The sequence below is a fragment of the Ipomoea triloba genome, chromosome 1, assembly GCF_003576645.1.
Source record: "Ipomoea triloba cultivar NCNSP0323 chromosome 1, ASM357664v1".
NCBI classification, from domain to species: domain Eukaryota; kingdom Viridiplantae; phylum Streptophyta; class Magnoliopsida; order Solanales; family Convolvulaceae; genus Ipomoea; species Ipomoea triloba.
Window position 1 is genome coordinate 7,250,492 of NC_044916.1, and position 70,814 is coordinate 7,321,305.

A 70,814-nucleotide genomic window follows, 5' to 3' on the forward strand; every position below is an offset into this window, starting at 1 on the left:
ACAATAAATGACGACGATGTCCGATTTTCCCACCAAGAAAGGAGAATGAATAACTCCAGAGATAGCAGGCGAGCAATCCTGAACAATGAGTCTCCTATCAAATGATGATCTACCCATCAAAGATGCCTTCGTACGCTAGCAATGAATTGGATATTCCATCAAAGTTGAGAGAGGTAAAAGTTATTAAATGAGTTATTTATTCATACTTTTACGAGTCAATGAATCTTTTGTGAAAATATTATACTCGAATTATATAATTGAAAAGTAGACCCTATGGAATACCCTGGACCCTACGGAGTCTTTCATTCAAATTGTAGAATGGAAATTGAACCCTACGGAGTCCTCCATTCGAATCATAGAATGGAAAGCGAACCCTACGGAGTCCTCCATTCAAGTTATAGAATGAAAAATGGACCCTACGGAGTCCTCCACTCGTATTGTAGTACGGGACGCAAATCCTAAGGAATTCCCCATTTTTATTCCGAGGATATGCGACTCAGAACAAGTGGATACCCCTCTCGAAAATATATACTTTTATGCCGCTTTACAGCGATGAATCTATACCGCTTCTCAGCGATGCCGCTTTTCAGCGATGAATCTATTCCGCTTTTCAGCGATGAATCTATACCGCTTTTCAGCGATGAACATATCCCGCTTCCCAGCGATGCCGCTTTTCAGCGATGAATCTATTCCTCTTCTCAGCGCTGCCGCTTTTCAGCGATGAATTTATCCCGCTTGTTAGCAATGCCGCTTTTCAGCGATGAATCTATTTTGCTTCTCAGTGATATTGCTTTTTAGCGATGAGTCTATCCTGCTTTTTAGCAGTCAACATGTGTATCTTGTATTCTTGTTCCTTAACAAGTATAAATTTTGGTGGTATACTAGCCGCTTAAATGATATGATAAATTAGAATGATCTATCGTAAAAGGGTCGGGATACAACAAAATTATCCCTTAGAGCGAAGGTGGTTGATTATACAAAATTTTGATCGTATGGTCGAAGTGAATGGTAACCGGAACCATTCAAACTTATCGGTGGGCAAATTAGTAGTTCGGTTTCGGACCGAGGATGGCAAAGAAGGAGGATGGTAAATTGTAATCAGTTGCGTGCTAAGGATGGTTAGGAGTGCTCACAGAAATGGAGACCTAAGCGGTTGATCTGAGCAGCACTTAACCCTTTTGCTCATCTTTTATTTTGCAAATGTCAATGACAGTAGTTCATAAGAAAGGTTGCAACCTATTAGGAAAACAAGGTTAATAGAAAACTAAGTATTCAGGAAAGGCATGCATTGCATCGTTTGCATTATTGTGGTTTTAAGTTTTGCAGGATGATATATGTTTGGCATATATACCACCCCCGGTGGTTAATGCTACCTTCTCTCACCTCTCGGTGATCGACACATACATACCACCCCTAGCGGTTACTATCTTTTCTCACCTCTCGGTGATCAACATGTATACCACCCTCGGTGGTCGATATTATTTCAACCGCTCGAAGGCGATATTATTCCGCTACTCGGCAAATGGTATTTTCTTAGCAAAAGGAAACTTATGATCGGAGAAGTTTTCCCCGATCCAGGACCATGAGCTAATATATATATCCATGGGTTATCTACCACCAAATTGCTCAAATTGAACCTTTAACTCGGTGGAGTTCCATCTGCATTCTGAATTTTGGATGAACAAAAATTTCAACTATTTCAAATTCATGCGATGATTGTTGGTCATAGGAAAGTTTTCACTTGGTCCTGAATCCTTGGATGTTCAATCTTCATATCGATAAGTTCTTGCATTCTTTGCACTCCTTGAAAATTGGTTGATATATAGTGCAAGATCCTCGCTCGTTACCTGACAGGAGACTCATTTGAAGATCCAACCAAAAGAAGCAACATGATTGCAGAAACAATTCAAGAAGATCCCTCAAAATCCTAAAGATTGCGCTCATGGTTGTACTCTTTTTCCCTTAGCTAAGTTTTTTCCCACTGGGTTTTTCTTGGTCTAAGGTTTTTAACGAGGCAACCAGCGTAAATCACACCCCTTATACTAAACTCGGACTCAAGGAGCTCAACATGGACTATTAAGATGTTCGTAGCAGACGCAGACTTGGTATTTATTTTCTACTTTCTTATGCCATCACTTCATGAGCCACAAGAAAGTGAGGGACTAGATGTTGGATATGGTTATCCAAATCATACATGAAGCCCAATCAGAATTACAGCTCAGTCCAAGATCAACCCCGAATTAAATATTATTTGTATTGAATTATTGTATTGAATTATTATTGAATTATTGATGTAATATTATATTCCTGTGGGGTCAGATCCTACACCTATATAAAGGACCCTAACCCTTCAAACTTATTCATTCGATGGAGATCCCATTCAGAATCAATTCAAAGGCTAATCAAAGCCAATTCCTTCTTTCTCCCGTTTTGATTTTTAATTCATTCTTATTTCCAAACATATTAGGCTTCCTAGTTATCATTTTTGTCCTCCGTCTCTAGATTTATCATTCGTAGATCTTATTTTACAGCCATCCAATTTTCATTTTACGGTAGTGTTGGCCTGCCGTTGGCTACCCCGTAGTCATAAAACCAACACTAATAATTCAGTATATATATTTCTCTGCAATGCAATATATATCTATACTATTAATAAAAACAATATCCTCAGTTTTAACTTCCCGCCCAAAAAAGATCTATAATATTATGGTTTGCGTAATATTGTAAAATATGGTAATACAATTCCTATCACTAATACAATTGTAAATTAAAATAAAATTCCTAATAAAATATATTCTTCTCTACGTTCCTATTCGTAATACAATTCTAGACTAGAATTACTAATGGTAATAATTCAGTATATATATTTCTCTGCAATGCAATCTATATCTATATTATTAATAAAAACAATATCCTCAGTTTTAACTTCCCGCCCAAATCAGATCTATAATATTATGGTTTGCGTAATATTATAAAATATGGTAATACAATTCCTATCCCTAATACAATTGTAAATTAAAATAGAATTCCTAATAAAATATATTCTTCCCTACGTTCCTATTCGTAATACAATTCTAGACTAGAATTGCTAATGGTAATAATTCAGTATATATATTTCTCTGCAATGCAATCTATACTATTAATAAAACAATATCCTCAGTTTTAACTTCCCGCCCAAAACAGACCTATAATATTATAGTATGGTTTGCGTAATATTGTAATAAATATGAAAATTTGGCATAATTCAACCCGCAAGGCCAACCAGTGCATGCAGGTGTCGACGCACGAGTCAAGCCTTTTTAAGTTCATTTTGGGATTTCATTTGCACACCCCCCCTGCGCGCGAGAGAGAGCCTCTATGCTATACAATTCAATAAGCCTTAGAAAAACTCTTGTATAAGTAGTGGTGCAGACCACTTCTCAAACCAATGTGGGACAAAAGTTACTTTGAAAGGTTTTTCTCTATATTTTTCTAACTCAAATGGGTCAACTTTGAGAACCAATTTCTCATTCACCCATTATTAGTTTTGAGCGTACAATATATCAATCTTTTCGTCTAACTACGAAGAACACGAATCCACTTTGACCCGACCCAAATCGAAAGTGGACCCCACATATATTTGTACCACAATATTGCCAGTAAAATGACATTTTATGCTAATTTTTTTCCAACAGTTATTTGTCCAGAGAATATCAACGTGTTGAAGGAAGAAGATGGTATATAGTGAAGGGCAATATCATCTTCACTATATATCATCTTCTTCCTCCAACACAACGCTCTACGGTCAACCAACAATTACTCAACTGATTATCCCATTACTCCCATGTAAATTTTTTCTCTAATATAGTTATACTTGCTGAATATCAAAATATAAGTGCATCTCAAGATCTTGCAATAACTAAATGAAAAGTAATTAAATTAATGAATATGATGCAATAATGTAAATTATCTACCTATTGCATTTATACACTTATTTTAGAACACTGAATTTTTGTGATATTTGTTGCATGCAAGGAAGACTCATACTATAATTGCATTTATACACTTATTCATACTCATATTCGATGTTATAATTTATATAATTGTATATCGATTCAAATATTTCTTTAAATATTATAACAAATTCATTCCGTGCAACGCACGGGTCAAAATACTAGTACTATTAATAAAAATAAAATCCTCCATTTTAACTTTCCGCCCAAAACATTCTTATACTTGTAAAATATGGTAATGCAATTCTTTTTTTTTTTTTTGAAAACTGGTAATGCAATTCTTATTCGTACTACAATTGTACATTAAAATATAGTAAGACGATTCCAAATACAATATATTATTTCTTACTTTCCTATTCACAATACAATTCTAGATTAAAATTACTAATCGTAAATAATACAATACATATACTTCCCTACAACATAATATTGTAAAATATTTTGTAAAGTACGAATTCTTAATCGTAAAATATTGTAAAATAAAATTCTTAATCGTACTAAAATTCTACATTAAAATTTGAAAACAATATTATAAAGTATGAATATTTTATATTTTTGTGTATTTCATTAATTATTATAATCTTTATTCTTATTTATCAATTTATTGATGTTAGAATAAGAAATGTTACTATTGTTTGAAAATGTTTAATTAAATAAATAAAAGGCATATTAACAAAAAATTAAATGAGCATATAGCAGAGCATTTTAATTTTTTTCCAAATGCTTAGTTAAATAAAATTAAAGAAATATGAATTAAATGCGGTTATAGTAGATTTGTTATAGTTTTAAATTGTAACATAAATGTTATTTGGTCTACTCTTACTATTAACATTTTGATTTTTTAGTATTTATAAAAATAACATTAATGTTGTTGCAAAAGCATTGTCAAAATGGATAGTGACAAAATGATGAAAAGTTAATGAATAGTAATGAAGCAATGATGAGACTAAAACTATCCCTATTTGAAAAATAAGATTTAAAAGTTTTATTATTATAGAGAAAAATCTCCTAAAATTATTATATTAAATATTTTGGATGATGATTTGGATGCCAAGTAAGTCTACTTGCTAAAACAAATAAAAAATTGTCTAATTGTACTTTTTTTTTTTTTCTAAATTCAATGATCTCTTTAAAACTTTTTAAATTTAAGGATTCAATTCCATTTTACTAACAAGTTTGAAAGCTTATTTGACCCACATTTCATAATTAAAAATGATTGTGATTTTATAGACTCATTTATGGATAGATCATTATATCATTTGTAGGTTGGAATGATGATTGACAATGTGTTCAATTTATAAATTACTATATCACTTTGTGGCTGGAGGGCCTAATGTTGGAAGTAATGATTTATGAAATTAGTATATGATATGATGCCTATATATATATTTTTTCAAATTGAAGATATAGTGACACTTCAAATATAAAAGGTTCCTTTGTCTCACAGTAAAGGTGATTCACTTGAATTCTTTTATTGCTACTACTCATCAAATCATTAAGAAAACATATAATACTAATGTATAAAGCAAACAGAAGACTAACTACATTTTAAGCCATATCTGAAAGATATATATATATAGTTCACTAGAAAAAAATCACCCTTTTATATATACGCAATAATCTTCCTTAACCGTATTGCAAACTAAATTGCTCACATTAAAATAAACACATAATCTTTGTTCTATAATAAAATGTAAACAATGCATATCATAACAAGTAGTTGAATGTTCTACTATACCCAAACTTAAACATTGTGGATATTGAACAAATTAAGATTTTGTTGTAAATGCTATGTTTTCTTTAGGCCACCGACAAGTAGACAACATAAATTGAGCCATGACATTCATTCTTAGGCTCTTTAATCAAATTTGAACTACTCATTTAATTAACTATTACTTCACTATTAATTAACTATAAGCTTTCAATTTTGTAGTGAGCATCATTTTTTCACAATTCACACAAACAACATAACGAGGAAACTCACAGAATCAACAATTCTAAGGTGCAGGAAGAAGCAAAATATCATAAATCAAGGTTAGAGCCAAAATTAAATCACATTATATACTGTTTCACTCATTATTTTCGTTATTATCTATATACTTTAGAACGCTAGATTTGGTTTTATCATACTGAGAAATCCAGTCTTGAATTTTTCAGTTTAAGAAACTAGACTAAGGTTTCTCAAATTGAGAAACACAGACATGGAATTATCTGATAACTCATGCATGTGTTCTCAAATTGGGGAAAACGATAGAAAAAATTAAAGGGTATAGACGTATTCGTATTATGGGGATTGGACCAAATTCGGACTTGTGTTTTCTCACACTAAGAAATTCAATTATGAATTTTTCAATTTGAAAAACCAGACTAGGGTTTCTCAAATTTGAAAAACATGCATGGATTCAATTATATGATAACCCATGCATGTGTTCTCAAATTGGGGGGAAACGACATAGAAATTAAAGGGTATACACGCACCTGTATTCTAGGGACTGGACCAAATTCAGACTATGGTTTCTCAAATTCTAAGATTGGACCAAATTCCGGTAGTTAAGCATTGTACGGTGTATTTATGGTTTGCTCTCCAAAAACACCTATTAATGTGCATAGGAATGGTAATACAATTCAAATTCAAATTATTTGTAATAACCTTTACATTTTTTATATACAAATTTTGATTTATTTTTTTTAAATTAATGATTTACTCAAATTAATGTGTTAATTATTATGTACTTATTTGGTTTTATTATTTCTCAAAAATATTGCAGTGGTTAGCAAATCGAATAATATATATATGCAATTAATATATAAGATTTAATATTACAAATAAAAGATGCATTCATAGCTTTGTATTTAAAGTACGAAATATTCTCTGAGAATTGTCTAAATACTAATCTTTTTTTTTTTTTTTTGTTTTAGAAAATGAGTCGGCATTGTAAACAACTGTTTGTTCTTAAACATTTAAGCATGAATAAAGATAGTGTAATACGAGCATGAATAAAGATATTTTCGTCCTTTTGAAGGTATTTTCGTCATTTTCAACTCAATTACCTAATTTGAGCATGAATAAAGATATTTAAGCCCTAAGATCGATCACAATTCACAATTCTCCTCCTCAAATTAAGGTAAAATGAAGAGGAAAACTGCGAATTTTGATCAATTTTAGGACTTAAATCCATTTATTCATACTCAAATTAAGATATTAAGTTGAAAATTATGAAAATACGCTTAACAATTTTAGATTTTTGCACGTTTTAAACGGATGGTGACCGGCACGATAAATTTTGGCATTAAAACAATAGTCGTGGATGAAAATTGGTACTAAAACAATAATCATGGGACCAAAATTGGTAGAAATGGAACATGTGGACCAAATTTGTCATTTTGCTAATAGTCGTGGGACCAAAATTGATATTTGCTCTTTTTATTTTCTAAGCAATCTCTAAAAAAACATTTACTATACTATTTCAATTAAATTCTTGTGTTTTCTATAGTTTTCTTTAGACTACTCCAACCTTTTTGTGCAAGAATGATAGTTTAGTTGAGAATAAGCTTATTCTCTACAATAAAATTTGTGAATGTGTATATATACTAAAAGTATAAAGTAAAAGTGTAAGAAAAAGTAGACGAGATTCTTTCGATTTTATAGTAAGAGCGCAAGCTAAGAAATATACAAATTTTACAATGATAACATATACTATACATACAAGAATTGCTTGAAAACTAAGTTTGATAGTTGATTCAAATGGTGCCAAATCAAAACACCCCACATGAGGATAGAGAAAATTACAAGAATCTCTAAGTTTGTTTGCTTTACTAAGGAATTTAACAAGCACTTCCTTAGTTGATGAACATTATCGAGATTTTACTTTAATTATTATTTATTATTATTATTATTTTTTTGTGAAGCCGCTCCATGGAAGACAGGAAAAGCCTATTACCGCACTCTACAAGTGATGATCCCGTTAACATCGGCTATAAGATATGTTATCATTTTTGATATTTTAAGTATAGTAATTTTCTACTTTTAGCACTATTTTAATAATCTTTTTTTTTTCTCATATCTATTTGTGAATTATGGCATTGGTAACTTTGCAAGTTGAAACTCAAAGCGATAAATTTGAAACAGGTTAAGTTTCACACAATTAATTTAACAAAACTCACTATATATCTTGATGTAGTATGAGCTAATAATATGATTTCTATCATTCTATGCCTAAAGAAATATAACACTTTTAAAACAAATTGAACATCAATTGTTTAACATGGTTAAAATAGTCAAAATATTTTTTTTTTAAAGAGAAAATTTCATTTTTGATCCCTGACTATATACATGAATCTCATTTGGTCCTTGACTAATAAATTATTTTAATTAGATGCAGGACTATGTAATTTGTATTACATTTGGTCTTGCCATCCAATTTCTCAGCTAACCATTGTCGAAAGTGCTCCTTCCGAAAAGAGCACTTCTAGAAGAGCATTACATTTGCTTCTTCTTGAAGGAACACTTTTGGCAATAGTTGGTCGAAAAATTAGACGACAATATTAAATGTGATACAAATTACATAGTCATGCATCTAATTAGGAAATTTTAATAGTCAATGACCAACCGTGATTAATGTATAATAATAAGGGGACTAAAAGTGAAATTTATTCTATAAACTAGTTTTTCTACTCGCATTGTGCAAATAGGATAATGCCCAATATTTATTTTTAAATAAGAACTTCAAAATATAAAAATACAAGAGTATATATGAAATAATTTTTATTGTAAAAAATAAAGATATATAACTAATGGAATTATATCTCTTTTTGAATTTTTTTATAATGAATAATTTTTATTGGTGAAAATAAAGACAATATAAATAATGGAATTATATCTCTTTTTTAATTTTTTTTTTATAATGAAGAATTTTTATTGTAGAAAATAGAGGCAATACAACTAATGAAATTATCTCTCTTTTTAATTTTTTGATAATGAATAGTTTTTATTGTAGAAAATAAAGACATATAAATTTTTTGATAATAAATAATTTTTTTTGAATAAAGGCATTGTAAACATCGAATTTAGAAAGAAATGCATATGTATTTTTTGTTGTAGCTGACAATTTATTATTTTTTTGACAATTTATTATTTAATTTAATAATAATAGAGTAAGATACTTACTTTTCAATAATATACTCTAACATATTCGTAGTATATGTTTAACAATTATGACAACTCTGATTGTGATGTAGTTTGAACCTAAGATGTTTCTTATAGAAATTGGGTAAGTTAAAAGTTAACGGAATATTCCGTTACTAAAGTTTATACTAACGGAATGTTGAGTTATTTAAGTGAAGAAAATAATATAATAGAGGGTAAATAAGAAAAATCATAAAAAATTACTAAAATCAAAATAATATGAACCATTCATTTAATTTAATAATTACCAACAACATTTTTTTTCATGTTAGAGCCCTAATGTTATTGGCTCTTATTAAAATTGTATATATGTATTGTATGTTTAACAATTATACTAACTTTAATTGGGATGAGATTCGAACCTAAGACCTTTCTTATAGAATTTAATGGGTAAGTTAAAAGTTAACAGAATATTCCGTTACTAAGTTTATACTAACGAAATGCGTGTTATTTAAGGGAAGAAAATAATATAATAAATGATAAATAAGAAAAATCATAAAAATTATTAAAATCAAAATAATATAAACCATTTATTTAAATTAATAATTACCGCCAACATTTTTTTTTTCTGTTAGAGCCTTAACTTTATTCGCCCGTAGAAAATACTACTTTTTCTTTTCGACTGTTGGATATTGTGAAAAGCCAAGTAGAGAAGTAGCATTCTGGCTAATGCCTTGTAACTTTGATGACTTTTCTTGAATATAAAAATTTGTGATGATTAAATTATACTCCATACTACAATTTAAAAAATTGCCAAGAATACAAATGACATATACTTTGATTTACCACTATTCTAAATTATTAATAGTTGATTGATTCAAATCAAACACGATAATAAACATTTCTTGCGAAAAAGTAAACTTAGAATCTTGTGATTATCAAATTAATTGCTCGAATAATTTAGTTGGATTACCCCTACTATATTACTATAACATATACTTCAATTGATAATTCATTGGTTTTTAATTCGTTTTTCTTTTCAATTTTAAATATCGTAAAAAGTCGATTAGCAAAATATTATTCTTGTTAATGCTCTAAAATGTTCACGCATGTATTTGAATATCAATAATCATAACATAATTATAAAATTATTAATTTTTAATAATAAATATTCATGATTGTAATACCTTGACAAACTCAAATTCAATATTTGTCAAACATTTTAATCCTTCATTCATGTTTGCAATCAACTCAAAACTAGCTTCCATTCATCACAACTTACTAGTGTTTGAATTTTAAAGTTTTGAGTATAATAGTTAAGATTTCTGATTTAGACTTATAATAAGAGTTAAATTTTGTATGTTGGACTTAAGTCAAATTCAAATTAGTTTGACAAGAGCTAAGATAATTTTTTTTTTTTTGAGTAAATTTGTTACTTCAATTAAAATAATGAAGTTTAGCCTGCATGAGCAGCCCAGTTGATAATTTGGAAAGAAAGGTCTGGAATCGAGTTTTATTGACGACAGTGTAAGAACAACTTCTCAAAGTCAGAGATTCCTTGTGTGCAGTAAGTAAATGTTTAGCTTTTGTGGTCAATTGAGTTATCATGATTTATGTTATCCCAGATACTCTGGTCGATAAACACTATGTTTAAAAAAATATACGTCATAATGAGTGGCATAGAGCTGCGGGTTTTCCCTTTTCAATTTTGTGGTCTCAAAAAGAGAAAAATAAAATGAAAAAGGAAAAAAATGTCGAAGAAAAGCGGAAAAAAGGTGAGAGAAACAAAGATAGAACAGAGCCTGAGGTAGAAAAGATAGAGTAGGGATTTTATACGTAAAGGATTTATAAAAAAATAATTAAACTGAAAAAAAAAACAAAAATTAAACCCTCTCAGTTCACACCTCGAACATCAGGAAGAAGAGATAAGGCAGAGATTTACTCTTTTTTCCTTTTCTGTCTTAATTTCTATCTGTTTCTCTCTCTATTTCTGTTTCAGTGAGCACGGATGGATCCATTTGATGTGCTGTCAAAGCTTCGTGAAGGTAAAAACACAAAAAACGATCAGATCTTTGAGTTTAGCTTCGACTTGTGGTTGTTTCTTGTTTGAACTTTGAGTTGTTCAGTATTGTTACGTTTCCTTTCATTTCAGTTGAGATTCCTGGAGATCTGTGGAGATTGTGCTGTAATAAGATTGAAATTTTATTTCTGCTTCTACTGCTTGTTAGCTTTAACTTCGTTTAGTTCCTTTAGTGAGTGCAAGTTTGTGATTTGTTTTTAGGGTTTTAAAAAATGTCTGTATATTTAGGGTTTAATTTAATGGATTTTGTAATTTCTGTTGATTAGGAATTTTGAGCAGTTTTGCTTGAACCTGTAATTTTACCCCCAAAAAAAAAGCAAAAAAAAAAAAAAGAAAGTATCTTTTGCCTGTTGAGGGTTTTATAAATACTTGATATTCAAAAACTTGGATTTTGTTGCTGTACGTGCTTGTATTTTAATTAATTGTATTTCTGGATTGTCATTTAGCTGGATATAGATGTTTATCAGATTGTTATTCCTGTAATTAATAGATTTATATAGATTTTACTATTTTAGAGTACCTTCTGACTTACTGTTATTGTTGAAGTCTAAATGTGGTAGTAATATTAATGTCAATTCAATCAATTGGTGTCTGTTAAGTCTTTTGCAGATGCTCTTGAAAAATTAGATGATACCTTCACAAGAAATAGTATGACCTTGTGTTTTGAACTAAAACTTTTGCCACTATACTCTGTTTTGCAGGCTTTGGCTGATAATGTTCTTCTGAGATTGTGCCTTTTTAAGTTCTATGCATGTAAAGACCCTTTATTCTTGAATAAAGATTTTTTAGAAAAGCCAAAAAGAGGAAAAATAATGAACATTTCAGGAAAAGGGGTTTCAATCAGTGACAAAAAGCTAATTTCAGCCAAGGCGACAACATTGAATCCTAATGCTGCAGAATTCGTTCCTCTTGCACTCAAATCACCCTCTGGTAGTACTAGCACTGCAGGTGCATCAAAGTTTGCAAACACGAATACAAGTACACTAGGAAAAGCTGTGTTAGATAGATCAGAATCATCTGCTTCAAATAACTCAGATGATGAAGCACACCAGTACTGGCGGCGTCAACTCCCTGACGACATTACACCTGATTTCAAGGTCATGGGAGAAGATGATTCTCATGGGCTCAATAATCTTCCCTTTTCCAGTTTGTCGTTGACTGATATCACTGAAGCTTCAAGATTCTCCGGCTCAACAGGCAGTGGGTTTATGCTGAAAGAGCAGCAGGAATTATCACCACATCAAATCAGCGGTACTAGCTTTAGTGAAGCAACAAGCTATTCCATTTCACCCTTTGCTGAGGCTGCATCATCAACAGCATTTCATCTCTTGCCTGGTAAACCTTGGGATAAACAGCTTATGAACAATGGACAGTTTCTAACTAGTCCTAGAGATGGGCCTCTTTATAATGGGAACTCTAGACATGGGTACCTAACTGATGGGATCAACAAGCAGCCATTTGTAGAAAATACCGACGCCTCTTTTGAATTCCTGTCTTCGAAATTCCCTGGTTTTGCAGCTGAAAGTCTTGCTGAGGTGTACTATGCCAGTGGAGGTGACTTGGCCCTGACAATGGATATGCTTACTCAACTAGAGGTATTGCTCTCAAACTTTTAACATGTCAAGTATTGTACCTTTGCACTGTTGGTTAATCCTTTGCCCATCTATAATGATATTGATGTAGATCTAGCATACTTGCTACTTTCACTTTGTTGTCTTACGCAGCAAAGCTAAGTTGAGGAAGTCCTATGGTTAGGTGAGAGCAATTCCTCAGTAATTTTTCTTAGCTAAACTAAAGAGAACCAACTCATGCTCAGGACACATGATTATATCTTAGAAATCATGATTTGGAATTGAGAAAGTTACTGTGTGGATTTTCTGGTTAAAATAATGGGGCAGTTGTGTATTTTATTGTGAATTGGACTCACCATTCAAGTATTTTGCTACTGATAAGGAGGTAAAGCAGAAGGATATTAGACAACCTTTAAGAAGCTGAAAAAGTTGAAGTGTGATTTTAACTCTTAATTGAAATGGACAATTGCTGTATGCCTATCTTTATGTCAATAGTTAAAAGTGTTAAACAGTTAAACTCATGTTGAAGTGTGAAAATTGCTTTTTAATGCTTTGACGTTCAAATCATCAACATGAATACTTCCAATGATCCGTATTCCTTGCGACCATGTTGGGCATAATTGTTTTGAGCATCTTTTGTGGAAAATTTCTATTAATGATCTGAACTTGCAATATCATTGCTGATTGTTACAGACACATTTGTTTCCTAAAGTTCTTTGGAGTTTTGCTATAACTTTTAGCTCCTTGATCATTACTTTTTCATATAATTGACTCTCAGACTCTAAAAGGTGTTTTTATTTATTTATTTATATATTTATTTATAATGTTCTATGCAGTATACATGCTGAGTTTGATAGATATTGGAAGTCTAGTCTTTTCATACACATTTCTTTTTCTCAAAATCACTGTGTTGTCGTCGTCATCATCATCATTATTATTATTATTATTATTATTATTATTATTATTATTATTATTATTATTTGTTAAGTTAGAGGGGAAATTCTTTATTCTGGAATGTTTGTAACCATTATTAAGGCATAATTTAATCTATTTGAATATTATTGCAGCTTCAAGGTGATGGTGGGTTGAGTCAGAATCTGAATTCTAAGCCCTTGTCTACTTCATATCTGAGTGCATTGGATTTCCCTGCTCCTTATGTGACAGATAATCAAAACAACTTTTTGAAGTACACTGGAGATGATACTCAACAGAACTTGAGTCTCTATAGGCCATCTGATAAGGATAACACTCTAATGTTCAGATCTGGCTCTTCTGTCCCTTCTAGAGGTGCTGTTGATTTTGCATCTGCTGTCAAGAAGATGGCACATCAAGATTCTAGCATCTGGAAGTATGACAGAAATGGATTAGCTGATGCAAGTGTTGGATCAAGTAGAAATTCTAATGCCATGTTTAGTTCTTACAATGGTAGCCAAAGTAGAGGGTTCTATGGCGACAGGTTGCAAAGTCGAGGGTCAACTCATGCAGGTCCTGTTTGGCTTGAAACTGGAGATGCAGTTGGTAATATACTTTGACATTTAATTATGGACAAATACATTTTCTTGAGCATATATCTGCTCTAATTTTGTTGAGATCACAGCAAACATGTATTCCGAAATTCGGGAAGAAGCTCGTGACCATGCACATTTACGCAATGCATACTTGGAACAGGTATGTGTTACAAGGAGTAATGATGAATGAGGGTAACAATATCCAGATATACAACAAATCCATGTGTATTCTTATTCATATTTCTATTCATATTCATTTAAAAGCGATGAAACTGTATCAGAGTAGAGGAAGGGAATGGCTTGCTTAATTTTGCTAAAGGATAAGAATGATTTTGTCTCATGGTCAAAGAAATATTCTAAATTTATTTTATAATGCTTTCAATTTGAGCATAATAAGATATAAAATATAAATGTGTAGTCCAACTATAAGTTTAAGTTTTTAGTTGAGATGGAATGTGCATCCTTTCAATTTGGTATCAGAGTGTTGCTTGGCCTATTTAGAAGTACTTGGCCTGCATACGCGAGGGACGTGATGAGCATAATATGATATAAAATATAAATACTATAAATGTGTAGTCCAAATATAAGCTTAGGCTTTTAGTTGAAATGGAATACATCTTTCAATTATTATTATGACTAAATTACAATTGCTTACTGCATTTACACTTTTTAAATTTTAATACATCCATGGTATCCCCTCCTTCCCCTTTCTATCATAACATTTTGCTTGGAATATCCTTTTATGAAGTGTTTCTTGGATTTACATAACACACACAATTGTAGAAGTAATTATGGCAACATGAAGAAGAGGTGAAAGTTCTTTAGATAAAAATCTTGATTTTGTCTCACCCTTAAAATGTCTACCTTATCGGGCAATACATTTCCTTGGTATAGTTGTATGTTATGTCAAGTAATACTGTAGCACAATGAGTTGTAAGGAACGTTAAGATGGGAAATCAATAATAAGATGGAAAGCTGAGTGTAACTTCTATGATCCTTGTCTCATTTTATGCATGGTGAATGCCATTTGCTTAACCATAGGATAATATATGCAAATTACATCATGTTTATGCTTGTATTATACCAAATTCAGTTTAGTTCAACAGATTCTTTGTTACTCTATGAAATGTCATAATTAACCTTGTTATTCTGTTCTATTTGATCTTCTACCACTGCGATATTCTGGCAAGAGCAGGCTCGGCAGGCAAATCTTATTGGCAACAAGGCTTTAGCTAAGGAATGGAACACTAATGGGCAGCTACATAATATGCAGATAAATGCTGCTCATGGGAAGTCACAAGAATCTCTATTTCGCCTAAGGTAGGTTTATTGTTCATACTACACGTAAGCATTTTAGGTTCAGAACACTTTGGATGTTTGTTTGAGTATGGTCTATCTCTTGATAAAAGCGTGCTTGTATTCTCAACCATTCTATTTTATCAAGAGGCACCGCTTTCACCCTTTTATTGCCTGCTTTTGCAATAAATTTGTGTGCCCGTCGTCCTACAGTAAAGTACTTAGGAGGCTCATCAAATGTCAAATAGTTGTGGCTAGTTCATGTTGTTGCAGTGCTACCATGCAACAATATAATTTGATACTAAGTTGTATAAGGGGATATGTTGATGCTTTGTGCCTATGCTAATCGCTAAAGAGCCCAACTAATGTAATAGCGATTAGCATAGGCATAAAGCATCAACATATCCCCCCTTATACAACTTAGGAATGGCAACGGGGCAGGGCGGGGTGGGGCGGGGAATTGGAAAAATTCCCATCTCCGTCCCCGGTCAACTCCTTAGTCAAAGTGTCAAATTAGTGTTAGTTTTTAATAATCAAATAAGAAAATTGAAAACCAATTGAAACCTAAGTCCTAATTTCATAAATTTAAATACTTAAGTCTCTCTCTCTCTCTCTCTCTATATATATATATATATATATATATATATATATAAATTTTTAATTATAATAATTATTCGGGGGTGGGGCGGGGTATCCCTGTCCCCAACGAGGAATGACACACATTCCCCGTCCTTGTCCCCATTCCTCAAAAATTTTTCCCGTCCTCATTGGGGTGGGGATCGGGGGATCCCCGTTGGGGACAGGGCAAATTACCATCCCTTAATTTAGCCCAGAACTGCTGCCAGATTTTTATGGATCAAGTCATATACTCATATAATGTATTCATGAACCCTGTAGGGAATCAACCTTAGGTTGTGTTTGATTGGAGACTCTACTATAGGATTTGATACCCATTACCAGTTTGTTTGCATACTTTTGCAATAATTATAAAACCCATTACTGTTTTCTTCCCCTACTTTTGAACAATGGAATAAAGAATAGGGAAGAAAAAAAAAATAGTCATTCTCCATGCATTAAATATAGAACTTTAATATATACACACATATATGTATGTGTATATTATATGTATGGAGTAATATATATTTTTATATATTTATTTATTTTTATTTTAATTAATTAATTAATTATTTTGATTCCAGTTCCTATTTACTACCAAATAAAGAGACTCTTTCTACTTAAACCCATTACCATTATCAAGTATTTGATTCCTGTTATTATTCTGATTCCAATGTTTGAACCAAACCAACCACAGTTGAGTTCAACTATACTCATAATGTATATTTAGTTGAGAATGTTCAAGTTACTCCATGTAGTGGTGTTTAATATATTTTGCAGGAATCAAGAGATTCAAGGCAATGGCAGAGGACAAGATAGACTCATAGATCTGCATGGATATAATGTTAATGATGCTCTTCTTGTCCTGAAGCGTGAGCTGGCTGGATTGAGAAATGCAGCGAGATCAACAGATCAGCAATTGCAGGTCTTCATTTCTGTAGGAATAGGGCAGCCTACCAAGGGTTCAAGGACTCCCGGTAAACTTCCAATTGCCGTACAATACTACCTGCTAGAGGAGGGCCTTGACTACTCTGAACCCCAACCAGGGCTGCTCCGAGTTGTGATGTACTGAGTCAAGGTATAGGAGTTTTTTGATGACACACAGCATAACCCATGGAATCATCAAGAAAAAAGAAAAAAGAAAAAAGAAAAAAAAAAGAAGAATATTGTTGTACCTGTAAATTGGAGGGATCAGAGATTAGGGCAACTCAGAAAGCAGTAGGGAACAAAGAAAAAAAATGGAAATGGAGATGTGTTCTGAAATTTGTACCGGTAAGGTATACTTGGTCCTATAGGTGGATACCTTTTTGTAGCAGTTTGGGACTTGCATGAGCCAGCCCCAAGTATTTTTGTACCTTTACCTTTTTGTCTATATTTGCTGATGTATTTTGATAGAATTCTTTTTACATAATAGTTGAATTCACCAAAATATTCATCTTTGGTATATATCTCTCACAAATGAGGCTGTTCCAGTTTTACTTAATTGTGTTATAGACTGGAGCTGATGCAAGTTGAGCCTGGTTTTGAAACTGCACAAATTTTCGGCGTTCTTGCTCTTTTTTTCTGTGCACCTTTTGATTTATTCATTTTGTTGTTTTTTGCTACTGAAAACAACTGTTAAATTCTATCAGTAGTTCCCTTGGTTGTAGGAGTTTGTTAAGTGTTAGTCCTTATGAGATGTTGTGAACGATTGGAAGCAACTCAAGCAAGGGATTATGGCATGAATGAAGTCATATCTTCTTCATTCTCTCAGTTCTCTTCTTCTCTTCCTCTTTTTTGCAAATCTCTATAATTCGATCTGCTGTGAGTCCTTAGGGCCTCAGAGTATCTTCCATCAAAATATCTCTCAAAGTCGTTGGTGGCTCGTTCATCATGTACAATTGAATGTTTTTAACTATAGAAATTCACCTACACTCTTTGAAAGAATTGATGTTAAACCATAGTTGAAAAAATTGTTGGGTGCTTGGGGAGTGCCTAGGCTGCGATTAATCGGCACTTAGGTATCCGTGTATTTATTTTATATATAATTTTTAACATTTGTTTAAATTTTTTTTTATTTTTAAGACTTAATAATTATAAACTATTTAATGTTTTAATTAATATTAAATATTAACCTAAAAATATCTAGAATTTGAACAATTTATGGTTGTTTGTCTCAAAACAATATCGTTTTGAATGAAATAACACATTTTAAAAAAGAAAACAATAGCTAATCGTCTGACTATGTGGTCTATACTAGTCGGTGCCAAAGAGGTCTAGGAAGCCTAGATCATCGATTTTGGTGATACACTAGGCGGGCGACCAGTGCCTAGCGCCTAGGCGAGATTTAAGAAACATTTTTAAAGAGTTTTTGATAAATTTAAAATCTTAGAGCATCTCCAACAGTTGAAGGTTTTGGTTAGATTTTTTGTGCCACATAGGATACAGAGAATAGGAAAATTGCATATTAAAAAAAAGATGTTTAACACTTTTTTTTTTCTTATTGTGGGCTCCACAAAAAACTTTATCTCTAAAAAAAAAATTATTTTCCCTCATTTCTTATCTTCCCTTCACACCACCTTCTCTTTCATCCAAATAAGAAAAAAAAATGTCAAAATCTATGATGGAGATGCTCTTTCATCTATAATTTTTATTAAAAATATTTGAGATTCAACTATTTTCTAATTTATAGAATATAGGCTAAAGTGCCATTCCGCACCATGAATTATAAGCGATTCTTCATGCCGCACCATATCCTTTCATAAGTGATTCTTCGAGCGGCTCATAGAATGCTTGGGTATGTTAAGAGGTCACCAAGCCAAGGTATTTTTTATTCAGCTAACTCTATCTTCCATATTAAGGGGTTTTTCAGATTCTGACTGGGCTACTTGTCCGAAGACAAGGCGTTCTATTACTGGCTATTGCATTTTTTGGGGGGATTCTTTAGTCTCTTGGAGGTCGAAGAAGCAAGCAACTGTGTCACGGTCTTCTTCCGAGGCAGAATATAGAGCATTGGCTACTTGTGAGATACAATGGTTGTTATTTTTACTCAGTGGCCTCGATATAACACCGTTAGCCTCGGCCTTGCTATTTTCTAATAGTCAGTCTGCTATTGCTATCGCTATGAATCCCGTTTTTCACGAACGAACCAAGCACATTGAGGTTGATTGCCATTTCGTTCGATAACGAATTGAGAATGGTGTTTTGAAAGTATTACATGTTTCCAGTTCCAATCAATTGGCGGATTTCTTCACTAAGCCTCATGCACCGGCGTTGTTTAATTTTTTCAAGTCCAAGCTGGGTGTCCATTCCATCTATGATCCAGCTTGCGGGGGCATATTGAAGTAGTATTAGTTGACATTTTCTTTGGTTGTTGTTGGTTTTATCTCCCACGGAATGGTCGAACAGCGGGCCAACACCATTGGAAAATTGACTAGCACTATCGGAAAAGTAGAGTAACTTTTCGGCCCTCTTTTGATTGCTTGATCGCTTTGAGTACAATGAGTTGCTTGTGAGTATGCTGGATTGCTTCTTGTCTATCTCTCGAGACCTAAAACCCCTATTTATACAAGTTATGAGGGATCTCTCCCTTAGGAAACTACTAAACTATATGTTAGATATTTTTTCCTTATTACATTTTGGGTACTTTCCTAATCTATCTCGACCTTCCTTCCTTATCTCTTTCCTTCCACCACCGAATTCTTTTAGGAAACTCCGTAACTGCCTGCCTTACCTTATTCTTTTTACACCGCCTTCCTTGCACCGCCTATCTTGCACCACCTTTTTGGCCTCGGCCTTGTACTAGGTCAGTCCGGTCCGACTTATACTCATTTTGATTTTCTACTCCGACCTCTCTTCCATGATAATTAATCTTTTCAATAGCTATGTTCAATCACTCTAAGTCTAAGATCTTCAGCTACCTTGTCACCTTTCCTATGATCCCCCAGTCGATCAGTCGGTGGTCGATCGAGTTCCGCCCCGTCCTTCTATCTTCCTCCGAGTCCTCTCTTTCTCAACATTGGTCGTCTCTTTCGTTCATGCCGAGCTTCTAACCCCGAGCCTTATTCTATCCCCTATCAGTTGTTATGTTTTAATTTTATTTAATTTGTTTTGTTTGTTATTTGTTCCTGATTGGTTAGTTAGGAGTCTGGGCATGCACATGCATGGTTGTTTCATCCCTTGTATTTATATCCTTTTGGATAGTAGTGTATGGTGTGAGATAATCTAACTTTTTAAGTTTTCTTCTCTTCCGCTATTCAAACTTCATTAAACTTCTAGTTATTAAACTTGTATTGTTGGATATTGTATTATGAACTTATGGTTTTGTCATTTTATGATTATTGATTGATTGTAATTTTGTAATATGATACATGGATTTGTTGTAATATACTTGCCAGTTATGTATTAAGTATACTTTTTACAACATGTATGCTTTAAAAGGCTTTTAACATGTAGGTTTTAAATAGACTCAAAGCCTATTTATGACCTACTTTGAAGCCTTTTTAATGGCATACATACTAAATTGGCTTTTAAAAAAGCTTTCATACTAGACCAGGCGAACTGTAGGCATGCTTTAGATTTTCATAACAGGCCTAGGCCTAATTTTTTAAAGTCTGGCTTGACTCGACTTATTTTCATCCCTAGCGGTGTCTTGCAAAAGGGGTAAGGATCAAGAAGGTAGCTTATAACCTTTTTCTTTTTCAGTATTTCCACAAAAACGATGTGACTAGATTGTTAGGGGACCGTCTTTGGGCTTTGGATCAAAGTTTACTGATACTATATGAGTTCATTACTATAATATTGTAAGTTCATTATAATAATATTGTATGTTCATTAAGATGACATCAATTTATATATTATAATTTACATATAATATTCTTTTTTTTTTTTTTTTTTGTATAAATAAAATCAATGTTACAATCTTGAATGCAACTTAGTCGTAGTTTCATCATTTTAGGGCCTTTCGAGTATAGTGGGGCCTAACTTTAGGGCCATAATCCTTCAACTTTCAAATTTTTAACCAGCACTAGTCCTAACTTTGCCCTTACTTAAACTAACGGAAGGACCACAACTTGTTAAATTTGAAAGTTGAAGGACCACGAGTGGTTAAATTGAAAATTCAATACTAAACATTACTAGTCCGATTGACATCTTTGTTGATAACATTACATAGTTACTTGTCGTGTAGTGAATTTATAAGGTGGCTTGTATCATTTACATGTCATGAAGTAAATCCCAACTTGTCGACGTCGTGGGTGGATTATTTCAAAACTTATCCGGCTCCATCGAAAGTAGGTACCCACTCTTATTTTTCAATTTTAGTTCAGCAATTCAGCCAACCCAATAAGCCCGACAACTTGAGGTTTGGGGTTAGGGCCAACTTGACCCAAAAAAATAATGGATAGCACGAACTAATAAACTCCACAATATGACAAGACTAGGCCGAAACCGAGCGGACGGGCTCAATTGATATCCCTAAATCCATATTAAGTGAAAATTTCATTTTTGGTCCTATGACTATTGGGGTGTTATTAATTGGAGCTCACAATAACACTGAAGCATTGCCAAAATCTACGACCTGAATTTTCATTTGTCTATGAAGTTCGAATCTTCAATTGGTGATCACAAATACAATGGGTAATTGGGAAACAAGAAGAATAGGAATTAGCCATAATGGCACATCGTGCTTCTCTTCCATCTCTTCGTTCTTCTCTTTCTCGTTGCCTCTATGTTTAGAGCTTAGACGAAGTGGAATAAATAGGCTAAAATCAACTTTCCCCTTTTTGCATAAACATGAAAAGACGAGATTGCTCTTGTGGTTAAACATAATGTGATCAATTAAATTTTTATGGTGAGTTTTATCCGACAATTTGACATCAGTGACAAATTGAATAATTAAGGATTTAAATTCACAATTTTGAAACTTGTAGACACCAATTAACAACACATTCAAATTGAACACCGGAGACTTACGAAAGAGTACTTGAAATATAATCAAATGTAGACCATACTATCAAATAATATACCTTCAGTACACAAATAATGTGTTTTTAGTATATTAAAAATGTATATTATATTTAAGAAAAGTGCATTATTTGATTATTGAAAGTACATTATTTTGTATAACATACATTCAATACACAAATAATGTACTTTTAGTATGTAAAAAATGTATTTTTTGTTATAGCCTACACAACACTTAATTTGCCCTTGAGGCTGTTTGGGCCAAGTAGATAAGAGGTATGTTCTTATTAAGCAAAAAATAATAATAATACCCGAATTTAGCTTTAACAAAACACGTCTGACATTTGCCAAACACCTCTAGTATTGGTACGAGGCAGAGCTCTGTCAAATTAAATTCATCCAAAATGTAAAACTAGTGGAATAGCACAGTGAACTTCCCAGAACCATAAAATAACAGAAACAGCTCATATTGTTTTCTTTGACCATGTAGCAAAAAGATAAAGAAAAAACAAATATAACTTAGTTCGAAGTTCACAGCAGCATTTTCATGCTTTTCAATATTTCGTCACATGAACTCTCCACATGCAATCAAGTTTCCGGTGACGACTGCATGAAATTGAACAAGATGTTTGATCAGGTTTCTTGAATATATGAAACCGTATCACAAGGCACACAGGCAGTTAAAAGAGGAAGCTTGACAATGGTGGAGAGGAGTGCTATTTGCGTGTGGTAGAAAGCATCAGTACCAGTAGACTCAATTCAGCTTGTTTTTTGAAGATCTCTGCAGCGGCTTTGCAATCGGTCTTGCTGGTGTACCTCGCATAACCCTCTTTACGTCATACTTCACAGACAGGAATGCACAGACCAAAGCTATCAACATCGTTGGATAGACAAACACCGCTCTTGTAGGATCAGGGTTAGCTTGTTTGTTAAGTATCCCTTCCTTGACAAGACCCCAAATAATTAGTAGTGTTCCAAACATGCTCATCCTCCCAGCTTTAATGAGGCCAATGAGAGCTCCAGCCACAGAGAAATAGCTCCCAGCAAGAACCTATTTGATAACAAGGCATCAGCTCGTGTACAAGCAGTCAAAAACATAATATAGAAATTCATATTAATCAATAATCATTCCACCTAGAAAATAGAACAAGCTGCATATGGAACAATTTAGTACCAAATGAATGCAACACAGTAAAATAAGACAGCAATTTACATTTGCATTGTTTGTGTATGAACAGAAGGTAAGAAGTTTGGGAAGAGAAAATTAGAAAAGGAGATAAGAAGTTTAGAGGAAAACCTCCAAGCGCTGTAGGTCAGTTGCTGCAGAAGCTTCCTTTATATTAGTTAGGTTGTAAATGTTTAGCAGATTTTCCCAGCTAGGAACAGTCATATTCTTGATTAAGCTATTTGTGGTTGCCCCGGGGTACAGGAGGGCCTTGACAACTGGAACAGGAAATATATCACTGGCAATCAACTGGGAAGATGTGACTTGCATTGGAGTCGTGCACATACCAGATCTACATGGAACCCTAAAGAAATAGAATGTCAAAAGGGATTAGTGAAAAATAAATAGAAAACCCAATTGCTCCATCTTCTTTACTCCACACATTAGCACTATATCAGATGTGATAGTCATTAAAATAATATCAGAAGATTTACTAGCAATCATTCAATAATATTATAACCATTGCATAAAAGACATTATGGATCAGCAGCTTCATCATTATAGTGAGAGAAACTCAAATTCAAAGTCAAAAAGTTACCAATAGCAAATGCATTAGAGATAATCCTTAAAACTTTAACTAATAGTTCCAAGATAAGTACAGCCTATAACTATGTATTTCCACATCTCAGGCTTATGCTGAAAAGGAAAGTTTCTTACTATTTACTTAGTATTAAATAAATAAATGGATATGAGATTATTAAAGCAAATACAAATAGAAGGAGCATATCAATAGCATAACTGAATGATTATTCAAATTTAGCTCACAGATATTTAATTGGTTACTATTATAGCCCATTCTCTTCGATAGACCACCGCCAAACTCATTCTATACAGTTGAAACCAAAATTGCCACACAATTCTCTTGATTATTGTCTGAAGACAAATTCAGCTCATGTAAGATTAAGCTAAGTGTATAACACACTGATATAAACATTATGATTAAATTCCAATGTATGAAAATTCCAACAAGCCCTTTTCATTAAATTTATGGCTGCTAATTGGGGAACAGGTGCTGCATTTATTTTCGACAGGAAGATTTTTACATGGAGGCCAAGGAAAAACTGTTTCAAAGCAGTTTTAGAGTCAATTATTGGTTTTCTTTTTCTTTTCTTTTCTCTTTTTTAAATCTAGTGGATTTTATCAACACTTCCATAACTCAAATCAAGCTCCGAAGTGGCCAAGTAGACAAATCTGATCTATAATCATCCTTCTTAATTTCACTGGCAGTCTTATCTATATTATGTTCTTCAAATATGTAACTCTTTGGCACAATTTAATATACAAGACTGTAATAGAGTATGCCCGTTCAAATGCAATGTTCTTTTCTTTTGTATGCTATCTCATGAATATCCTAGGACAAACTAAAATCTTAAACCATCCATTCATTTCCAAAACAACATAATCTACACAAGCTCTGTCCATAACCAGAAACTAATAAAGCTCCTTAGCATCAATACTACCAACCGAGATTTATTAGATTTTAAATAAACTAAAAAGTCACTTTTACCAAAAAAAAAAAACAAAAAAAAAAAAACAAACAAAAAAAAAAACAAGCACAACAAATAGGAAATACTAATAGAAAGCTGGCAATTCACTCTAAATTTTTGGCACAGATCACAAAACTAACTCCTATAATACTAGAAAACAGCCTGTAAAACACTGCTAAAACGGTTCCTACTTAAATTCTGTGTGCAGTGCATTTTCATTTTCTAGTAAACATTGAGGCAAAGTCAAAACAATACTGAATCACTTGTCCGATAGCGAAATCGAAGCATATATAGGTGCGCGCGCGTACCTGAAAAGAGGAATCTGAAAGATGATGAGGACGAAAAAGATGCGAGATGCGTAGACAGAGAGTTGGTTCCATCGGCTTTTTGATGAAGACGGTGGCGCGGTTGAGCTCACAGTCGCCATCGGGAATTGCAGCAGGGAACGTCGACGGTGAGAGAAAGTCGTGGAGTGGGCGGCAGGGTGCCGGAAGGGAGCTGGTTTTCGCTGTCCGTTGTCGTATACTCGTATAATCAATTGCTCAAATAGCTACAGTATCTCCGTCGTGACTTGTAACTATAATAAATTTCTCTCTTTCTTTATTGAAAAAAAAAAAACTATTAGTGAAACAATAATTAAAAACAAGTTAATTCAAGCAGTTTGATTTTTAAAATTAGTCCAGACCTTAATTTGGACAATTTAAGTCTCTTTACTTTCAAATTATTTTCATTGCTCTTTTTGTTAAATTTTAGTTAAGTTAAGGTCAAATGAAGGGGTAAAATTACACGTTCACCTATTTAGTGTATTATTATTCGTAAATAAGACAAGATAAATACGAATAATAATACACTAATTAGGTGAACCAGCAATTTTACCCCTTCATTTGACCTTAATTTAATCAAAATTTAACGAAAAGACCAACATTAAAAATAATTTGAAAGTCAAGGACTTAAATTGTCCAAATTAAAAAGTGGAAAGTAATTTTGAAAAATCAACACGGAAGAACATGGCTGGAATTAACCTATTATTTCACCCAAAAAAAAAAAAAAAAACACATGAGAGTGAACACAATAATATCAGAAATTGCACAAATCCTCTTTAAAACCCCTTCAGCGATTTCTCTATCTGAAAGACAGTAGAAATAATGGCTATGGCAGCTTCAACATCTCTGCGCATTTCCATCACACTCCAGTGCACCCGTAATAACGCCTTCTTTGTGGACCGGCACTTTAGCCGAACCAACCTCCCTTTCACACGCAACCGTTCTTCTTCCTCCCTTCTCACCTTCGCTCGCCGGCGAAGCAAGCCCCACCGCCCTGCTACCACTTCCTCCAACAAAAAGAAACAAAAGGTATCGCCAAAAGAACTCTTCGAATGTCTATTTTCTTTTGCTTTCCATTTAATTGGATGAAAAAAGTTTAATCGTATGGATATCTAGAGAATGCATATTCTAATTCTTGAGTTCTCGTGAGATAAAATGCCATTTTAGTACCTGCTGTTTGATGCTTTATCTTTATTGAATAATAAAATATAAAGTATTATTTACTATGTAAAATTTAGGGATTGGGATAGTTTTCATAGCATGGCACTCCAGTTTATAAGCAAATTGGAATATCTTTAAAAATTATGTAAGTTTTGTGTGATGTAGTTTGATTAAGATTATGTGAAAGCAGTATTGAATTCGCATTGGTGAGTTTCATTGGCAGGAACTTGTTCATCTTAGAACATGATTTGTAGAAATTGATTATGGGAAGAAGAAACGAGTTCAGTAGTATTTTGTTAATAAGGTTAAATTGATGACTTTGTATTTGTATGTATGTTTTGTTTCTTTGCATTGAGTGAAAGACTATGGCCTCCCTAATCTTTAAGCCATGGGGACATCTTTGTATTTATATTATCATATCAGCACAGTTGCTGAATACTATAAATTGTGAACTTTGTTTTTGATCTTTGTTTTATGTGGTGAATTTTTTCTCAGAGGGACGATGAGGAAGATGAAGATTTAGATGAAGATGCTTTTGAGGCGCTGTTTCGTCAACTTGAAGAAGATCTGAAAAATGACAATATCTCTTTGGATGATGATGATGACCTTGAAATAACAGAGGAGGACCTTGCAAATCTTGAGCGTGAACTCGAAGAGGCTCTGAAGGATGATGAGCTATCAGGAGACCTTGAATCAATTGTAGATGGGGAAATTAAAAATGTAGCTGAAGAGGAGGAGGAGGAGGAAGAAGAAGAAGAAGAAGAAGAAGAAGAAGAGGGTGAGGTAGCTGCAGCTATAAAAGGAGATGAAGATGAAGATGAAGATGAAGATGAAAAGCCAGTAAGATTGAGAAATTGGCAACTTAAGAGACTGGCTTATGCACTAAAAGATGGTCGACGTAAGACAAGTGTAAGTTTCTATTCTATTTCTTCTTCAATTTAAAAATTTCAGTTGCATAGGGATTAGTCCATGGCAGACTTTTGCATTCAAAATTCTATAAAAATCAAGGCCATCTGTATCATGGTTGGTTCTTCTATGACATAGTTTTGTACAATAGTTATTTTCTGGAATGTGTCCTGAAAAATCTCACTCACCATGGATATGATGCGCAATAACTATGAATCAAGTTGATAGAGGAGAAAAATAAAATGATTAAGAACCATCTGTTTGGTCTAGGCTTGGGAGTGTAGCTGATTTGCTGATTCACAGCCAAAATAGGTAGTGGGAAAATCTTTTAAATTGTAATATTTATGTTCTTCATAAAAGTACTGTGAAAACCTACCACATTGTTGCCTTAAACTAAACCCTTTGCCTATATTGAAGAAAACAAGAAAGATTGTACTAATATCTGATTTTCTGTCTGGGTTTTCATAATGTAAAATAAAGCAAACCCTTTGAGAGTATGTACTAGAAAGTGAAGATAATTATAAATTGAGAGCATCAAATAGAAGTATAAAGTTAAGTATCCATCAAGACTGAGATACCTGAGGAGAGATCCTGCTGAGCTCAGCTAGAGGCTTATCACAGTTTCTTATATGACCATTTGCCCCCGTGTTCATCTTAATGTCTAAGAAACCATATAAATTGAAATATACTTCATGTTTGTGCCTGCAGTTCTGTGCCTCATTAGAATACTAGTTTGCTCAGACTATATGAGCATCCATCATTGCATTTTGTAACTATTGCTTTATGTTTACAATTGGTGAAGTTGTTTTGTGATTTGATAGTAAATCTCAATTTGTGAGATGGCATTGCTTCTTTTAAACTTATTTTTCTCAACCATTGAAATGTGTGATTCTCAAAATATTCATCTCAGTTAATAATTAATCCAGAAATGTGATTCTCTACGGTTTAACACTTTACATGCAGATAAAAAATCTTGCAGCTGATGTCTGTCTTGACAGAGCTGTTGTTCTTGAACTACTCCGTGATCCTCCTCCGCATCTTTTATTGCTGAGTGCTGCTTTACCTGATAAACCTATTTCAACAATCTCAGAGCCTCCGAGTATCCCATTGGAAACTGTTCCTCTGGAGAAAGCCACTGAAAATGCAGAAACAAAGACTACGGTGGAAATGCCAGTTCATGTTAGGCAACGCAACTGGGCTGCTAAAAAGAGAATTAAGAAAAAGCAACTTGAAACCCTTGAACTAGTTTACCGAAGATCTCAGAGACCAACTGTGAGTAATATTATATCTAAACCTGTGTTCTTATTCTTATGGATTAATTGAGTAGTATTTCTTTTAAATGGGTGCTCCAATATAAGCTGGACCATTAGCAATTTGCAAGGTGTGATACCCAGATTCATAGGAATCATTATTTGGTGGAGTGGCGTTGATCAATTTCTTTGGACTGAGGAAGAGATTGTGTCTTGCAGGCCTAAATGGCTAAATATTGCAATTATACAATTAAGATTGACTCAACCCTAATCACAACTTACAACATAAAAATCAGTTACCTTCATTTACATGTCATTGCCCCTCTAAGCTATTGTTTCAGTTCTTTCTGTTTGTTTATTTCGACTCGATTTGAAGTAAACGGCCCGACTATGAATTCTATTCATCAGTCTGTTAGTATTATAATTTTTACCATTTTATTGCCATTTAAACAAATGCAGAATGCCATGATTAGCAGCATTGTGCATGTCACCAATCTTCCCCACAAAAGAGTGGTGAAGTGGTTCGAAGACAGGCGTTCTGAAGACGGTGTTCCTGATAATCACATTCCAAAGCTTCCATACCGGCGATCTGCTGCTCCTGAGACTTCCCCTAGTTGATACAAGGTCATTCAAACTTCTTGTATGTACCTTTAACACAATTTTGTTTAATGTAAATGTGACTTTCCAAAGCAATTTATAACAATTGTCAGCATTAAACAATTTCTATTGATTGATGCTTTCAGCCTTTCAGTTCAGTAGCAAAGGATCCCATAAAGTACAGCATATCTTTTGGTTTAGGCTAATATTTGGCAAATCTAGCTGAAAATGTAGCTGAAAGTTGAAAAGTTATAAGCTCGAAGTTGAAAACTGTAAAGCTGTTAGGCTAGCTGATTATGCTTAAAAGTGTTTAGTAAAATTAAATTTTTGATAAATTGATAAATGTAAAAAAGACTAAAAAGGACATTTACATAAAATTAAACAGTTTTAAATTTAAATAAGTTTGTTTACATATTAAAATTCAACATTAGCTGGAGAGGAGACTGGCGGCGAACGGCAATGCGAGTGGAAACGGCGGCAGCGTTAGCTGGAGTGGAGACTTCGGCGACGTGCGGCGTTGGCTGGAGTGGTTTATTTGCAATGAATCGATCGATTGTAAGGCAATTTACAATGTGCGCCCGAAGTGAGTAGTTCGGACGCAGATTGTTCAGTAGTAAACTTTTAATCTTTTAATTATAAAAATGCCATTGTGTCACTTTACGTGTTTGGTGTTTCAGTATCGGACACAAATTGTCTTACATTTATGGTCATGGTCATTTTTATACTAGTGTCTAAAGTTTAAGTGTGTGGTTTTTCTTCTTAAGGTGCGTCTTTGTATCACTTAAGTGCGCAATGTTAAGACTCATGGTGTGCTATTTAACACTTAATGTGCGTGTTTCTATCACTTTTTTTTTTTTTTGAATACTACTAACTCTATTAGAATGAGTCCACTAAGGCTCGAACCCATCACCTCCCGTATAAAGGAAAGGGTTTGATGCCACTGGACTACAAGGCTATTTTTAGCTTGTGTTTCTTCCTTCTAGACACATGTTTTTTTTTTAATTTTTTTATTATAATTCTTTTTAATTTTCATTGATTTGAGTTGTTGATCAAGATTTGATCAACAACTCAGATCTAACCACATGACCGCACCTGAGACCTCTTCCACGCTTGAACCCGTCCCTATATATATATATATGTATGTATGTATGTATGTATGTATGTATGTATGTATGTATGTATGTATGCATGCATGCATGCATGCATGTATGTATTGGACCATATGAGAATAAATCTTTAGGAGAAAATTAAGAACTAATTTCAGTCTTATATATGCAAAAATTGAACGAACCATATTAAATTTTTTAAAAAACGTGGTGCCATTTTTTAAACAAATGGGGTGTCACTTATTTAAGTATGATTGTATTTTTTTTTTTGGGTTTTTTCCCAAGGTGTCCCTTCCGCCGACAGTTAGAAGACTAATCATCCGTCCCAACGGTCAGCACACTAACAGTGTGTTTGGTTCGTGGAATAGGTCAAAAATTCCCTAGAATAGACCTATTCAACTGTTTGATTCGTCATTCTATTCCTAGGAATAACATTCCCGGGAATGAGTTATTCCCTTTGTAAGGGGAATAACCATTCCTATGGGATCTCAGCTCCTAGTATTAGCTATTCCCAAGTATTTGGGAATAGCTTTTATACTATAATACCGAAAATACCCTTTTGTATTATATTATAATTCTTATATACATACATACATATATACATATACATTTATATATATATATATATATATATATATATATATATATATATATATATATATATATAATGTAAGTAATAATAATAATAATACATTTTTATTAATCTAAAAGTTATGAGTTGATTTTCAAAAAAATAATAATAATACATTTTTTAGATAGGGGTATTTATGTCTTTTAAACACATTCCATTTCTATTCCTTAAATTAGCCAAACGTTGAAATTACATTCTAAAGTCTATTCCTTCGGCAAACCAAATAATAAAATACAATTCCTATTCTATTACTTCCGTATTCCATTACCTATGAAATATTATTCCTATTCCATTAAAATTAATTCCGTGAACCAAACATGTTGTAGTGGTAGGGGATTGGGCAAATGGTTTGCTCCATTCACATGGGTGGGGATCAAACCACTTATTTAATTATGATTGTATATTTAGAAACACTTGATAGTGCATCCGCAAATAATGAAAGTGCATTTAGAAACTCCTTAATAATATTTTTTTTGACTAAATATAGAAAAAAACAAATTTTCCTTTAAAAGAAAAAGGAAAAAAAATATTTTTTTCCATCTGTGCCAAAAATTCAATACAATGTATTGAATAGAGCAAATTGCCATTTTGGTCCACTGACTATAAGGGTCCTTTTAATTGCAGTCCACGACTTTCAAAAAGTGTTAATTGCATCACCTGACTATTCAATTTTTATCAATTTTGGCCACCTGCCAAATTACCGGCCAAATCTTACCGGAAAATAGTGAAGCCTAAAATAATGAGGATATTTTCGTCATTTAACCTCTCTTTTCTTTCTTCCCCGACGAATCTTCATATTTTCCGGCGATTTAGCTTTTTTACTGAACATGGGCTGTTGAATTTGCTCATTTACGGCCGGCATTTGGATCAGAAGAAGTTGTTGGTGGTGGAGGACGTGCCTAGGTGATCTTCATCTTTAAAACTCTTCCTCTCCTGCCAGATCAGTATCAAGAACTCCAATAACCAGGTCCGACGAAATCTGATTCCTTCAGCAGCCCAGCACTGTCCGTCCTCGTCAACCCAAGAAACTCCGGCGACCTGGTTGTCTCCAAATGCCTAACTTGCTTCGAAGTCCGGAATAATCGCAAGAATCCCTGGCAAAGACTCCATCTTTTGAGCTTCCAACGCATATATCTTGGCAGAAAACCCATGAAAAACATGGTTGTATGTTTGTATCATTTGATTGGTCGCTTTCCCGTCGTCATCGGAAAGAGTCTTGAGTGAAGACTCGTACCAGTGCATGGGTTTAAAACAGTGCTAATTAAACATGATTTATGGAGTAAAAAAATGAATGGTATGGCAATTTATGATGATTTGCCAGTCAATTCATGGAGTATTTAATTAATGAGGGATACTCCATAAATTGCCATTGTGCATCGAAGGTTTAGCATCCCGCCGGAAAATATGAAGATTAGTCGGAGAAGAAAGGAAAGAGACGTTAAATGACGGAAATACCCTTATTATTTTAGCTTTTACTATTTTCCGGTAAGATTTGGCCTGTAATTTGGCCGGAGTAACCAAAATTGATAAAAATTGAATAGTCAAGGTATGCAATTAACACTTTTGAAAGTCGTGGACTGCAATCAAAAAGATCCCTATAGTCAATGGACCAAAATGACAATCTGCCCTATTGAATATTATATTCAACTTTTGTGCCTAAAGAAATCTTCGCAGTAACTGATGTAATCACACATTTGTATCACTACAAATCAGTATGGTATCAATTACTACCTTAAAAATCTCTAAATATAATATTTTAAAATTAAATTAATTATCCTGAGAAAACTGTTCTTTTGATCTATATATAGAATTTAAAGAGATGAGCAGTGGCTTCTCGAAAATGACAGCGGCTTACGATCCTCTACTGCGGCGGCGCCACCTCTTTGCGGCGTTGCTGCTGCTATCATGCTCGGAGACGGCACTGTCTGCTCGGCAGTGCGCCGACTGCGGCTCTTCTCCGGTGCCTTACCCGCTCAGCACGGGCCCGGATTGCGGCGACCCCTCGTACAAGGTTCGCTGCAACAACGGCGCGCTAATGTTCGATACGCTCAACAACACATATCCGATCACCTCTATTACCCCGGAGACGCAGCGCCTGACGATCTCGCCGTCGCCGCTAATTCCCGACACCTGCGTGACGGCGGACATCTCAACGGGCGGCATTTATCTCGACTCCTCGTCGCCGTTCAACATCACTAGTAGCAATACCATTCTGTACATTAACTGTACGGAAGATCTGCTGGAGTCGCCCCTCAACTGCACCGCCTCCAGCCTCTGCCATGCCTACATCGATGCTAGCGGTCTGGGCGCGTGCTCCCACGCTCCGATCTGCTGCAGTTTCAAAGCCGGCGGGTCGTCCACGGCCCACAAGCTGCGCGTGAGGAGCAAGGGTTGTAGCGCGTACCGGAGCTTTGTAAACCTGGATGAGTCTTTGCCGGTAAGGCGGTGGCCACAACCCGCACTGGAATTTCAGTGGGTGTCGCCGCCGAAGCCTCTGTGTGGGTCCCAATCAGATGATTGTAGTGCTAGCCCTGCTTAAGAGTTTTGTCATGGCCTATTATTAAGTTTCATTTCATGCACAATAGTTTTATTATAATACCAATAAAGTATTATTATTATTCAACTACAATTTTATTTAATAATATACATTTAATATATCAGACCTACTATTTAGTTTATTTTATACCAACTATAGTTTACCACTAAAGTATCATTCTAATTCAATTAGGGTTTCAACTAAGTCAGGTAAAAGTGGATTCAGATTTTTCTAAGTGCGATGTTTAATTTGATAAATTGTACACACAAAATAGATAATGGGTGAATGAGAAATTAATTCTCAATGTATCCATTTTATACTTCGTATGTATCCATATCACCTACTTCTTTAATTTCCTAATTGCTCTCTTGGTTGTTGAAGTAGTTGCAACTGCTTGATAGAGTTGGGTTGTTGTATTATATATTGAATTGTACTATTGTTCTAATGAATCTTCTTGTTGCGTCATACCAAAACATAGGATTGATCTGAAGACAATTATATTGTTGGCACATGCATAACATAGGATTGAAGACAATTCTACAATCTGTTGCAAAATCAAGAAACACATGATGAGTATAATAGCACCCACGTACACACAAACGTGTCCTAAGTAGTAGTTAGTAGCAAGACATGATCCAAACTGTTACTAAGCTCAAGTTATTAGAAGCATGCACTGCACGTTAATAAGATTGAAAATTTCATAAATTAAGGACTAAGATAATAAATCATGAAACATGCATCCTTAGTAGTGGAGTTATTTCGCGGTTTTTGTAAGTTTAATTAGAAAAGAGAAAATGGGATGGGAGGAAAAAAATATAAAACAAATATGATTTTTAAAAAAAAAAACAAAAAAAAAACAGAAGCCACGCGACAAGCTGGTATTGGAGACATTTCTGCGATAACCAATTCATTTGTAGGAGATTTATTTTCCCTCTCTCTCCTCCCAGGTGTCATTTTTTCCTTATTAGGACTCTCTGAGTTTGAGTCACGTTAGGACTAGCTATCCTACTCTACCTGAGACTCCCCTAGTATATATATCTCCTATTCCTCATCATTGTAATTGTTCAATTGAATCAATACAATATTCAGTTCTCATCTGGTATCAGCTAGCCTAGGTTTATTTTCCAATGGCTGACGGCTCTGTTAATTCTTCCGAACGGACCGTTTCTGATGCAGCTATTTCTTCTGCGGTTTCTTCCGCAGCCGCTTCTCTGTCTGCTGCGCATCACTATGTTAGCATTAAGCTAACGAACAAGAATTTCTTGTTTTGGAGGACGCAGGTTATTCCATTTCTTCGTGGGCACGACCTCATGGGTTTCGTTGATGGCACGAACTCTTGCCCTAATCGTTTTCTTCCCGTTTTTGAAGGCTCCTCCGCTGCTGCTGCTCTACCCAACCCGTTGCATGCTCCATGGGTGCACCAAGATCAGGCGGTCCTTAGCATGTTAATCTCTTCACTTTCGTCGGAAGTTATGTACCTCGCAATTGGTTGCACTACGTCGCGTGATCTCTGGTTGGTGCTTGAGCAGGCTCTCGCTTCTTCCAGTCAAGCTCGGATTATGCATATTCTTGGACAACTGCAAACAATACGCCAAGGTGATGCCTCCGCCGTTGACTACATTGCTCGTGCGCAAGTTATGGTGGAAGATCTAGCTCTTGTTGGCCGTGCGGTTCCTTTGGAGGATCAGAATATGTATATTTTCAGAGGTTTACGTCCAGAATATCACTCTATCGTAGCCTCTTTGAATGTTCGAGGTCAGCCGGTGCGTCTTCCCGAACTCGCCAATCTCCTTGGCTCGCATGAGTTCGCTACCGGTGATAGCTATGGCAGTGTTCCAGCCCCTGCAGCTGCGGCTTTTGTTGGCCAGCGTGGTAGTGGAGGTCGGTCGCGGTCTTGGCGTGGCGGATCGAATCGCCGCGGTGGGAATCAGTCACGTGGCGGTGCTGTTTTCGCCGACCAGCAGTAGCAGGGCGGTGGTGTGCAGCGTGGACGTGGCTCGCATGGCGGTGGCAGGTCACGTGGGCGACGTGGTGGTAATTGGCAGCCTCAATGCCAATTATGTGGCAATTATGGCCATCTTGCACCAGCCTGTTTTTCTTTAATTGGCCGTGGACTCCAAGCTCATTTAACATATGCTGAGGATGCGCCGAATCTTGTGTCTGACTCGCATCTTTGGATTCCAGACACTGGGGCGACAAATCACGCGACCCCTGATATTGTTGCGCTCTCTACATCTGAAGAGTACACTGGTGGTGATGCTCTTCGAGTTGGTGATGGTACAGGTTTGCTTATTAGTCATACTGGTCATGCTTCTTTTTCTACCCCGTCTAAAGTATTTAGGATGTCTGATATTTTACATGTTCCTGGTTTGTCTTCCTCTCTTTTATCTGTGCAACGCTTTGCAAAAGATAATAAAGTCTTTTTTTAGTTTCATCCATCCTTTTTTGTTGTGAAGGATATAGCAACCAAGGCAATTCTTCTTCGCGGCAATAGTTGCGGTGGTCTCTACACGTTGCCCATTCCGAAAAACAGTCCCCGTGCGTTTATCTCGTCCCGTGCTTCCTCTTCCGTATGGCATGATCGTTTGGGACATCCTCATCAACGAGTCTTAGATCGTATTCTTCCTTTTTGTTCTGTTAGTGGTTCTAGTCGCAATAATCGTTGTCCTTCTTCTTTGTGTTCTGCGTGTCAATTGGGCAAGTCTACTCGTTTCCCTTTGCCACGTGTAGACTCTGTTAGTTCGAATATTCTTGATTTGATTTATAATGATATTTGGGGACCAGCTCCTGTTTTGTCTTCTTCTGGTTATCGTTATTTTGTTCTTTTTGTTGATGACCATTCTCGTTACACGTGGTATTATCCTATGAAATTGAAGTCTGACTTGTATGCCATTTTTGACAAGTTTCGTGCCTTAGTTGAACGGTCATTTAATCGCAAAATTAAGGCTATTCAGTCGGACTTAGGAGCTAAATACAAAAAGTTACATACTGTTCTTCTTCAGTTAGGGATTAATCATAGACAATCCTGTGCCTACACTCATGAACAGAATGGTCGTGTTGAGAGGAAGCACAAGCATATTGTCGAAACTGGTCTTACTCTTATGGCTCGTGCGTCTGTTCCATCTCGTTTTTGGGACTTTGCTTTTGAAACTGCTGTTTACTTGATTAATAGAATGTCATCTAGTGTTTTGCAGAATTCCAGTCCTCATTTATTGTTACATAAATCTTCTCCCTCATACTCTTTTCTTCGTGTGTTTGGTTGTCTTTGTTATCCTCACTTGCGTCCTTATAATCGTCACAAAATGTCGTATCGGTCATCTCCTTGTGTCTTCTTAGGTTATCCTGAGTCTTTTAGGGGGTACAGATGCATGGACTTAACGACTAATAAGATTTATATTTGCAGACATGTACACTTTGACGAGAATGTGTTTCCCTTTGTTAGTAGGGTTGCTGTGCCATCTCCTCCCTCTGTGCAGAAGCCGTGGGCTGAATCGGTTTTACAGGTATTGCCATCTTCTCTTGATGATTCTGCTCAAGTTGATTCTCCTGTCACCACCACTACTGCTCCTACTCGTCAAAGAGGACGACCCCGTGGCAAGTCCACACGTCCGACTGTTCGCTCCCATGCAATGGCTACGAGGAGTCGGTCTGTGGCTCCACTTTTGGCTCTCTCTACTCAGGCCTGTCCTACCGAGCCCACTTGCTACACTCAGGCAGTTAAATTTTCTGAATGGCGAGAGGCAATGGATCTGGAGTTCAATGCACTTTTGCACAATCAGACTTGGGTTTTAGTTCCTCCTCGCCCAGGTATGAATGTGATTGGGTGTAAGTGGGTTTTTCGTACTAAACGTAAAGCTGATGGTTCAATAGAGAGGCATAAGGCGAGACTTGTGGCGAAAGGATTTAATCAAGTTCCTGGTCAGGACTTTTTTGACACCTTTAGTCCGGTTGTGAAACCCACTACAGTCAGATTGCTTTTGAGTTTGGCTATTTCCTCAGGTTGGGTGGTTAGGTAGCTTGACGTACACAATGCACTTTTGAATGGTGATTTGGCTGAGACTGTTTATATGCGTCAACCACCCGGGTATGCTGATGCTCAATTGCCTAATCACGTTTGTCTGTTGAGGCGTTCCTTATATGGCTTAAAGCAAGCTCCACGAGCTTGGTTTAATCGGTTGCATACTTTTTTACTCTCTGTTGGGTTTATAGCTTCAAAGACTGATGTGTCATTATTCTATTACTCTCGTGGTTCTGCATGTGTGTATCTTTTAGTATATGTTGATGACATTTTTTGGTAATGGGGACTGATGAGCTACTAGTGTCTGATTTACTCTCTAAACTGTCTAATGCTTTCAAAATTAGAGATCTTGGTGAACCTGGTTTCTTTCTTGGAATTGAGCTAGTCAAAACTAGCAATGGTGTTATTCTTTCTCAGCAGCGGTACATGTCAGACATCTTGAAACGGGCTGGAATGACTGATTGTAAACCTCTCGCCACTCCTATTTCTACATCGAAAACTCCATTGCTTAATTCAGATTCATATGAAGATCCAACGAAATACAGGAGTTTGGCTGGTGCTCTCCAGTATCTCACAATTACACGGCCAGACTTATCCTTTGCGGTCAATCAATTGTGTCAACATATGCATGCTCCAACATTGTCTCACTGGGAGCAGCTAAAACGAGTGCTCAGGTATGTCAAAGGCACCCTCTCATTCGGCTTGCGTGTAACTCAGTCAAATTCTAGAGAGCTTCATGCTTTCTCTGATTCTGACTGGGCTGGTTGTCCTGAGGACCGTAAATCTACTAGTGGGTATGCAGTGTTTCTTGGCACCAATCTTATCTCTTGGGTGTGCAAGAAACAGAAGACAGTTGCAAGATCATCCACGGAAGCTGAGTATAAAGCCTTGGCTGATGTTTGTGCTGAGGTCATATGGATCATGTCCTTGCTGCATGAGATCAAAATTGATGGCATCCTTACTCCCAAATTATGGTGTGACAATCTTGGTGCTACTTATATGTGTGCGAATCCAATTTTTCATGCAAGAACTAAGCACGTGGAGATTGACTACCACTTTGTTAAAGATAGGGTTGCCAATGGAGATATTCAGGTTAACTTTATTTCCACAAAAGATCAATTAGCTGATATCTTTACAAAAGCTTTGCCCAGTCCTAGATTTTCTTTTCTTAGGGACAAGCTTCAAGTTAGTAGTTTACCCTGCGCTTGAGGGGGAGTATTAGGACTCTCTGAGTTTGAGTCACGTTAGGACTAGCTATCCTACTCTACCTAAGACTCCCCTAGTATATATATCTCCTATTTCTCATCATTGTAATTGTTCAATTGAATCAATACAATATTCAGTTCTCATCTTCCTCAATCTCCGTGAATAAACTACTAATGTAGTTGCTCTTACTAAACTCAAGTTATCATCCTTAACAGATTAGTTTTTTGCATAGTCTTTTAGGAGCCACATAGGATAAAGTGGGAAAGAGAAAATATAAGAAAAAGAAAAAAAAATAAAGGGAAAACATAATGTCAGTATGTTTTAGCCTTTAGGCGCCCAAGTACCAATTCCATGAAGGATTCACACGCCAGAGTGTTAAGTACAATACATGCGCACAAAGTATCATTGTCAGTAGTATTACTGCAACACACGCGCACGAAACCAAGCTTTCTTCTCCTTCTTCTCTCTCATTGGGACCCACAATAAATCATTCATTTGCAGGAAAAAAAAACACACTCTCCATCCTTCCTCTCTCACCTCCACATCACACTAAATCCCACAAAAAACCACCAAATAACCATAGATGTAGATGCTAGAAGCAAGCATGCACATTAATAAGATTGAAAATTTCATAAACTAAGGACTAAGATAATAAATCATGAAACATGCATGGATTGTACATAACTCCAATACTTTATTATTACATAATCATTTCATATCGTTCTTTAACTACTTGAGACTGTTCATGACATTTTTAAAAAAACTTTCAACAAAATTAAAGGATGAGCCACCCTCCTCTAATGCCTTCCTGCTCTTTTCTTTAACTTCTTTAGCTTTTGTTCTTACCGAATTGGAGGTAGAGTGGTCCATAAGACTTGTGATTCCAAATTCTATCTCTTTTGCATTTACTATTTCTGGAACTATTAGAACATTCGTCTTGGGATCTTTTGAATCAATTTTGTAATCCATCTTAACATCCACCGCCATTCCTATCTCTCTTACCAATTGGAACGCATTTGCATGTTGATCTACACACATTGGCCAAGTTGCTATTGGAATTCCGAACCAAATACTCTCCAAAATTGAATTCCATCCGCAATGACACACGAAGCCACCAACAGAAAGGTGAGCTAGAACTTCACTTTGTGGTGCCCATCCTATAACTTTTCCAATGCTTTGAGTTCTTTCCAAGAATCCTTCCGGCAGGATCTCTTCGTGATTAGTATACTCGGTGGGGACTAGTGAACCTGGACATGGTGGCTTCCTCAAAGCCCATAAGAACCTTTGCCCACTACGTTCAAGTGCATAAGCTATCTCCTTCACTTGAGGCTCAGGAAAAGTACCGCCACTCCCGAAACAAATGAATACAACTGATGAAGATGGTTGGTCATCCAACCATTTCATCCAGATTTGCTTCTCGGATTCTCGATTCTTATTGTAATTGCTGTTTAGGTTTAATATGGGCCCCATTGGGTAAACGGGTGGGATCCTCTTGTCTTTAGAGAGAGATTCAAGTGCGTGCGGCTCTAGGTCGAAGAAGGTGTTGACAATGATGCCTTTGGCCTGTGAGATTTGTCTGGTACAGTCCCAAATTCCGTTCGTTTTGTCCAATAAAAAGTTGGGCAGTAAGTTCACCGGAAAGGGTTTGGAATATGTAGGGATGTTGAGATGAGGGTCGGAATCCTTAAACTCCAAGGCGTGGTGGTTGAGGCTCTGGAGATGGAGGTGAAGGCCGAGCGTAGCAGCACCGGAAGGGTAGAAGACGTAGGTGGGGACCCCAAACTCGTCAGCCACATCCATCATAGTGCTACACAAAATGTCCACAACAAATCCCGCTAGCCGCCGCCTCACACCCACACAACCCAACATTTCATTAACGCATTCTCGGACTTTAGTCTTCTGAGAATCCAAGAAGACACGGAAGATGAAAGACAGGTCGGTGTCGGTGTGGCCCTTCAAAGAATCCGCCTCCTCAGGCAGTGGTATGAGCTTCAATCTAGAGTTATCGCTCTCATCGGCAAGCAGAGAATCGATGTAAGAATTAACGTTGGGATCGGAGACAAAAGGCAGTTTCATGATCAACACAGTGACGGAGAGCTGAGGCCGTGCTTGCAGGAGGAGCTTCGCTGTTCCGACTGCAGAAACAAGGTGACCCATTCCCGGGACTGGAATGAAAACCAGCTCAATAGCATCTTCCATTGGAGAGGAGAGAGAATTCAATATTAGAGAGAGTATTACGGGCTCTGATCTTGAGTATATATGGACAACCAAACTCCTCTGCTATTTATACCTAAATTTGCACTGCTGTATATGTATATAGGAAAATATTATATGTTGTAGCTGTGATCCACGTCCAATTGAATTTTTTAAATTTCTTTAATTTTTGAATGTATATATTATTCATTTATAATTTCACAATGCGCAGATCGTATGTGTAATAATATATTGATCACTAAATAAACTAGCAGTACATTTCTGTGATTCACGTGCATGCAATTGAATTTTTAAAATTTCTTTACGCTTGATTGATTTTTTAATGCATATTACTCATTCATTATTTTCAATTTTCAGAAATTTTCAACTTGTATTCACCGGCAGAGACCATGATAGGGAGAATATTTAATTCAACGGCAGAGAAGAAGACGGGGATGGGGAGACTCCCCATCCGCCCGGCCCCCGAATATTTTATATATATATATATATATATATATATATATATATATATATATATATATATATATATATATATATATATATTATGTTATCAATTTTTTATTTTAAATATAGGACAAAGTTGTGTGGATAATCTTCCCATCAAGATTACATCCAATATAATATTTGATCCTTTAAAATTTCTAAATCCTTTTTGTTTGGACTTGAAATTTTATGTACTTAATATCTTTTAAGGCAACAGGACTATACTTTTATATATATATATATATATATATATATATTTATTTATTTATTTATTTATTTATTTATTTATTTATTTATTTATGTGTACATGACGCATGTTGTACTCTTGTCTAGTATGCTTTATATATATATTTATATTATACAAGGTTGTTCCATTAAAAATATGTGTCTGTCTAATAGTTTAATTTGGATCTTTATTATTTTTTATTTGAGATGCATCTAAATGTAATAGAGTAAAATTGCAATCTAAATATAATAGAGTAAAAACGAGAAATACAAAGATAATAATAGAGAGACAAGAATATAGGGAAAGAGGGATTTTTTTACATTTAGATTTCGCTATACTGATACAAAGAGATATACTCATTTATAAAGGTAAGAAACATAATCTTGACTTTTGAAATATAAAGATAGAAGTCTAGACGATCTTGAAAATCTCTATACTAAGGTAATTGAGTCCAAATCCATATATATATTTTAAGTTATTGTATTCAATCACAAAAGTAATAAAATTCTTTTGTCTAAATATAATACATAAAAATTCAACAAAGAAAAAAATACAATTCAAAATTTAATTTAAAAGTGACATTTTTGTGCATATTTAAAACAAATTTATTATTCACCCAAATTTCAATGTCAATTACTTCTAAAATTTTATTTTTTACTTACAATTAAGGCCAATATATGAATTTTATAGAAAAAATATTTATCAAGTATAAAAATATTAAATTATATATGTAGTATTTAAAAAAAAAATTGGGTCCCCAAAACTTGGGAGCCCTATGTCGCGGTGTCGTCGCCCTGGCCATACATGGCCAAGGCCGGCCCTGATATTATAATATATATAATATTAATAATAAAACATAATAAAAACTCTGCAGCACCCTTAACCACGGACACAACTGCTTAATTAAAAAATATATATATAAAAAGACCAGCTGCGTCCGGGGCAACTCAGGACGCAGATATATAGTCAATGGCATCTGCGTCCATGGCATATGCGTCCGGAGTATTCCGGACGCAAATAGTCCATAACTCCGATCCGGACGCAAATGCCCTTTTCTGTACTAGTGTAATGTCCTTATTACCGGAGTTCGATCCTGCGATCACCGATTTAGAATGATAACAGAGGTATCATCGCACTACACACAATAGTTGGCCTTGAAACATTTTCTACTTGAGTCCATGTTTTTGGTGAAACGATGAAATGATTTGAATACAAGAGCTAATCAACCTTTTGGGGCACATGAGGTTAATTAAGGATTCTCTTAGGGCCTGACACAAAATTTATTTTAAATTGGCCCCTGAACGTAACCTGAAATTGTAATTAGGTCACCGAATAAAAAAAGCGTAATTACACCTTTCAACAATCACCGAAAAGTAGCTAAAAGCTGAAAAGTTATAAGCTAGAAGCTGAAAACTGAATATGTTATGCTTAAAAGTGTTTGGTAAAATTAACTTTTTGATAAGCTGATAAACGTAAAAAGATTAAAAATGACATCTTCATGATAATAATAATAATAATAATAATAATAATAATAATAATAATAATAATAATAATAATAATAAAGATGAAGGGGTTGCTGGGCGGTGAAGAGTTGCAGATATAGGAGAAGAGAAAAGAGTTTTAATTGGAAGGGTAAAGGATGTCATTTATTTAAAATAATAAGGATAAAATGAAAAAAAAAATTAGGAAGCTACTAGCTTATTTTTCAACTTAGCATTTCAAAATAAGCTTTTATTAAGCTACTACCTTATTTTTAACGTAGCGTTTCAAAATAAACTCTTATTTTAAGCTACTAGATTATTTTTAGAACATTACCAAACAGAGTTTAGCTTATCAGTAGTTTAAAATAAGCTATAAGCTCTGCCAAACAGAGCCTTCATCTCGTTCTACAACTACTTAAGATTATTCATGACATTTTCAAAAAAACTTTCAACAAAATTAAAGGATGAGCCACCCTCCTCTAATGCCTTCCTGCTCTTTTCTTTAACTTCTTTAGCTTTTGTCCTTATAGAATTGGAAGTAGAGTGGTCCATAAGACTTGTGATTCCAAATTTTATTTCTTTTGCATTCACTATTTCTGGAACTATTAGAAAATTCGTCTTGGGGTCTTTTGAATCTATTTTGTAATCCATCGTAACTTCCACTGCCATTCCTATCTCTCTTACCAATTGGAATGCATTTGCATGTTGATCTACACACATTGGCCAAGTTGCTATCGGAATTCCGAACCAAATACTCTCCAAAATTGAATTCCATCCGCAATGAGACACGAAGCCCCCAATAGAAGGGTGAGCTAGAACTTCACTTTGTGGTGCCCATCCTATAATTTTTCCAATGTTTTGAGTTCTTTCCAAGAATCCTTCCGGCAGGACCTCTTCCGGATTTGTATACTCCGTGGGGACTAGTGAACCTGGACAGGGTGGTTTCCTCAAAGCCCATAAGAACCTTTGCCCACTGCTTTCAAGTGCATAAGCTATCTCCTTCACTTGAGGCTCAGGAAAAGTACCGCCACTCCCGAAACAAAGAAATACAACTGATGAAGCTGGTTGGTCATCCAACCATTTCATCAAGATCTGCTTCTCGGATTCTCGATTTTTATTGTAATGGCCGTTCAGGTTTAATATGGGCCCCACAGGGTAAACAGGTGGGACACTCTTGTTTTTAGAGAGAGATTCAAGTGCATACTCCTCTAGGTCGAAGAAAGTGTTGACAATGATTCCTTTGGCCTGTGAGATTCGTTTGGCACAGTCCCAAATTCCGTTGGTGTTGTCCAATAAAAAGTAGGGCAGTAAGTTGAGCGGAAAGGGTTTGGAATATGTAGAGATGTTGAGATGAGGGTCGGAATCCTTAAACTCCAAGGCGTGGTGGTTGAGGCTCTGGAGATGGAGGTGAAGGCCGAGCATAGCAGCACCGGAAGGGTAGAAGACGTAGGTGGGGACCCCAAACTCGTCAGCCACATCCATCATGGCGCTACACAAAATCATGTCCACAACAAATCCCGCTAGCCGCCGCCTCACACCCACAGAAGCCAACATTTCATTAACGCATTCTCGGACTTTAGTCTTCTGAGAATCCAAGAAGACACGGAAGATGGAAGCCATGTCGGTGTGGCCCTTCAAAGCATCAGGCAGTGGTATGAGCTTCAATCTAGAGTTATCCTTGTCATCGTCATCGGCAAGCAGAGAATCGATGTAAGAATTAATGTTGGAATCGGGGGCAAAAGGCAGTTTCATGATCAACACAGTGACGGAGAGCTGAGGCCGTGCTTGAAGGAGGAGTTTCGCCATTCCGACTGCAGAAACAAGGTGACCCATTCCAGGGGCTGGAATGAAAACCAACTCAATAGCATCTTCCATTGGAGAGGAGAGGAGAGGACTATGGAGCTGGCCAGATGAGAGAATTCAATATTAGAGAGAGAGAGATCAGAGAGAGTACTAGGGGCTGTTGAGTGTATATGGACAACCAAACTCCTCTGCTATTTATACCTAAATGGTATATTTCTAGGTGGTGAGTGCGTCAATGGCATGTTTTGCGTTGCGCGCAATGCACGAATATAATGCAAGTGAGATATTTTTTGTTTGTTTAATTAAAAATGGAATATACATAAACTACATTATAAGATATATGGAAGAAGTGGATGAGATAGAGTTAATTTAAAAAAAAAAAAAGTATATATAAATTAAATGGCATTCATCGATCATATATATATATCACAACTGTTTCAAAAAAGTTGGGTTTGGTTAGGAGTAGCGGTTCATTGTTGTTGTTTTGCAGGCGCAGGCACTGCCGCACTGGACATGCTGCAGAAAGCATGCATGCCAAAAGTTATGACCGCACATCCCATCCATACACCACCATTTCTATCTGCGTGCATGCGTATAGTAGTGCGTGTAACCTAGCATCCACGGTCTATACGGTCGTGAAATAAGTATCAATTTTTTTTGATAAAGAAATAAGTATCATTTTAATACTTCAATTTCATTTGATAATATTGTTCTGTTTTTTAGTTTCATTTTGCACACATTGTTTCATTACTGTATGAGCTTTATTTTGTAGTTTCATTTTCCACGTACACTTAGCTTTATTATAATAATGTTAAAGTATTACGGAGTATTTTAATTACAGTCTACGCCCATTTGAGAATATATGTTATTGTATGGCTCAGGATTTTAGTTTCATTTGAATTATACACTACAATTTCATTTAACAATATACGTTGTTGAATGAGCTTTGTTTTTTAGTTTCATTTTCCAGACATAGTAGTTTAATTTTAGCAACACTAAACTAAAATATCAATTTAATTATACAACAGTTTCATTTGACGACCATGATTCACATAGCACTATGTGCCATGGTCCATTATCTAACAATTGTAGTTGTACTCGTGCTAACTAAAAGAATGAAACTATGCTCTAAAGGGTGGTCAAGCAGGCCAGTATAGTATTGTATATACCAGATTACCCGTTGCGGGAAAAGTATTTTAGAAATAATCCCATACGTGGGGTCGGAGCGTGAGGGATCTTGTGGTTGGGGATTCAACCTTTTTGAAAAGAAAGTATGTTAACAATAAGTTTTAACTGGTCTGCAAAATTAGCCCGGCTGATTCAACTGATCAGCTTAAAATTAAATCTTTTTTCAGTCGTAGTGTGGCGTTTGAATTCCACAATGAGTGGAAGTTGGGGAGTCATTGGAAAATGTACGTTGACCGGTTAGAAGAGATGAAGACCTCTTGTGCGCAGTGTATACAGACGAGGTTGGAACACAAGGATTGATGAGACTACTTGCGATTTACCTTCTCTAGTAACTTTGCAGACTTGTGATTAGTTTAGCGTAATCAGAATACCTAATGTATTTAAATAAAAATAATAATAATAATAATAATTTATGTTAGGTTTCCTATCCAATAGTCCAATGTCTAAGAGTTTCAATTTTATTTATTATTGTTGTAGCTGTGATTCAAACTGAATTTTTTAAATTTCTTTAGATATTGACTACTGATTTTTGAATGTATATATTATTCATTTATTATTTCACAATGCGCAGACCGTGTGTGTAAATGTGTAAATAATATATATATTGATCACTAAATAAACTAGCAGTATATTATTATTGTATCTGTGATTCAAGTGCATGCAATGGAATTTTTTAACTTTCTTTATATCTTGATTGATTTTTGAATGCATATTATTCGTTTATTATTACACAATATGCGGATCGTGTGTGTAATAATATCTTGATCACGACATAAACTAGCAGCACTATTTGTTTTAGCATGTGTAATAATATATATTGAATGTATATATTATTCATTTATTATTTCACAATGCGCAGATCATGTGTGTAAATGTGTAAATAATATATCAAATGGCATGTAGATGTAGTGGCTCTCCCATAAGGGAAATCATGAGATCGAGTCTCAATGGAGGCGATACTAAAATTTTAAAAAAAAATGCGGTGACAATTTGGTAATTTTTGTATTTAGATCAAAATTTAAGGTGCGCTTTTTTTTCTTAAGGTGCGTATTTTTGTGCTTAAGGTGCGTGGTTTTTGTACTTAAGGTGTGTGAATTGTGTGCATAAGGTAAGTAGTTCTTGAAACTTAAGGTGCGTGGGTTTTGTACCTAAGGTGCATGATTTTTGTGCTTAAGGTGCGTGATTGTTTGCTTAAGGTGCGTGATTTTTTGCTTAAGGTGAGTAGTTGTTGAAACTTAAGGCGCGTCATCCTGAAGCTTAAGGTGTGTGTTTTTCTTCTTAAGATGCGTGGTTTTCCTTCTTAAGGTGTGTGATTTGTGTACTTAAGGTGCGTCAGTTGTTGAAACTTAAGGTGCGTTGATCTAAGACTTTAGGAGCATGGTTTACCTTCTTAAGGTGTGTTGTTTCCCTTCTTAAAGGTGCATTGTTTTCCTTCTTAAGGTACGTCAGTCTGAAGCTTTAGGACACACTTTTTTTTTTCTTTTTTTTTTTTTTGCAGTTCCAAAACACAACCAATATTCTTTATAAGATTTTCTCTACAAAGTCACTTTATATTAATCCTAACTTAAGTGCGTAGATTAAAAGATTAAGGTGCAATCAATTTAGATTTTTTTTTTTTAAATAGCGCAGCATTGATCACCGCACGGGAATCTTTAACCGCACATGAGCCCTTCCCTATATATATATATATATATATATATATATATATATATATATATATCGGATCTGGTGTGGTTGGCACTGTCAGGTGCGGTTGTGGGTTGGCTGCGCGTCATTGATGTTTAATCGATGGAATTATCTCAGCCGTTGAACTTAATGATGTAGTTGCGGTTATTTTGATTTAATTTCGTGCACTGAGGGGTAGTATAGTCAGAAAAAATTACTTTTCTTCTTCCTTTCTTTCCGGTCAGTATTCTGAACCATTTTTCAAGTCGTATGTTTTTCAAAGGTTTTTCTGTTCAGTAAAATACTCAGTATTCTCGTTGCGAAGGACACACCATCCATGGCGTCTAAAGAAAATGTACCCCAAACAGAGCAACCTGAGCAACCTACGGCGACTATATAAGGTAAAATCTCATCTGTTTTTAGTTTTCAATTTACAGTGATGGAATTTAGGGTTTAAATTCTCGCACCTTATTGTGTAAGTGCAATCACATTGAGTGCTAATTTTACGCACGCTAGTGTTTGTCTTCAGGCACCTCGGTATTGTGAGTTGTAATTTACATGTATTAATGTCACGCACCTAAGTTGCTACGTTTACGCACCTAATGTTTGTCATCACACACCTACGTTTTGTGAGTTGTAATTTTCAGATTATGTGTTAACATCACGCACCTGAGTTCCTAAGTTTACACACCCTAGTATTTGCCTTCATGCACCTAGGTTTTGTGAGTTGTAATTTTCAGATTATGTGTTAACATCACGCACCTGAGTTCCTAATTTACGCACACTAATATCTGCGTTTACACACGTCGGTATTGTGAGTTCATCGATGGCGTCTGAAGAAAATGTACCCTAATCGGAGCAACCTCAGCAATCGACGGCAACTGACAGATGCAAATCCAAAATCTTCCAATTGTACGCCTTCGAGTCTGTCCACCGGCCGGGCACGCGAGAACTCCCAAGGATTTTACGTTAAGGGTGTGTTTGAAAAGCAAGAAAATGACTTTTGGAAAATGGTTTCTGGAAAATGAGTCATTTTTCATAAAATAGTTTGATTTCCAGTGTTTGGTTGCATTCTGGAAAACCATCTTTGTGTGTTTGGTTTATTTTTCAGAAAATGGGTAGAAATTGCATTTTGGAAAACTATCTTTATGTGTTTGGTTTATTTTTCAGAAAATGGGTAGAAATTGCATTCTGGAAAACTATCTTTGTGTGTTTGGTTTATTTTTCAGAAAATGAGTAGAAATCTGTATTTATATACGTTTATTATTTATTTCAAATATAAAAATAATAAATAAAAAACAAAAACAAGAAAGTCGCTGATCTAGTTTCCGGCCGGCCCTGCCGGGGATGACTTCCGCCCAAATGTACTGAAGCACTGGGGATCAAAACTGTGACCTCTCACTTGGGAGGGCCACAGCTATACCGCTTGACCAATCTAACAAGTCTCTTTCTTACTTCTATGCTTTAAGAAAGGGTAAGACTTATATACTCATCAGTCCCCAAATGAATGTCTTATTTGGTTTTGGCACGCACCTGAAGACAAACAAAACAATTAGACTCTCTTTCCATTCATGCCCTTGTCTTCTCAAACTAATCTGTTGCTCTATACTACTCTTCTTCTTCCTTCATCTCATTTTACTATGGAGTACTTTGCTACAAAGCATTTCTTCATCTTTCTTCACACAAATACTCCATAACTTTTTTGTGTTCTATTTTTCTTTATACACCCAGTAATTATACCAAAAATAAATAAATAAATAAATACATGAAAATAATAATTTTAAAAATCACCAGATCTGCATTCAACTATGAGAATAGCTAGAAAAACATAGATATTGATGATTACAGATCTAAAGGATCGTAGCCACTCTACGGATGTCGACGACGGCAAAGGTTATCGATTTAGGGAGTAATAAACTTTTGACAGGAACATATGGAGGTGGTGACTTTTGAAACCCATTAATTGCAAAACGAAAGAAGAAATGAAGAAGAAGAAAAAGATAATGGATGGGATTCTGAGGAGTAAACATTCTGAAATGGAAATGGGAAGAGCAAAGAAAAAATTTTTACAATTGGGCACTCCTTTTGAGGTTGGAGTGGATGATAGTTATCTGCACTAATTAGTATTGTGTGTGTAGTTGTGGTTAAAATCAAAGGGTAATATTGTAAAGATACGAATATAATGATGTGTATTTTTAGAAAGTGGACAACATTTTGGGATGGAGGAAAAAGGAAAGTAAGACATGTAAAATGGGACGGAGGGAGTATATAACTTGGTTTGGGCTCAAAAGTGCTAGCCTTTAAAAGCCCAAAACTACCCAATATTGAATTAATCTATTAATCAGTTATTAATGTATTAATTTAATATCGATAACTCTTTATCGATTTCTTTTAAAGTTCTCAGCATTACCACGAACCATTAAGGTGTGACTTTTTAGGTTCATAATCAAACTAGCAACGAGCAATATTTAATAACTCATTATTAAATAACTCGTAAGTCATGAGTGACACCTAGCAATATATCATAACTACCTAGTTGACAATAAATGTATTTAAATCTATACTATATATAAAAATAAAAACAAAATCCTCACTTTAAGCTTCCCGTCCAAAACAGTCCTACAATATTTAGGATGCGATTATTTCCTATTTTCCTATTCGTTGTACAATTCTACATTACAATTCCTATCACACTACAATTCTACATTACAATTCCTATCATGCTACAATTCTATCGTAATAAGATACAACCTTATATAAATCCCTAATCCTATACTGCGAACTTTAAAAGAGAAACACAATGCAATTATCCCAGACCTCCCCACTGTCAAATCTGCAAATTGTGTTGTTGCGCCTGTTTTCTTTCAGTTTTACAAATCAAAAACAATTTTCTTCTTTCACTAATGGAGCCTGTTTTTGTCTTCGATTGATTCGTTATTAGTTGTTCCGGGAATATCAACATTCCGCAGTCAACCAACAGTGGAGTGCCTACTCCATGACTCCCATGTAATGTTTCCAAACAGCTTGATTTTATAATACCATTCCTGCAAAAGAAAAAACAACATAGAATATAATGATAACTATACTTATTAACAATTTTAGTATTAGCTAGGTATTACAAATTAATATACAATTTACATAATAATTAAATATAGTGTTATATTATAAACTCAATAATTTTGGTGCAATTTTGGTGCCACTGACCACTAACCAATTTTGGGAGTGCCACTAATGACCACAAGGTATTGACATATATATATATATGTATATATAGGGGCGCGCTGAAAACTGAAGATGTTATGCTTAAAAGTGTTTTGTAAAATTAGTTTTTTATAAGTTGATAAACGTAAAAAGACTAAAAAGGACATCTTGATGATGATGATGATAATAATAATAATAATAATAATAATAATAAAGATGAAGGGGTTGTTGGGCAGTGAAGAGTTGCGGATATAAAAGAGTTTTAATTAGGAGGTTAAACGATGTCATTTATTTAAAATAATAGGGATAAAATGAAGAAAGAAAAAAAAAGTTAGGGAGCTACTAGCTTATTTTTTAACGTAGCGTTTCAAAATAAGCTTTTATTTTAACCTACTAGCTTAGTTTTTAATGTAACGTTTGAAAATAAGCTCTTATTTTAAGCCACTAGATCATTTTTGGAACATTACCAAATAGAGCATATAGCTTATCAGTAGCTTAAATAAGCTATAAGCTCCGCCAAACAGAGCCTTCATCTCGTTCTACAACTACTTAAGATTGTTAATGACATTTTCAAAAAAACTTTCAACAAAATTAAAGGATGAGCCACCATCCTCCATTGTTAGCTTTTGTCCTTATAGAATTGGAAGTAGAGTGGTCCATAAGACTTGTGATTCCAAATTCTATTTCTTTTGCATTCACTATTTCTGGAACTATTAGAAAATTCGTCTTGGGATCTTTTGAATCTATTTTGTAATCCATCGTAACTTCCACCGCCATTCCTATCTCTCTTACCAATTGGAACGCATTTCCATGTTGATCTGCACACATTGGCCAAGTTGCCATCGGAATTCCGAACCAAATACTCTCCAAAATTGAATTCCATCCGCAATGAGACATGAAGCCCCCAACAGAAGGGTGAGCTAGAACTTCACTTTGTGGTGCCCATCCTATAATTTTTCCAATGTTTTGAGTTCTTTCCAAGAATCCTTCCGGCAGGACCTCTTCCGGATTGGTATACTCCGTGGGGACTAGTGAACCTGGACAGGGTGGTTTCCTCAAAGCCCATAAGAACCTTTGCCCACTACTTTCAAGCGCGTAAGCTATCTCCTTCACTTGAGTCTCGGGAAAAGTACCGCCACTCCCGAAGCAAAGGAATACAACTGACGAAACTGGTTGGTCATCCAACCATTTCATCAAAGATCTGCTTCTCGGATATAATAGAGCGCTAAAAAGATTACAAGAACAACATAATAAAATCCACAATTAACTTAAATATAACAACGCGGCCTCAGCCCATATTTGTTCAATGAAGCTCAGAAACACGAATCCGCATCCACAGTGCTTTTGAAAGCCATCATGTTCCGCACGTTAGAAAAGAAGGGGGAGTGACCTTATAGAGAATTTTGAACACATTTCTGAGCAAGATTGTAGATGTCCTCTCCACGTCTGGACTCATATTATCATGTAAGTCCATATTCCTTGATGAAATTAACTATTGTCTATATGCCATTTTTTGTACTTGTAATATTCTTTTTAATAATATTTACCTTAAAGGAAAGATCTGCTTCTCGGATTCTCGATTCTTATTGTAATGGCTGTTCAGGTTTAATATGGGCCCCACAGGGTAAACAGGTGGGACACACCTGTCTTTAGAGAGAGATTCAAGTGCGTGTCGCCGGTGTCGCTCTAGGTCGAAGAAGGTGTTGACAATGACGCCTTTGGCCCGTCGGATTCGTCTGGCACCGTCCAAACAGCCGTTGGTGTTGTCCAATAAAAAGTAGGGCAGTAAGTTGAGCGGAAAGGGTTTGGAATATGTAGAGATGTTGAGATGAGGGTCGGAATCCTTAAACTCCAAGGCGTGGTCGTCATTGAGGCTCTGGAGATGGAGGTGAAGGCCGAGCATAGCAGCACCGGAAGGGTAGAACACGTAGGTGGGGACCCCAAACTCGTCAGCCACATCCATCATGGTGCTACACAAAATCATGTCCACAACAAATCCCGCTAGCCGCTGCCTCACACCCACAGAAGCCAACATTTCATTAACGCATTCTCGGACTTTAGTCTTCTGAGAATCCAAGAAGACACGGAAGATGGAAGCCATGTCGGTGTGGCCCTTCAAAGCATCAGGCAGTGGTATGAGCTTCAATCTAGAGTTATCCTTGTCATCGTCATCGGCAAGCAGAGAATCGATGTAAGAATTAATGTTGGAATCGGGGGCAAAAGGCAGTTTCATGATCAACACAGTGACGGAGAGCTGAGGCCGTGCTTGAAGGAGGAGTTTCGCCGTTCCGACTGCAGAAACAAGGTGACCCATTCCAGAGGCTGGAATGAAAACCAACTCAATAGCATCTTCCATTGGAGAGGAGAGGAGAGGACTATGGAGCTGGCCAGATGAGAGAATTCAATATTAGAGAGAGAGAGAGTACTACGGGCTCTTCAGTATCCATGGACAACCAAACTCCTCTGCTATTTATACGTAAATGGTAAATTTGCACTGCTATATATATATATATATATCGGATTTTCGAACAGTTCGAAAAAAATTAATACCACCCTACCCGATTAAAACATACATGATAAGAATTTGGAAACGGATCGAGTTTAGGTTCTCTGATTCATATACCTAATAAAAATATCATTTTAATTATACAACAGTGACATTTTACGACCATGGTCTACTTAGGTTCATTGTATAACAATTGTAGTTGTACTTGTGCTAACTACAATTGTGCTCTGAAGGGTGGTCAAGCAGGTATAGTATTGTGTATACCAGTTGCGGAGAAAAATATTTTAGAAATAATCTTAGATGCTCTGTTGGATCAGGGTGTGGAGTTTTAGGGTTGGGAATTCAACTTTTTGAGAAGAAAGTATGTTAAATATAAGTTTTAATTGGTCTGCAAAGTCAGTCCCAACTCCCAATGTGGCGTTTGAATTCCACTGTGAGTGGAAGTCGGGGAGTCATTGGAAAATGTGCATTCACCGATCAGAGGAAATGAAGATCTCTTGTGCATAGTGTACACAGACGAGGTTAGAATACAAGGATTGATGTGATTGCTCGCGATTTACCTTCTCTAGCGACTTTACAGACTTGTGATTAGTCCGGCTTAATTTGAATACTCAAATGTATTTTTTTATTTTTATTTTTTAAAAAAAAAAAGTAAATTTTATGGGAGGTTTCCTATCCAATAGTCCATTGCCTAAGACTTTCAAGTTTATTTATTATTGTTGTAGCTGTGATTCACGTCCAAATGAATTTTTTAAATTTCTTTACATCTTGACTGATTTTTTAATGTATTTATTATTCATGTATTATTTCACAATGCGCAGATCGTGTGTGTAAATGTGTAATAATATATTGATCACTAAATAAACTAGCAGTATATTATTATTGTATCTGTGATTCAAGTGCATGCAATTGAATTTTTTAAATTTCTTTACATCTTGATTTATTTTTGAATGCATATTATTCATTTATTATTACACAATACGCGGATCGTGTGTGTAATAATATCTTGATCACGACATAAACTAGCAGTACTATTTATTTTAGCATTTGGAAATATATATATATATATATATATATATATATATATATATATTATATATATATATATATATATATATATATATATATATGGTTCAAATGCGGATGGTGTGTTCAGGTGTGGTTGTGCGGTGAAAGGAGAGCCATTGATCTTGCCAAAATCAACGTCTAAGATTAACAATGAGTAAAAAAGCGCAGTGACAATTTCATAATTTTCCGTATTGGTCAAACTTAAGGTGCGTGATTTTCATTTTTCAGGTGTGGGGTTTTTTTTTTTTCAGGTGCGTGATTTTCTTTCTTAAGGTGCGTGGTTTCTGTGCTTAATGTGCGTCAGTTTTTTGTGAGAACTTAAGGTGTGTTTTTGTTGAAGCTTAAGATCCGTTGTTTTTTTTTTTTTTTTTTTTTTTGAAAAAGCTAATTCATTAATCATAGGATGAAACGTTTACAATAAAGATCGATGGAATGGTCAAACATTCCTTACAGTCATACATAGAAACAACTTCCCTAGCATAGAAAACTTGATTCGTAGACTGTTTCACAAATTTGAAGCTGAATTCTTTCAAGGAACTTAAAGCTTCTTTAATGATATGGTCAAACGTACCCAAGACTAACACTAGTTGAATAGTCTTGCACACCACTTGAGTATATATTTCCATTCTTCTATCCATTGACAATATCTTCATCGGGTTGAACTGCATATCATAGTTCATAAGAGTCTCTTTTTCATTGTCATGTTTATCACCTAGGATGAGATTCAAGTACGCTATGACTAGTTTTATCGTTTCACACATTATGAAAAAGAACTCGCCAAGTAAACGAGAGGAAGAAACTCGTCAAAACAACGAGAGGAAAAACACAAAAACTGCAAACAAAATTAAACCAATAAAACAAAGCAAAAGGAAACAACAGTGCGAAAATAAGAGAGTAACGATCGGTAGCGGTGGAGATGGAGGAAAAAACAGCGAATGCAGAAAAGACAATGAAGGTGGACGTTGTCTGAGGTGGAGATGGCAGCAGGAGAAGACGATCGGACGCCGCCTCTGATCCGCTTGCTTCACGGAGGCGGCGGCCGCGAAGGAAACGAAAGAGAGAGAACTTCAATACAATAGGGTTTTTCGACGATGGGGGGTTCCAACCCTCTCTTTCGAAGATGCGTTGTTTTACTTCTTAAGGTGTGTGATTTTCCTTCTTAAGGTGCGTTATTTTTTTCTTTATAAGGTGTTAGTTAACATGTTATGTGGTTGCAATTAACATATTTTACACATGCAGTTAACAATTTATGTGTTTGTAGTTATCATATTATGTGTTTGTAATTATCAAATTATGTGCCTTCAATTTGTTTACAGGTACATAAACTGTTAACTGCAGTTACAGAATGTGTTAACCGCAAACATATAATTATTGGACCATGATTCACAATGCAATATGAGCTCTGATCCATGGTATTACAATTGCATATATTGATCCAAATATTGATGTTATTGTCGCAAATTATACCATGAATCACGATTCATCTTGTATTGTGATCCCTAGTATAAAATGACATTCAAATTTTGTATATGCAGCTAATATATTTTTTTACTTTCCGTTAACATCTTATGTATCTATAAATAAATTGAAAGTATATATAATATACCTATAGTGGACTCTATCCAGTTTATGTACTTACAGTTAACATTTTATGCACCTTTAATTAATAAATTATGTTACATGGGAGACCTTTAAACAAATCATGTTATTGCGATCTTGGCAATGCACTAGGGAGAGGGAAAAAAAATAAAAAGTAAAATAAAACATAAAAAAAAGGTAGTGATTCAGTAGGCAAGTATATGTTAGGCCTAAAGGCAATTCCATCCATGTTGATCCAATCTTTATTTATTTATTTATTTTAATCTTTTTGGGTACATATGGTGATCCAATCTTTGATTCTCTCTTTAAAAGACAACACAAGATTGTATGCACCATTTCACCATTTGGGCCAATGACTATTGCCTAGAATTACCTAGGCTGTCTATCACCAATCGTTATACCCTGCACCACGGTGCACATAGCAATGTGCACCACGAACGTAAACGACGTCGTTTTGATGTTAGTGGACGCGGACGCGAATGACTCCAGAAAATTCATTATCTACAATACACATAATCATTATCTATAATACACAGAACGTTTGCCTAGAATACACAGAATGGTTGCCCAGAATACACAGAATATTGACACAAAATACACAGAATTCATCATCCTAACATTCGAATGCACAAACACATCACAACCTGTGTTAATAACATGAATACACAGAATATTGGCACAAAATACACAAAATTCATCCTCCTAAACATTCGAATGCACAAACACATCACGACATGTGTTACTAACATGAATACACAGAACGGTTGCCTAGAATACACAGACTGATTGCTTGGAATACATAAAATATTAACATAAATACAGACACGGGGCGAACCAGGAAACATGATTTCTAAAAAATCTGACGATTAATTTACAATGTTCAAAACGACGTCGTTTACATACGTGGTGCACATTGCTATGTGCACCGTGGTGCACGGTATAATTTGTCGTCTATCACCATTTAGAGGTGAGACTAATCTAGTTTAATGTCTCTTTTTTTTTTTTAAACACTAATGATTCTAATTTATATGGTAGTATATATTTTTTACTTATTAATGTTTTTATTACCGGAGTTTAACCCTGCAATCACCCATTTAAAATGATAATAGAGGTATCATCGCATTACACAGTAGGTGGCCTAGTTTAATGTCAATTAGTTTTATTTTATTGTTTGAATTGTTGATTATATGTTTAAGTACCTTGAAACATTTTCTACTTGAGTCAATGTCTTTTGGTGGAACGATGACAGGATTTGAATACAAGAGCTAATAAACCTTTTGGGGCACATGAGGCTAATTGGGGAATGCTCTTAGGGCAGGACACAAAATTTATTCTATGAATAGGGGTACGGTCAAATTGGCCTGAATGTAATCTGAAAGTGTAATTAGGTCACCGAACAAAAAAAAATGCAATTACATCTTTCAATAATCTAAGGCTATGTTTGGCAAACCTAGCTGAAAGCTTAAAACGGTAGCTGAGAGCTGAAAAATAGTTGAAAGCTGAAAAGCTATAAGCTCGAAGCTGAAATTTGAAAAGCTGTTAAGCTAGTTGTTATGCTTAAAAGTGTTTGGTAAATTAGCTTTTTGATAAGTTGATAAATGTAAAAAGACTAAAAAGGGCATTTTCCTAAAAGTTAAATAGTTTTAAATTTAAATATGTTTGTTTACCTATTAAAATATAAAATAATGAAATCAATATAATTTAATAAAATATAAAGTAAGAACATATATTTGAAAATATAAAAGTAAAACAAGATGTTTATAATTCATAAAATTAGTTCATACAAAATTAGTGTTCAAACACAAATATCAAATTAAAATTACAACGAAATATATTGAAGAAAAAAAGGCCAAAAGAATTTTAATTGGGAGAGATAAATGATGTCATTTATATAAAGATGGAAAAAAGTTAAGAAGCTACTAGCTTATTTTTGAAAAGCTACCTGAAATAGCATTTCAAAATAAGCTCTTATTTTAAGCTATTAGCTTATTTTGATAATATTACCAAACAAAACTTATAGCTTATTAGTAGCTTAAAATAAGCTATAAGCTCCTAATTCCTAAATAAACTCTGTCAAACACAGTCTAAATGTGTTCAATTTTTTTGTTCAGTGATCTAATTGCATTTTCAAATTACTGTCAATTTGACTCTTATTCCATTATTTGATACTAGAAGCATGGTTCCTAGAGACGTCAAATAAATGTATATGTGGTGATCTTGACAGCCCCGTCACTGTATAGTCAATAATTGGGTCTGGGCATGCAGTAACATTATCTAATCAAATTAGACAGTTTAGATACAAGATTCTGGTCTGGGTTGGTCCTACAAAGGAATAAGGCATGCTTCACGACAAGTCAAGTGGAGAAGCTAAGGATTATTGTTGTAAATATTTCTGGATATATACACATATTCCTGCAAGTTGGCTATAGCTTTTGACAATAGCACAATCATCCCCAATCAATAAGCAAGAACTTTACTAGTAAAGTGGGATAGGGTAGCAGATGACATTATTTTTCACTTTATGCTATCCATTCTTGTAAGCAAGGAATCCCAACAGAAAACATGTGTTCTCTGAAAGGAGATTAGGATATAATAGATTAGATTGTTGTGGATCAGATCATATTCTGCAACATTAGAGCACCTGGATTTTCAATTCACTAATAAAACTTCTCTATCTCATCTCTTCAATTCCCTGCAGGCCACTCTGATCTTTTTCTTCAAACCAAACAATATAATGGACAAAAGGGGCACTGCTGATTCCCATTATCCAGGAGTGTGTCAGCGCTTGTTCAGTTTCTTCCTCAACCCCCTCTCGCCTCGGGGATTTAAGCCCGAGAATATGGTTAATCCAACACTATCCTGCCCTTCGTCTTCTGATATCCCGATTGAAGGGTCATCAAGAAATGGTTTGAACCCTGAGGTGCTAGTGGATTACGGGCATGATGTCGGGTGGTTTAATGATCGTACCAGATATAATAACATTTGGGGAGGAGGACAAAGAAAAACAACAACTCCCAGTACTGTTAAAGTCATCTCAGATGCAGATGAGAAGAACAACAAGACTACTACTCTAGCAGCTGATCAGGCACAAAATACTGACACAACAAAGCCTTCGCCTCTGCCTCCGCCTCCTAGACGCCCGAGGCTTCTAAGTGTGACCTCCAACATCAACGAAAAGGCAGAAGCCTTCATACGCAGGAGAAGGGAAAAGATGAGCAGAAATTACACCTTGGATCTCAAAAAGTTTTAGCCCTTAGCCTTTCTTTTTTCTTGCTTCATGGATATAAAATGGTGTTTACTTTGTTGTCTCACTATCTTTGTGAATAAGGTTAAGTCCTATCACATTAGTTCGATTCCACTCAATTATTTCAGGTTCTCAGTTCTTGAGGAACCAAGAGAACAGAAAAGGATATGGACAATTAAGTTTAGTACAGTTCTGTTATCTGATCTGTGTGTCTATAATATCAATTGTGTATCTATAATATCCTTGTTCCTATATATCAACAATATATACAATAATCTCAAAATAAACTGAATGCATAAATAACACTAATGGGCAAAAAAAGGGGCACAAAAAGATGCCACCTCTGGGAAGAACAGAAAACACCTAATATCATATCCTCTGTACATAGTACCTTAATAAATTATAAAACATCTAATGTAAATGAAACCAATTAAACTGTACATACTTAAAGAATTGCTCTAAAAATTTTCAACCTTTTCATGTTTTTTTTTTTTTCATTTTATCTCTTCTTTTGGACATTTCTCTCCTAATATCATATCTAACTGGGTACCCGAGATCTGGTAGTCAATCACTTTCTCCAGTCCTGGATGATATGATCATTCTTCAAAAGAATGTCTGGAAGAACGGTAAAGATCATAAGGGGACCACAAATGATCGACATTGCAAGGCCTCCCAGAATCCAATCTCAGCCATGGCTTCCCTTTGCCACTCCAATGAAGCAGGCTGATTGGGCCGGGGTGCAAGCTCCTGCATTTCCCTTCAATGTTGTCCCCGCCCAACCCGTGCTGGTTCCATCTATGGTCCACGGGCATTATGTTCCCGGCGAACACTAGCAAGAAAGGGGGCAAAGATATATCCTCTTCTGCTTCTGCACCAGCATCCAGTCCTCCACTTTCTTCGTGAACTCGCCCTGCCGCCACTTCTCCACGTCCACCACCATCACCCCCGTGTTGAAATAGCAGGGTTTCCGGGCCTGGAACGTGGGGGTGCCGAGCTCCGGGTCGGACCAGAACGCCTCGGTGAAGTAAACCGTGAAATTGGCGTGGCAATACTCGGGCGCGGGCAGGACTTTCTGCGCGTTGTCCACTTCCCAGAGCTTGAGGATATCATCCACGACGACAAGGTCGGAGTCGAGGTAAATGACGGGTTTAACGTTGGCGGGGAGGATGTCGGCAAGGTAGACTCTAGCGTAATTGGGGGTGGGGAGGAGAAGAACATTATTATTATTATTAGTATTAGAATTAGGATTTGGGGTGATTAAGGAGGTCTGGTGGGAGTGGGTTCGAGCTTCAGTGGCAACTGTTGACTCGTTTGCTTCAATAGGTTGAAAAAGTAGTTATGAACAGATATTAAATTCTAACAGTAGTATTAAAAAAAAAAAAAAAAAAGGTTTGGTGGGTAAGGGGGAAAAGAGAGGACAGAGACAGGAGGCCAAGAAGTGGAAGAGAAGAAGAAAATAAGCTCCGGAAGGCCATCCTGCTCTATGCGGCATTTTAGAATATGAAGTTCTGGAAAAAGGAGGGGAAGCAGCCATTGGAGGCTGGTTAAGAGAAGGTTTAGGAGAGGTTAGAAATGATTGATATATAATAAAGGAACAAGGGAAGGACGGAGATTGGTAGCATTCTGAGGGAAAGAACAATATAATTGCCCGGCCACACCTCCTAATATTTTATGTCCAACCAACACAATAATTACTCATATCATTGCATTGCTACGTACGGTATCTCTAAGATACCGTAGTACTGCAATTAGATTTGAGTTTTTGATCTAGATCAATGGTTCAAATTATTTAAAATTAAAAAAAAATACACGTATAATAATTAGTACTCAAACATATACTCAATCGTGATTGTACCTAAAACTTTAAATCGACGCACTTTAAGTTTCAATAAAATACGCACCTTAAGTTATTAACCGAAGAACTGACGCACTTAAGCACAGAAATCACGCACCTTAAGAATGAAAATCACACAACTTAAGCACAAAACCTACGCAACTTAAGCACAAAACTTACGCACCTTAAGTTCTCAACTGCATAAGTGACACATTATAATCACAGAAATCACGCACCTAAAGAAGGAACACGGCGCACCTTAAGCACAAGACCTACGCACCTTAAGCGCAAACCTTATGCACCTTAAGTTTGACCCATATGGAAAATGACTAAATTGGCACCGAGTTTTTTTACACGTTAATCCTGGACGTTGATTTTGGCGAGATCCAAATTGCCACTGGATTTTTTAAACATTGTTAATCATGGACGTTGATGTATTAGGAATAGGAAAGTATGAAAGAATATATTCTATTAGGAATTGTATTACTATATTTCAATGTACAATTGTAGTACGAATATGAATTACATTACCATATTTTAACATATTACGCAAACCTTAATAGTATATGAGTGTTTTGGGTGGAAAATTCAAATGGATGATTTTGTTTTTATTAATAGTATAGATAGTATAGATTAGTAATTTTAATCTAGAATATTATTATAAATAGAAAAGTAGGAATTGATATATTGTATTAGGAATTGTATTACCATATTTTATTATATATATGAACCAGATGTAAGTGCTAAAAAACTAACGTTAAAGGTGTTTTCTGTAGTAGTGGCTAATTTAGTGTCCCTTGCTTACTCGCCCGGTGCTTGCTATTTTCGCCGTGATCTGACTAAGAGAGGTACACGACCTTTTGTATAAAGTTACTATAGGTAAAAAGTCCAATATTTCAGCACCAGATCGATGTGTACATATACACATTGCCTATTAATTGTCATTTATTTGCTTGAATTCAAGCAAGGATAATATCAGAAAACATAATCGATCCAATCCATTTTTCCAATTGCGTTATATAATATTCGATATTATAATTTATATAATTGTATATTGATCCAAATATTCTTAAAATATTATAACAAATCCACTTTGTGCATCGCACGGGTGAAAATAAACGTATTGTATTACAAATAGGAAAGTAAGAAAAAATATATTGTATTATGAATTGTATTACTATATTTTAATGTACAATTGCAGTACGAATATGAATTGTGTTACCATAATTTTTTACCATATTACACAAACCTTAATAATATACGAGTGTTTTGGCGCGAAGTTAAAATGTAAGATTTTGTTTTTATTAATAGTATAGATATTTTTATATTTTTAGCTTTTCAATTTTTCATTCAGACGTATTTTTGTAGTAAACAAATAAATGGTTTTTAAAGGAATTTTTGTTGGTTCCTGAATTTCACCTTTATGTTTTTTCCTGATTTTAGTGTTTATTCATTTGTGTTCAATTGTTCATAAATGAGTATAATATCCAATTTAATCATTAACTAGTGGACTATAATGATTTTTATTAATTTAGTTATAACTCATAAGCATGGTTGCAGTAGACGCTCGGTCTAGGCGGCGACCTATAAAACAAAAAATTAATTCATGTGTGTGGGTGTATGTCATATTATATGTATATATAGCTTACTTCTCTTACTTATATAAATAAATAAATTTAAATATATATAAATATAATAATAAAATTAACAAGGCCGACTCGCTCGAGTTAACTCGGCTAACTCTGTCGAATTGGCCGAGTTAATTCGGCCCAGTCAGCCAAGTTAGGCGCTAGGTGGCCGACCACCTAAGCGGGAATTTTTGCAACAGTGCTCATAAGCGACTTTTTGTGCCTAACTTTGATGATTTTTTCAATTGAGTCCTTGTTAAAATACTTGGTAATTTCACATATATTAATACCCAATTTAGTCTTCAATTATAATAGTTGTACTAGGTTAACATTCGATTATAATGATTTTACTCAATTTAGTCCTCAAATTTATCTCTTAATGAAGCACAAAGAGTTAACAAACCTAATGAAGAATGAAGTACAAAGAGTCAACAGTTGACGTGTTAACCGGGACACCGGATGCCACTAGACCACAAGGTTTTTGACAAATAAAAAAATTACTGCGTATTTAAGACTAGATAAAAAAAAAATACTATAATCGAAACTAAATCGGGTATTAAGTCGTTCATAAATTACTATAAGTGGAATTGGTTTTCTAAAGAAAAAGGAGAGCCGCACTGGTAGGCGCTTGGTCGATTAAACACGGGCGGTTACTCCTGCAGGCTGCAACTTATTTCTAGGGTTTGTCTAATTCTCCAGAAAAATCAGTAGTCTCCCCAAATTTTCCCACACAAATACGCAAATATAGAGACAGAGATGAGAGGCCTACAGATTTCTTTGAACAAAACGCAGAAGATAAGGCTGGAGAGAGCTCTGGAATTGTTGGACTCATTCTCCTCAAAAACCAACTCAAATGCCTCCGTCACCGTCGCCGACGTCATTCCTGTAGACCACGAAGATGGTATCCTCAAGTATGTATACATAAAAAAACTGATAGAGTGTGTATATATGTATGCTTTCGTTCACAAATGGAGGAAACAAGTATTCATTGAGATTTTACCGAATTGGTATTTGAAATGTTAGTTTACATGTTGTAAAATTGGTTGTTGTGTGAAGGGGACACGGGACGTCGGAGATGGATGGCCGTGTTGTGGCAACTTTATGTGGAGTTGTTGAACGGGTTAACAAACTTGTCTATGTGAGGTGTTTGAGAGCGAGGTTAGTTCTGTTTAAAATAATAATGATAACTGTATTTGATTCACAATTTGCAGTATAATTTCAAAAGAAATTGTTTTTGAGTTTTGAGGATTGCAATTGCAGGTACAAGCCAGAAGTAGGCGATATCATTGTGGGTCGAGTGATTGAGGTTATCTGGCATTTTCCATTCATATGTTCTCTCAGTGTTTCCCTTAAGATTACTCCTCACATGTTTGCTTTATTGTGCTCTAGTAAATGCAAAGGTAACTTTATGTATTGCACTTATAGTTGAATTTAACTCAATTCATTTCTGTTAATCAATGCAAGGTTGCTCCAAAGCGGTGGAGATTGGAGATAAACTCTAGTCAAGATGCTGTATTGATGCTTTCATCTATGAATTTGCCAGATGGCATTCAGGTATTTATTTGTATCCTAGCTGCAGTTTGGTTTAATGTGCTTTCTCATTACTGATTTTGTGGCACGAACATAAAGTTTTCTTATCCAGGGTGACGGGGCCTTAATTTAGATGTTTGAATAGGGGAAAGCTGAAATAAAGATTATCTCATTTTTTTTTCAAATGTGTTCTTTTTCAATTTCCAGAGACGACGAACTGCTGTTGATGAACTAAACATGAGAAGTATATTTGAGGAGAATGATGTTGTTTGTGTAAGGACACTCCACTTCTTTCTAAGAGCTAGCATAGTTTCCAAGTTATTTTAATCTCCATTTTTTGTTATTCTTTTTATAAATTTGGATGGATGTTCAGGCCGAAGTTCGTGGTTTCCAGCATGATGGTAGTCTGCACCTGCAAGCTAGAAGCCAGAAATATGGAAAGGTTTGTTTTTGGAAATTGGTCGGACCAAATAAGCAATAAAGCCAATAATAGCAACCTCTCTTTAAGGCCCTCCCTTTTCTGTCTTTTTCGTCAAGAGGAATGCACCTTAGTAACCTCAGCTTTTTTCCTTTGTTTCTTCTTTTAGTAATGTCAAAATGCTTACATACATCCTTCATGGTCCCTCATTGTCATTTATCAATAGCTGGCCAGGTTCTTATGTGATCTATCCTTTTTGGATACAGCTCGAAAGGGGTCAGCTGCTCATAGTTTCTCCTTATCTAGTGAAGAAGCGTAAACAGCACTTCCATCATCTAGATCAGTATCAAATTGACTTGATACTTGGCTGCAACGGCTTCATTTGGATCGGTGAGCATGTTGATGTAAAAGATGACACAATGGAAGATCAATTAAACAAATCTATGCAGCCCAGTACCAAATCTAGCACTTCAATGATCCTTGAGGAAGAGGAAAAGTATACGCCCCCAGAAATCAGGTTAAATATATGCAGGATAGCAAATGCCATCAGAGTATTATCTAATTTAGGCTTTATGATAACTGTGGAGGTGCTATTGGAGATAGTTGGCTTGAGCGAGTCACTGAATCATGTACACGAGATGCTTGGGGCAGAGTTCTATGTAATGGTTGCTGAGAAAGAAGCTGAAAGGCGAAGCCAATTGACCAAAAAAAGATGATCTTTTGTGTTTTATGTCTCACTCAATTGTTGTTAGAATGAGGTCTCAATGTAGTTTTGGGGATGATTCTTTTATTTTACAGATTTAGTTCTGATTACCAGAAACTAATTTAATTATATGAGCTTAAAGACAGTTTCTTTAAGCTCACAACAATGAGGTAATCTAAGCAATTATTCACTCAGACAAATTTAATATAAAATTGACAAATCATTGGTAATTTGAAATCTTACATTTATAATAAAATATAATAGATTGGTTTTAAAGTTATTTCTTAAAAGTTAAAATATAGGACTTTTTTTTTCCATTATACTGCCTTGTTAGAGTATCTACAGCAGGTGTTTTTCTTGATTTTTTTTGCTTGCTTGGAGGAGAGAGGACTTGAGAGGAATCATTAACATGCTTATTTTCTATTATCATTTATATTGTTTATATGTTTACTATTTGTTTGCATTGTTTGTTTCAGGATAGAAAATCAAGCAATAATATAAGTTGAGTTAGCTATGAATACATGAAAGCTCTTGCTAATTTATCTTGCCATAATAATTTGCAGCTAGCCTTTCTTCTCATTGTGTCATTATATATACATATACATAGACAGTTTGGGATATTGGGGGTGTTTGGTTATTGGCTTATCAGCCAAAAAATAGCTTATTTGACCAAGAATAGCTGATTGACCAGTCAAAAAAGCTATTTTTGAGTGTTTGGTTAATGGCTTATTGGCATGGCTTATTGGCTCAATAAGCCAATATACAAAATGCTGATCAATGCAGCGTTTCTAACTAGCTTATTGGGTAAATGGCAATGTTGTCCCTAATCTCTAATCCTTCAGTAGCACTTCTCTGATTTGCATCTTCTCTCCACGTTTATTGTGTTGAATTTGCAGTTCAAAATTGTGATTCCTCTTCAATTAGCACTTTAGAGATGATAATAATAATAATAATAATAATAATAATAATAATAATAATAATAATAATAATAATAATAATAATAATAATAATAATAACTACATAATAATAATAATAATAATAATAATAATTATTATTATTATTATTATTATGTAGTTATTATTCACCAAAGTTAATAATAATAATAACTACATAATAAATTGCACACTAACCTTCAACTACACCAAAGTTTTAAAATTCAATTCACACTAAAGTATATTCACCACACAACTCCATTTTATTGTATAATAACATTTGGTGTAGAAATTTGGTGTTTTAATCTAATGGGTGGGAGATAAATATACTTTAGTGTGAGAATATGTTGAAAATTTTTATTTTGATGTGACATTTGATCTAAATTTTTAGTGTTTTTGTATAAAATGAGTTAGAGCATCCCTACTCGCAATTTTTATTTGGTTTTTGTTAGTAAGAAAATTTGGGGGTCTAATTGGAGGTTTTTGTAGTTGAAGGGTCTAATTGTACAATGAGATATAGTTTGAGGGTCTATTTGACCCTTATCCCATAAAATAATTTGGTTTCTCAAAATTTAAAACTTTATTAGTTTGAATTGAATTAGTTTAATATAAAATATAATTTGTGATGTAAATAACAATATTTTAGTTATGTTTAATATATTTTAATTTTTAATTAATATATTTATTATTAGTCTTGTTTCAATCGTTTCAATGAGATCTATACAATGATATATATGTTTTTTCAATAATACAAGTTTTAAATTTAAGTATTAACAAGATGAAAAATACATATAAAACAAATAAAAGATACCTTTGAAATTGTATAATAAGCAAAGACAAAAATAAATAAATAAAAAAAATATCTCCTTCTCTTATATTTTCCGTATGTGAACAGTGTTGTGCCATATATGACGCGACACGGTTCACTTTCGTAAAAAAATATGACATTTGTCATTCAATTGGAATTGGGTTAGAGCATGAAAACAAATAATAGAATAGTAATTTTGTGATGAAATATCAATTCTTGAAGATGCTTTAAAGGTCTTTTTAAAAATTTCACGCACATTCTGACGAAAAATTGACGGTGGATGAGCTACTAATTGATCAAAGTTTAGCATGTCCAGTTATTAACATTTTCATCACTAAATTCATATCTTTAGATGTAACACTTTCACTAAAAAATCATTTTGAAAAAAATTAAATTAAAATTCGAGAAACACCAACAAAAGATAGTTTTTCTACTGTCAGTTTAACATAAAATAAAAATAATTTTTTTTAAAAAAATACTTGTTGAGTTCTCAAACGAAGTCTAGATGTAAAATTTTTAAATAATTAGATGACAACTTTTGGAATTATTTCTATATTAGATTTTATCATTTATGTCTGAAAGTCTCGAGAATAATCTTGAAAGTGAAAAGACCTGAAGACAGATTTTCATGTTACTTACTACGTTGTTGTAATATAATAATAAGATAATATAATATCTTCAAAATTCAATAAAATATCCCACTTTTCTAGCCGGCACTCGGCAGACAATGGTCCCTTTACGATGTACCAGCTCACCCAAGCCATTCCAAACCGTCGATCAAACTGTCATCTAGCGGATCAAAATACTCCACGCTTCTCTTTCTCCTCCCTTTGATTATCCCACCACTTTATGGCGCCAGAAGCTTCCACGATCATCACTCCGCACCCGTTCGATCTTTTCCCATCCGACGGCCACCGCAACGCTTCAGTTTTCTTTCTCCTCCTCACCGCGAGCATGTGACATTCATTCCCGTCCCGCTCTTTTAATTTTCGTTTTTGGATTATTAAATATATCCAATTTGGATTTCGTTCTCTCTCTCTCTCTCTCTCTCTCTCTCTGTTTCTACAGCTTGGAGTAAAATGCAAGAGCAAGCTGCTGTAAGTTCCGTTGCAGCCAAATTTATTCTTTCTAGCAGTGAAAGATCTTCCAGCTCTGCCCTCCATCTCGAAGTCAAAGAAGGTTCTTTTTATTTATTTATTTTGGGCTAATTTGTAGACCCTTTTGCTTGTTGTCTGGTTAAACTTTGATATTTACCTATAATTTGGCGTTATTTTTAGTAAAGATTTGATTTTTATTATGTTTTCTGGGTCAATTTGTGAAGTAATAGATTTATTAGGCTTTGAAAAATTTTGGATTTTTTTTTTCCCATCAGAGTGCGATTGAGAGTTGGATGTTTTTATGAATTGTTCATGATTGATTGGTGAATTATGCTTGAATGATTAAGTTGTTTTGATATTGTTTTGTTGGCTATGGGAATGAAGGAATGGAGAGTGACGATGAGATCAGAAGAGTGCCGGAGATGGGCGGAGAAGGCGGCGCCGCCCCAGCGGCTTCCAGTCGTGATGGCGTCTCCGCCGCCGGTACGGCTCAGCCGTCTGGCGCCGCTCAAAAGAAGAGAGGCCGTAGCCCAGCTGACAAAGAGAACAAGAGGTTAAAAAGGTGAAAACCCCATAATTATTTAGTCTAATCCATTCCAATAGGATTATGCCACGTAAGCCTTTGACCTCTCAATGCCATGCCGTTGCATATGGAATGAGCATGGCAGCAGACATGGGGAACTTGGCTTGTTCTTGCCCTTGCCCACAAAAGGTGGGGACCCCACACCTGCTGATCACGGACTCAGCGGCTCATTAGGTGGGAGAACTAAAATTCTAAGTGCTCACGAGAGCCGACCACATTGAGTGTGAGCTGCTAGGCTCCTCACAATCTGACACTCAGGAATCAACTAAGTTCCCCGTGTTATAGCTTGTTCTTGCCCTTGACCTACAAAAGGTGGTCCCCACGTCCCGTGATCACGGACTCTGCGGCCCATTAGGTGAGAGGACTAAAATTTTGGTGCCCACGAGAGCCAATTATATTGAGTGTGACTCCCACACTGCCGTTGTTAGGTTCCCCACAATCTGACAACCAAGAATCAACTAAGTTACCCGTGCTATGGCATTTTGGTAATTTTGTGTTCTCTTGATGGTTAAGGTTGTTGAGGAATAGAGTTTCGGCGCAGCAAGCAAGGGAGAGGAAGAAGGCATACTTGACAGACTTGGAGGCAAAGGTGAAAGAGTTGGAAACAAAGAATGCTGAACTTGAAGAGAGGCTTTCCACGTTGCAAAATGAGAACCAGATGCTAAGACATGTATGTAATACTATGCTTATGCTTGCTTGCTTCCTTCCTGTTATGTCTTAATTATGTGCCTCACCTGAAGTCTATGGTTTCTTTAATCCACCCCACAGTCCCACGTGCACACCGCCAATTATACGTGCCTCATTTGCACTCTATGCTTCATGTTGCATGATTTAGATTATTGGTTCAAATGGAGTTGTGTGGTGAAATCCTGAACTGAAGCATGTGTTCCATCTTAATTAAGCTGGGGTGGGCTCTAATACTTAATTGAAGGGCATGTCAGTATGTGTTCTATTTCAACTAAAAGTCTAAGTTGATAGTTGGATTGCACATTTATGTTTATATATTATATGCTCAATATCCTGGTCATTAAGGAAGGAGTTTAATGGCTGAGATTTCACATGGTCCCATCAGGATTTGACATTCTCATTGTAGAATCGTAGGTATGAGTTTTGAAGAGGGTTACTATTGGAGAAAAAGAGATATCCTAAGTAGCATGAGCATATGCTACTAAAAACATCTGCCAACAACTTGGTGTATAGTCAGTAGGGTGTCATTTTGACGTGTCAAGAAATTAATGCCATAACTCGTAGGGCCTTAAATGATTAGGTTTGTGCTGTCAAGTGTCATGACCTGATGGTCTCTATCTGGTTAATGAAATATCAACATGCCCCTTTGTCCATTAGTTGGATTTGGAAGGTAGGAAAGATAGAAAACGAAATTGAATGTGGTCCTCTCATCCTTTCCTCCTGTTTTGTTTAGCTCTAGTTGCTGTATCTATATGCCATATATATATTTACTTAAGGAAGAAGCAGTTCTATCAAGGTTTTTTTTTTTTTTTTTTTAGCTGTGAATTGTTACCACAGTTTTTACTCCTAGTAAAATACAAAATGGGCATAAAATGAGAAGATTTGACATCCCATTGTGAGTTTATGTTCTTGTATGACCTTGTGAAAGCCTAGTTGGATTGCACATTACCATAGTCTCTTTTTATCGGATAGCACAGATATTCGAACCCATAGACTCTTGCATTGGGTTGACTTCTCTTGCATTGGGTTGACTTATGGGTTCGAATCTGATACCAAATTGGAGCTGATAGTTGGATTGCACATTTATGTTTTATATGTATTATATTATATGCTCAACACAGCTGAATCCATTGTTCCAAATTGCAGATTCTGAAAAACACTACTGCTGGCAGTCAAGAAGCAAGAAAATAGGTTTACAGTTGTGACACTATGAATGATAGCATAGATATAATGTATTTGTTCCTGTACACATATCTACAGTAGAGTAGAGAGTTCTGATCTTTAGCAGAGGTTACAAATTCTCCCCAAAATTCCACCTTGTTTTGTTTTCCCTCAACCTT

At 35.2% G+C, this 70,814-nt stretch overlaps 9 protein-coding genes and 1 pseudogene across 11 annotated transcripts in view; 5 read left to right on the forward strand and 5 right to left on the reverse strand.

Moving 5' to 3' along the window:
- Positions 1-10,887: 10,887 nt before the first annotated feature.
- On the forward strand, positions 10,888-17,646 carry LOC116019574 (polyadenylate-binding protein-interacting protein 7-like). The gene is made up of 6 exons (XM_031259851.1): positions 10,888-11,162; positions 11,899-12,792; positions 13,836-14,286; positions 14,366-14,436; positions 15,472-15,596; positions 16,968-17,646. Exons 1-6 carry the CDS (start codon positions 11,139-11,141, stop codon positions 17,257-17,259), a joined length of 1,857 nt encoding a protein of 618 aa, XP_031115711.1. The 5' UTR covers positions 10,888-11,138; the 3' UTR covers positions 17,260-17,646.
- A 4,827-nt stretch (positions 17,647-22,473) lies between these two features.
- On the reverse strand, positions 22,474-25,419 carry LOC116015307. Its single transcript, XM_031255351.1, has 3 exons — positions 25,151-25,419; positions 23,428-23,659; positions 22,474-23,181 (listed from the first exon to the last, which is right to left on the reverse strand). Exons 1-3 carry the CDS (start codon positions 25,267-25,269, stop codon positions 22,885-22,887), a joined length of 648 nt encoding a protein of 215 aa, XP_031111211.1. The 5' UTR covers positions 25,270-25,419; the 3' UTR covers positions 22,474-22,884.
- Positions 25,420-25,927: 508 nt separating this feature from the next.
- LOC116017369 (protein OVEREXPRESSOR OF CATIONIC PEROXIDASE 3-like) lies at positions 25,928-29,739 on the forward strand. 3 transcript variants are annotated; one of them, XM_031257958.1, is made up of 5 exons: positions 25,928-26,194; positions 26,822-27,235; positions 28,196-28,504; positions 28,942-29,122; positions 29,511-29,739. In XM_031257958.1, the coding sequence occupies exons 1-4, from the start codon at positions 25,988-25,990 to the stop codon at positions 29,098-29,100; spliced, it is 1,089 nt and encodes a 362-aa protein (XP_031113818.1). In that variant the 5' UTR covers positions 25,928-25,987; the 3' UTR covers positions 29,101-29,122; positions 29,511-29,739. The 3 variants fall into 3 exon arrangements, with proteins under 3 accessions (XP_031113818.1, XP_031113824.1, XP_031113811.1); XM_031257964.1 differs by having other exon boundaries at positions 28,942-29,106; XM_031257951.1 differs by lacking the exon at positions 29,511-29,739 and having other exon boundaries at positions 25,929-26,194; positions 28,942-29,237.
- A 2,917-nt stretch (positions 29,740-32,656) lies between these two features.
- LOC116021220 (wall-associated receptor kinase-like 15) lies at positions 32,657-33,355 on the forward strand. Its single transcript, XM_031261869.1, has one exon. It carries the CDS (start codon positions 32,657-32,659, stop codon positions 33,353-33,355), a length of 699 nt encoding a protein of 232 aa, XP_031117729.1.
- A 5,950-nt stretch (positions 33,356-39,305) lies between these two features.
- On the reverse strand, positions 39,306-40,775 carry LOC116015783 (anthocyanidin 3-O-glucosyltransferase 2-like). The gene has a single exon (XM_031255959.1). It carries the CDS (start codon positions 40,773-40,775, stop codon positions 39,306-39,308), a length of 1,470 nt encoding a protein of 489 aa, XP_031111819.1.
- A 2,616-nt stretch (positions 40,776-43,391) lies between these two features.
- On the reverse strand, positions 43,392-44,855 carry LOC116017814 (anthocyanidin 3-O-glucosyltransferase 2-like). The gene has a single exon (XM_031258459.1). The coding sequence runs from the start codon at positions 44,853-44,855 to the stop codon at positions 43,392-43,394; it is 1,464 nt and encodes a 487-aa protein (XP_031114319.1).
- A 6,573-nt stretch (positions 44,856-51,428) lies between these two features.
- LOC116014087 (anthocyanidin 3-O-glucosyltransferase 2-like) lies at positions 51,429-53,193 on the reverse strand. Its single transcript, XM_031254083.1, has 2 exons — positions 52,413-53,193; positions 51,429-52,039 (listed from the first exon to the last, which is right to left on the reverse strand). The coding sequence occupies exons 1-2, from the start codon at positions 53,191-53,193 to the stop codon at positions 51,429-51,431; spliced, it is 1,392 nt and encodes a 463-aa protein (XP_031109943.1).
- Positions 53,194-59,814: 6,621 nt separating this feature from the next.
- LOC116021316 lies at positions 59,815-60,746 on the reverse strand (annotated as a pseudogene).
- Positions 60,747-63,327: 2,581 nt separating this feature from the next.
- On the forward strand, positions 63,328-65,597 carry LOC116016592 (exosome complex component RRP4 homolog). Its single transcript, XM_031256931.1, has 7 exons — positions 63,328-63,627; positions 63,773-63,874; positions 63,977-64,022; positions 64,181-64,270; positions 64,454-64,519; positions 64,620-64,688; positions 64,931-65,597. Exons 1-7 carry the CDS (start codon positions 63,473-63,475, stop codon positions 65,378-65,380), a joined length of 978 nt encoding a protein of 325 aa, XP_031112791.1. The 5' UTR covers positions 63,328-63,472; the 3' UTR covers positions 65,381-65,597.
- A 2,527-nt stretch (positions 65,598-68,124) lies between these two features.
- The window catches only part of LOC116017904 (transcription factor HY5-like), a 2,797-nt gene continuing 107 nt past the window's right edge, over positions 68,125-70,814 (forward strand). The window contains exons 1-4 of the mRNA XM_031258573.1: positions 68,125-68,286; positions 68,589-68,766; positions 69,301-69,457; positions 70,621-70,814. The exon at positions 70,621-70,814 is cut by the window's right edge and continues 107 nt beyond it. Of these exons, the coding sequence (XP_031114433.1) occupies positions 68,187-68,286; positions 68,589-68,766; positions 69,301-69,457; positions 70,621-70,665 (480 nt within the window). The 5' untranslated portion in view covers positions 68,125-68,186 and the 3' untranslated portion in view covers positions 70,666-70,814. The remainder of the gene's footprint in view (positions 68,287-68,588; positions 68,767-69,300; positions 69,458-70,620) is intronic.

Excerpts from the sequence above, each read along its gene's own strand:
- LOC116017814 (XM_031258459.1), bottom strand. The coding sequence starts at position 44,855 with ATGGAAGATGCTATTGAGTTGGTTTTCATTCCAGCCCCTGGAATGGGT.
- LOC116015783 (XM_031255959.1), bottom strand. The coding sequence starts at position 40,775 with ATGGAAGATGCTATTGAGCTGGTTTTCATTCCAGTCCCGGGAATGGGT.
- LOC116016592 (XM_031256931.1), top strand. The coding sequence starts at position 63,473 with ATGAGAGGCCTACAGATTTCTTTGAACAAAACGCAGAAGATAAGGCTG. Across the intron at positions 63,875-63,976 it reads GTGAGGTGTTTGAGAGCGAG|GTACAAGCCAGAAGTAGGCG; the intron begins GTTAGTTCTGTT and ends TTGCAATTGCAG. Across the intron at positions 64,520-64,619 it reads AGGAGAATGATGTTGTTTGT|GCCGAAGTTCGTGGTTTCCA; the intron begins GTAAGGACACTC and ends ATGGATGTTCAG.
- LOC116014087 (XM_031254083.1), bottom strand. The coding sequence starts at position 53,193 with ATGGAAGATGCTATTGAGTTGGTTTTCATTCCAGCCTCTGGAATGGGT. Across the intron at positions 52,040-52,412 it reads CCATTACAATAAGAATCGAG|GATCTTTGATGAAATGGTTG; the intron begins AATCCGAGAAGC and ends ATCCGAGAAGCA.
- LOC116015307 (XM_031255351.1), bottom strand. The coding sequence starts at position 25,269 with ATGGCGACTGTGAGCTCAACCGCGCCACCGTCTTCATCAAAAAGCCGA. Across the intron at positions 23,660-25,150 it reads TTTCAGATTCCTCTTTTCAG|GGTTCCATGTAGATCTGGTA; the intron begins GTACGCGCGCGC and ends CTATTTCTTTAG. Across the intron at positions 23,182-23,427 it reads CTGACCTACAGCGCTTGGAG|GTTCTTGCTGGGAGCTATTT; the intron begins GTTTTCCTCTAA and ends GTTATCAAATAG.
- LOC116017369 (XM_031257958.1), top strand. The coding sequence starts at position 25,988 with ATGGCTATGGCAGCTTCAACATCTCTGCGCATTTCCATCACACTCCAG. Across the intron at positions 26,195-26,821 it reads CCAACAAAAAGAAACAAAAG|AGGGACGATGAGGAAGATGA; the intron begins GTATCGCCAAAA and ends ATTTTTTCTCAG. Across the intron at positions 28,505-28,941 it reads GAAGATCTCAGAGACCAACT|AATGCCATGATTAGCAGCAT; the intron begins GTGAGTAATATT and ends AAACAAATGCAG.
- LOC116019574 (XM_031259851.1), top strand. The coding sequence starts at position 11,139 with ATGTGCTGTCAAAGCTTCGTGAAG. Across the intron at positions 11,163-11,898 it reads GCTGTCAAAGCTTCGTGAAG|GCTTTGGCTGATAATGTTCT; the intron begins GTAAAAACACAA and ends TCTGTTTTGCAG. Across the intron at positions 15,597-16,967 it reads GAATCTCTATTTCGCCTAAG|GAATCAAGAGATTCAAGGCA; the intron begins GTAGGTTTATTG and ends TATATTTTGCAG.
- LOC116021220 (XM_031261869.1), top strand. The coding sequence starts at position 32,657 with ATGACAGCGGCTTACGATCCTCTACTGCGGCGGCGCCACCTCTTTGCG.